Source organism: Lytechinus pictus, chromosome 13, assembly GCF_037042905.1.
Source record: "Lytechinus pictus isolate F3 Inbred chromosome 13, Lp3.0, whole genome shotgun sequence".
In the NCBI taxonomy this organism is placed as follows: Eukaryota; Metazoa; Echinodermata; class Echinoidea; order Temnopleuroida; family Toxopneustidae; genus Lytechinus; species Lytechinus pictus.
In genome coordinates this window covers 13,005,405-13,077,493 of record NC_087257.1, presented here as the reverse complement: position 1 = coordinate 13,077,493, position 72,089 = coordinate 13,005,405, and the positions used below count along the sequence as shown (strand labels likewise).

At 37.6% G+C, this 72,089-nt stretch overlaps 3 protein-coding genes across 3 annotated transcripts in view; 1 reads left to right on the top strand and 2 right to left on the bottom strand.

Annotated features, from left to right (window-relative positions):
- The window catches only part of LOC129274018 (sodium- and chloride-dependent GABA transporter 1-like), a 35,044-nt gene extending 12,791 nt beyond the window's left edge, over positions 1-22,253 (bottom strand). Inside the window, exons 1-8 of the mRNA XM_054910884.2 lie at positions 22,088-22,253; positions 19,164-19,295; positions 13,914-14,077; positions 11,269-11,426; positions 6,468-6,615; positions 5,675-5,809; positions 3,876-3,979; positions 817-941 (exon numbers count right to left, since the gene is read on the bottom strand). Coding sequence (XP_054766859.2) covers positions 817-941; positions 3,876-3,979; positions 5,675-5,809; positions 6,468-6,615; positions 11,269-11,426; positions 13,914-14,077; positions 19,164-19,295; positions 22,088-22,220 — 1,099 coding nt within the window. The 5' untranslated portion in view covers positions 22,221-22,253. The remainder of the gene's footprint in view (positions 1-816; positions 942-3,875; positions 3,980-5,674; positions 5,810-6,467; positions 6,616-11,268; positions 11,427-13,913; positions 14,078-19,163; positions 19,296-22,087) is intronic.
- Positions 22,254-25,058: 2,805 nt separating this feature from the next.
- On the top strand, positions 25,059-51,683 carry LOC129275027 (elongator complex protein 2-like). The gene is made up of 18 exons (XM_064108225.1): positions 25,059-25,218; positions 32,670-32,858; positions 33,149-33,434; positions 34,341-34,472; positions 35,285-35,422; positions 36,556-36,651; positions 37,505-37,605; positions 37,998-38,144; positions 38,487-38,639; positions 39,795-39,893; positions 40,530-40,619; positions 41,046-41,205; positions 42,017-42,147; positions 42,524-42,704; positions 43,792-43,913; positions 45,372-45,511; positions 46,382-46,483; positions 47,581-51,683. Exons 1-18 carry the CDS (start codon positions 25,093-25,095, stop codon positions 47,726-47,728), a joined length of 2,541 nt encoding a protein of 846 aa, XP_063964295.1. The 5' UTR covers positions 25,059-25,092; the 3' UTR covers positions 47,729-51,683.
- Positions 51,684-55,085: 3,402 nt separating this feature from the next.
- LOC135156439 (uncharacterized) lies at positions 55,086-58,575 on the bottom strand. The gene is made up of 2 exons (XM_064108937.1): positions 56,334-58,575; positions 55,086-56,121 (listed from the first exon to the last, which is right to left on the bottom strand). The coding sequence occupies exon 2, from the start codon at positions 56,007-56,009 to the stop codon at positions 55,086-55,088; it is 924 nt and encodes a 307-aa protein (XP_063965007.1). The 5' UTR covers positions 56,010-56,121; positions 56,334-58,575.
- Positions 58,576-72,089: the final 13,514 nt, after the last annotated feature.

Below are 72,089 nucleotides of genomic sequence, written 5' to 3'. Positions count from 1 at the left end.
TGTTTTAGGTCATACACTGTAAAAACTGTGGTGTTAAAATCACACCCTAGAGATTAAACATAACACCAAAGAGTTTAAATGTAAGAACCAAAGGTGTTGTAATAAAACCTATAGGTGTTAAACTAACACTCTCAATTGTTATATATCACCAGTGTAAAATAACTGGTGTGGTCTATTTACACCGGTTAACACCACAGTTTTTGCTGTGTACATATTCATATAATCAAGTAATCAACTGGAACGATGATAAACACATAATAGGGAGTTTTCGCAATTGAAACGTTGACGGATTCTACTACATAGTAAATCTATTGAAAATGTCCATCAAATCACAATGAACAGCTTACTGATCTTAGTCAAAAACACATGAGCCGACGAAAAGTTGACTAATTATGTCGTTTGTCCAGTGTCACGTACGTACGACACTGCTGTTTTGATTCACTAATTTTCGACAAAGACTTCTTTGTCATGATTGGATTTTGGCAGTAGATTCTCTACCTTCCAGAAAGTGTCTGCGTAGCGGTTGCAAAAACCCCCTTATGACAGGCTTTAATTTCCCACACTGCAAAAACTCTGGTGTTGATTTAACACCAACCCGGAATCTACATATGTCTACACCAGAGAAGTGTTAAACAACACCGGTTTCGTTTTGGTCTAACACCAGATAGGTGTTTATGCAACACCAATTAGTATTAAAACAGCATCGATTTGATTCCAAACCGGTGTTGTTTCAATACTTCTCTGGTGTGGACATATATAGATTCCGGGCTGGTGTTAAATCAACACCGGAGTTTTTGCAGTGCACATTATACACACCTGGCACGGCTTCTGTATTAATTGGTAATTCGCTTGCGTACGATGCGAAGCCAATGAATGAAAAGACGATGACACCGCCATAAATACTCGTCATCACATTCAGAAACGATACGATCATGCTATCCCTAACAAAATAATCATAAAAATTTGTGATGACACTGGGATTCATACACTTCCGTACACTGTAAAAACGCTGTTTAAATTTTAAACCCTTTTTATAAGCCTGTCACTTTCACAATTATTCCTTTTGAAAAAAAAAAAAGCAAATTAACAAGGCAACAATAGTCAAAACTGACTAGTTTGCCTAATTAAAATAACAACAACAACTATTATTTAAACTTTTAAACAAGTTGTTTAAAAATCGTCCCAAGTTGTTTGAAAGAAATTAAACAATTCTTTAAAAGTTTAAACAACATTTGATAAAGTGACGGGCTTGTTTAAAAATATTCAACAAGGTATTTAAACGTGTGAACAAAAGTTGTTAAAGTGAGGGGATTAAGCAACGTGCTTAAAGTCAAAACATTGTTTTTACAGTGTATATCGTGACAAAAATTGTACACAAAGTTGGATGTAGTCTTACAAGCGTGAGATAATCACTTAAAGAAGAAGTTCACCCTGACAAAAAGTTTTTATTGTAAAAATAGCAGAAACAATATTGGTAAAGGTTTGAGGAAAATCCATCAAATAATAAAAAAAAAAGTTATGAAACTTTTAATTTGTTGATTTGAGACGTCATATGCGAGCAGTTTTCCCATATCATTGAACTGTCATTTTCTCAGAAAATTGAAAATGGTTTATATTGTACCTTCAGTAAGCAATAGACATATCAGTTCACACCCGCTCCTGAGAGAAAGAAATAAACGAAGTCATCAAGAACCATTAAAAATGTTAAATTTATGCTTTTTATATAATATAACATGGAGGCTGTTTGTATATGACGTCACAACAACAAACAATGATAAAAATCTAATAGGCCCGAATTCACAAAGGTCGACTAAAGTTATACCGGGGTTAAATTTAGTCGGGGGTTAACTAATACCGGGGTATAAAGTTAGTCCACCGCGCTATTCACAAACGGTGGACTAACTAATCCATGGACTAACTTTAGCACCCGGTGCTAAATTTAACCCACGGCTGAGTTATACCCCGGTGCTAACTTTAGTCCATGGATTAAAATGACGTCAAATGACGCGTTTTATATCCCGGGTATAACTTTAGTCCACCTTTGTGAATTCGGGCCATAGTGTTTAACCTTTGATGGATTTTCCTAAAACCATCACCAATTCTTTTCTGCATTTTTTGAAACAAACCTTTCGTTAGGATGAACTTCCCATGTAACAAACACTGGAGATGCCATAAAAACCAAACCCCTTTTGCACATCCCTGATTCTTTTTATGCCTCTAATTACTTGCATTTCTTGGAAAACCGATGGTATTCCAAATCATTTTCTCTCCAAAACATATTGTAGGTGAAGTCCGACCAACTGGTCACATAAAATGAGACGAAAATTTTCTTCCAGGATTCAGTTAAAAATTAGGCGTTATTAAAGGGCTCGTTACTAGAACGCCGTGTAAGATGTGAGTAGGTTTCGGGTGAATTTGTGTGGGCAGCCGCAAGGGCCGAAATTAAACGGCCAGGTATTAGTGTAGTGTAAGCTAGCTAATATGCTGGCCAATTTTTCGTATGGTGTCTTTCAAAGAACAAGGCTACCATAAGTGATAGAGGTCTATAAAAGCTATATACTTGCATTGTTAGAAAGACAAAATTCAACTGAATCATTTTATATTACATGCTATATGACTCCGTCTTTCGAAATTGATGAATAAATCTTCTTGGAACTTTGGAAGGTCCAGTTTTCGCAGAAACTTAATTTATCAGTTTTGCCGATTTAATTGTCATAAATAATTTCAGAACTCCCTCTCGAATTTCAAGTAGAGTAACTACTAGAGTAAATACAGGTTTCCCTTTCCGTTGGTGCTATATTAGATTTCCCTATCTTTACTAGTTTTAGATGTGCGGGAAGTTTGGATCTGCACGAAGATATCACCTTGCCATTATATTGAGCGGGCGCGCTCCGCATCGGGGGGGGGGGCACATTTTCTGCAATATATACCAAAATCTGCCGTAACAGACATGCAGCTTAAGCATGTTAAGCTCACCCCAACTGTCGCATTGCACATGGCTTTAGGATGGTAGCTTTATACACACAATCATTCACATATACCATGCAGCTAAGAACGTCGTTCCGGGAGGGGGCGAATGCCTCCCTGTGCTTGTTCAAGTCGTGAAAAGAAGAGAAAATATTAAAAATTAAGAGAGAAGGAAGAAATTAGGAACAAAGACTAGGCCCTATCAAGAACGCAGATATGACCCCTATGTACTATTTAAACAAAATGACATAGGTCATTTGCCCCCCCCCCCCCCCATCGAAAAATTCTTATGCCGCCTTTTTAATACAATAAAATAGCCAGCTGGCTAGCTAACACTTCACCTATCCGACAGTTAAATCTTGGCCCTTACGGCTGCCCATAAAAAGTTACTCGGAACTTACGCGCAACGGAACTTACGCGCAACGGAACTTACGCGCAACTTACACAGCCTTTAATAACAAGCGTCACTCCGGGGCGTCACTAAAGGGCTTTTATCATACACAGGTTGATCCCAGTGTTCCCAGATATCTCTAAATTTCAATGACTTAAAACAAATCGAGAATTACATTTTGCACATTAGATTCGGAATAAAACCTTTCGGATTTGAATTTAAGGTTAAAAGAATTGAATTTAATTTAAACTAAAATTTCAATCATCAGGATTTGAAAATAATCCAATGCTCAGCTGGCGACTATTCACGGCCAATCTGGATCAATTTGAATCCTAGAAATTTAGAGTGAGCAATGTGCAGACTACTGAGCTCTATTCTTTCTAAATTAAGCTTGATAATACATATTTAATTAATTTTTTTTTAAACACATTTACAAACGGCGCTCATAGAATCATAGAATATAGGTTAGTGGTGCAGTCTGCATGAGTCTGTGGAATGGCCATTGCTTGCGACTTACCTGTAAAAATTGTAGTCGAATTTATTGTAACTTCCAAGGGTTGTGAAAGCTCCAAGACCAATCGAGAAGGAGCAGAAAACCTCTCTTGCAGCAGCTAGCCACACCTTAAATTCAATTTAAAAAAAAAGATAATCAAGGCCTTTTCGGTCATCGAGAATCGTGATAGAAGAAGACAATGTAGTCGTAGTATAGTAGTAGTAGTAGTAATGGTAGTAGTAGTAGTAGCAGTATCAGTAGCAGCATCAGTAGCAGCAGTAGTTGTATGTGGTAGTAGTGGTGGTGGTAGTAGTAGTAGTAGTAGTAGCAGCAGCAGTAGTTTTATGTGGTAGTAGTAGCAGTAGTTGTATGTGGTTGTGTCGTATATATTTCAACGTAGTTTGTGATATCAGCTGGATTTGGTCTAAAGTAAATCGTATTAAACGGGTAATAAGGCTGACGCTACCCATTTATTTACCATTTACCATTCTTTTTTTTTTTTTTGCTCGATTTATTCCTTGTTACCTATCAGTATCAGAACCTAATCAACATAAACTAGTAGTAAATGTTGAACTTGTTTTTTTACCATTCTTTTTTTTTTTTTTGGGGGGGGGCTCGATTTATACCGGGTAACTTATCAGTATCAGTGCTTTTTTCCTGAATGTCATCTTGCACCACAATTATACAACGATCACGAAACATACAGAGTTTTGAAATCAAGGATATGCGGGGTTTTTTTAATATATTTTATATATAATTTATTTAACAACAATATAATGATGATCTACTCAAATTTGGGAAGATAATGTATTAAGGGGCACTTAATTAATTTTTTTAAATAAAGAAATGACTAAATTCTTGTCAAAAATAAATTAATTCACTATTAGAATATCACAACATTATTATCATTTTATACAACTCAAACCGTTTCTGTTTTATTAGAAATTGTGTTATGTGCACCTCAAACAAAGTATCACTTCAAATCCCATAAAATGTAAAACTAATAATTTTGATACCCCATCCCATGATTTGTGCCAATATGACACGTCAACAAATAAAAATAAACATCATCCTCGTCGTCTTTCTTTTTTTAATTTCCTTGACTCGTATTTCTAATAATGGGGATGTGTGTGTGTGTGTGTGTGTGTGTGTGAGGGTGGGTGAGTATGTGTGTGTGGGTGGGTGTGTGTGTAGAGGAGCCGTGGCTGAGTGGTCTAAGGCGCCTGGCTATACATTGAAAGTCCGAGGTTCGATCCCCGGCCGCGGCACCTATGCCAGAGAGCAAGGCTTTTAGTCTACATAGCTCTTTTATCCCGTTTTCAAATAAATGCATTATTGGTAACTAGGTTTGCACTTGTTCAAAAAAAAAAGTGTGTGTGTGTGTATCACTCAACCCACTGAGATAAGATTTCTATTCCAATTAAATTGTCACTAATAATAATAAATGAGCAGGCACGGATCTAGGATTCTCTAAGGGGAGCATTTTGTCCTAAATGTTTGACAAGCAAAAAAGAAAAGTCATCGCTACCGAAAGAAGACATGTTTGGGTTTACCCCCCCCCCCCTCTCTCTTTCTCTCTCTCTCTCTCTCTTGTTGTTGGAATTTTACAGGGTGCGCCCCGCACATTTCCGCCCCACCCTGGATCCACCCGATGAGGGCAATAAACGATGGCGTTAGCATTTCCATATTGGGCTCCTATCAGCAAAGGTGATATGTCGGGTAAACTTTCATTATATGTATATATATCAACGAAGAGGGCGTCGATACTTTGCAAAGTGTTGAAACCCTCTATGTATGTTCACATATCAACGATTTTGACTTACCCGTGGGTATGCGAGGATGGTTTTATCCTCACTGAGATAAAACAATACACCCTCAGCCGCACCTGGTAAAGTTACTCCGCGTATCATAAAGACAAAAAGCACTAGGTGAATTACGGGAACGGTGAGATAAAACACCTGCAAGGTTATCACACAAAGAGAACAACAACGGCTTTAGTCTACATCACGAAATTATTGCCTACTCCCCATAGACCTTCTGCATATGACGTCATAATCTCACAATGCCCTCCCTCAGAGGATGTAGGAATGCACGTAAACGGGGTTGTCAGAGATCCGCCAGCTGCAGATCACCAACGCATGCATGTACATCGTTATCAAACAGGCAATGGCGTCATTCAGCCTCCAAGATGGCGACCTGGTGACGTCAATGCCTAAAATTACTCAGACTCGAATCGAATTTAGTGTCGTTTTCTATAAACGCAAACTACAACATTTCTAAAGTCAGCTATCGCTTCGTAATACTCGTGTATATCGTTGCTGGAGAACGTGCTTCCATACCTAAACGTGATCAGATCAATTTATTCCTAATGAAGACGTAGGGCACGTCGAACATTTTCAGTAACTTGGAATAAACATTTGATTGGCAAAATGTATTAGCTTTCGGATTTATTTTGTTATTATCACTGTAGGAAGCCAATGCGTGAAACTATAAGATAAGGGGGCTTGGCTGATTTCTTTAAGTGAACCACTGACCCACCTGCCCACCATGCCCAGAAAATCCTGACAATAATAATCATCAAAGTTTGATTGAAAACATAATAAGGAGATGCGATACCTTAGCGGTCCATCCCACGCCTATCAATAGGCAAAAGTATATCAGCATCCACGCTAGGAAAAGCGTTATGGCAAGGTGCCCAGTGACCCCTCCAATGTTAAACGTCCCGTCATGATCATAATATCCCGGTTGCTCCAACACGTGGTTTCTGAATATTTGTGAAATAATTGAATTATATTGTTATCATTATTATTATTATTGATAATGTTATTATCATTATTATTATTTTTTTTTTTTTCTAAAATGAAAACATAAAATCGTACTATACCCCAAAACATAATAATGAGAAAAGAAGGCGGGAGTGAAAATGGTTTCAATGGGTCAGGGCTCGCAAAAATTAAATTTCAGTACTGTTTTTCCAGAAATATGCGAGCCCATAGAGTTAAAACTTCATGTTTACACATTATACAATTAATATCAGTTCAAATCACGTTTAAGTATCACATGATTAGATTTAGATTTAGATTTATTCATTTTCCGTTCACAAAGCACAACAAAATCAAACAATACATAGTCAAATTTGAAGTACAACATCAATCGGAGTAAGGTATAAACAATGAGAACTAATGCGAACTAAAGTAACTTTGACTATAATGACTATATAAAACAGAACGGAGGGGCTTGCCAAGAAAAGCAAAGCTTGTATGAGAGGCAAGCCCCCGTAACTTAGTTTCAGTACGTATATTACAAAATTATAATATAAAGGAGAGACGGGAGACAGTTTAAAAGGAGGGAAAAGGAGGCTATACAAAATATCAAAGGTAACAACGGAAGAGTAACACAAATTAGAATAAGTGATAATAGTAATAATAATAATAAAAAAATAATAACAGTATGGTTACAATAATTGTGATAATGAGGGAGGAACTGAGAAGCAAATGTAGGGAGAGAGGGGGGGGGTGCAGGCACAATTGGAGGTGCAAAGAGGAGCATGGCAGGTGCGGGAAAAGGTCGGCAGGCAAGTTGTATCCTGGGAGGTTTTAAAAAAAAAAGTTTTTTGTTATATATAGTTTTGGTTATATGGTAGATTGACTTGTTTGTGTAAAGTATTGGCTAATAAGCATCTTTTTAAGGTTATGTTTAAAAACTGTGATGCTTGGGGATTCCTTAAAGGCGTTGGGCAAGGAATTCCAATATACGGGACCAGAAAAGACAAAAGAATTTTTTGCAAGTAAAGTTCGGGTTGGAGGTAGGTGATAGGAGTTTCGTTGACTTGTAGGATAATCGTGTACAGAGGAGTTTTTGCAGAACATAATTGAAAAAATTGCGGGGAGATCATCTTTATTTAGTTTGTACATAAATTGGCCGAGTTGGAACAAATATATATCATTAACTTTAAGGATTTTATTTTCAAAAAATAATTTATCTGTGTGACATCTGAAATGTGTATGAAATATTATCCTAAGTGCTTTTTTCTGTAACAAAAGTATCCTATGTAATTGTGTTTGGATTGCACAACCCCATGCCAAAATACCGTAATTAATGTATGGTAATATTAAGGTGTGATATAGTGTAAGTAGTGTACGAGATGGAAGAAAAAATTTGAGCTTGTTGATAATTCCAATATTTCTTGAAATTGTTTTGCATATATTGTCGATGTGTGGTTTCCATGATAATTTATTATCAATAAGTACACCCAAGAATTTTGTTTCAGAAACATTTTCAAGGACAGTGTTATCAAAAATGAGATTGTCGGGCAAACTATTTATTCTATTACTAAATAGCATGTAATTGGTCTTTTGTAAGTTAAGTGAGAGTTTATTTGCCTTGATCCATTCAGTCACATGCATGAGTTCAGAGTTAACAATCCTAATAAGTTGGTTTATGTTATCATGAGAAAAGAAAATGTTGGAATCATCAGCAAAGAGTATGAATGAAAGTAAAGTTGAAGTTTTGTGGATGTCATTAATGTAAGTGATAAAAAGAAGAGGGCCGAGTAAGCTACCCTGTGGTACCCCGCATGTAATTGGAAGGTTGGATGAATTGTGATTGTTTATTGATACAAACTGAGTCCTATCTGTAAGGTAGCTCTTGAACCACTCCAAGGCCTTCCCCCTAATACCGTAATGAGATAGTTTATACAAAAGAATTTCGTGGTTAATGGTGTCGAAGGCCTTGGAGAAGTCCAGGAAAATACCGACAGTGTGACAACCTTTGTCAGTGGAAGTAGTGATTTTGTTAATGAAAGATAAAATTGCATGCGAGGTGCTGTGATTTTCGCGAAACCCAAATTGAAAGTCCGAAAAGATATTGTAATTTTTAAAGAACGTACTAGTTCGTGTATGGACAAGTTTTTCAAGAATTTTTGATAACGAGGTGAGCAATGATATGGGACGGTAGTTGGAGACGAGCTGATTATCTCCTTTTTTAAAAAGAGGGACTACTTTTGCGATTTTCATAAGACTGGGTACCCTTCCTGTGTTCAAAGAAATATTAAATATATGCACCAAAGGATCGACGATAGCCAAAATAATTTTCTTAAGTAGGAGGTTGGAAATACCGTCAAACCCCGGGCACTTTTTGGACTGCAGACTGTCAACAATATTTATGATTTCTCTTGAACTTGTGGGATTAAAAAAAATGGAGTTTGGGTTTGGGTTGTCGAGAAAATTGTTGTAAGATTTATTCGTTTGAGGGATTTTGCTTGCTAAATTGTTGCCAACTTGTGAAAAATATGAATTAAACTCTTTTGCTATTATGTTATTGTCATCAGTGATGGTATTGTTTGATTTTATTTTTGTAATTGTAGAAGTCTTCTTCTTATTGTTTAATGCACCATTGATGATTTTCCATGTGTTCTTCATATCATTTTTGTATAAATCGAGTTGAGAAGTGTAATATTCTTTTTTCGCAATACGAAGTAAAGATGTAAGAGTGTTTTTATATGAAGTGTACTTGTAGCGAGATGTATCACTTGGTTTAGTTATGTATTTATAATATAAGTTGTTCTTGCGGTTGATGGATCTTAAGAGTGATTTAGTAATCCAAGGGTGGATAGGGATCTTTTTATAATTTGATCTTCTGTTGGTTGTAAGGGGAACATGGGTATCTAGAGAAGAGGTAAGTATGGTAATAAAACAGTTGTATGCGTCGTCAGCGTCCGAGGAGTCATATACAGTAGACCAGTCTGTTATGTTTAAATTATTAATCAAATTGGTTATGTTGTCGTCAGTTATCTTTCGGAATGTAGGATTAAATGTTTCTTTATTGACACTTTTATTCGTAGATAATTTGGCAAAAATTGGAAAGTGATCAGAGATGTCACTAAGAATAATACCAGCTTTATGATTTTGTCGAATTGTATTACTGAAAATGTTGTCTATTATAGTGGCTGAGTTATTCGTCACTCTTGTCGGCTTCGTAATAAGGGGCAAAAAAGAATGTGATAGAAACATTTCAAGAAACTCTTGCGAGGTGCTATTAGAGTTGCAATTTACTAAGTTAATATTGAAGTCACCCATAAAAAAACAATCTTTATTTTTCAAAAGAGGATTTAGTAAAATTTCATTCAGGGTTTCTAAAAAAGCATTGGCATTTGAATGTGGAGGTCTATAAAATACACCTAGCATAAAGTTTTTACCTCTTGGATTTCTGATTTCAACAAAAAGTGTTTCTAAAACATCGTTAGATATGGTCATGTTAGCTATAAGAGTATAGTCGTATTGTTGCGGTATGTAAAGTGCGACACCACCCCCTGGTCTTTTTGTTCTATTATTAACAATCAAATTAAAATTAGGGAGTGAGAAGAGGGAACATGGGTTGTCCGAGAACCACGTTTCAGTTAAACCAATGAATGACGATTGCGGAAACTGGTTATTATCTAGAAATAACTTAAGTTTATCAAAATTTTTGCTTGCACTGCGAATGTTTATATGGAGAAGAAAGGGGTTTTCCTCGGCTTTGTCTGACGAAACGAATGATCTGAAATGTTGTTCTGTGAAATATTGTGACGTAACGAGCTGCCCGCATTGATCATTGGAATCGAAATTGTAATTAAGATCAGCGGTATTGTTATTCATAAAATTTCGTATGTGTGTATCGTAATTGGAATTTTCATGATTATCTAATGTTTGAGTAGTGCCACGTTGCGCCGAGAGAGACAACAAGTCATCATTGTTCAAGAAGCTAAATGGAAACTTAGTTAAGTCGGTCATTAAAAAAGGGGAGGAATTAAACAATATTACCTAACGAATAGAATACACTATGCCATATACTTAACTACCTTTAAATAATTTACAGAAAGAAAAAAAAAAAAAAAACACAAACAAACAAACAAACAAAACAAAAAAAAATATGAAAAAAAAAAAACCAAGAGAGAAAGGAAGCAAAACGTAAGTGAACAAAATAAGAAAAAAATATAGACAACAAATGTTCAACCTGTATCCGTCTCTCCAGTAAAATTATGACATAATTAAAACAAGTGAGGATACATAAGTACAAATGAGAAAACCGTATACTAGTAAGCAAATACAGGATTTAAGCCTAGATGATCGATAGAAAGCAAAAGAGATCGATCAACCAACAAGCGGACGGAAACTACAGATTATTTGGTCTCTATACTGTACATTTATATATTAAAAAAAAATACCGAAGATAATCGATTGGAAACAAGTTAAGAATGTTGTACAGTAAAGACACTGCGCATGGATGGAGTCACGTTACAATCAAAAGAGATATACAGTCAATTCAAGCGAAGAGAGAAAACGAGGACGAGGGACCAATAGTCGTATGCACCGCCATATTGACCAAAAACATGCATCGATCACTGCATGAAATATTGTATCAGATGATTAAAACTTACCGCCAGAATTCTCCTTCTGGAAATGACATTAAAGGGGGATCCCCGCATTCGCTTGAATATGATCGATAATCTATGTCACTGTCGGAGTAGTAGTAGTCCGGTGGAGTATCGTGTCTGTTGACAGGAATGTATGTTCCGTTGACGCATCCCCATTCATACTAGAGTACATTCGAGATTAGACAGAAGTGATGTTATAATAATAATCATTATGATATTTACAGTGATGGCAACATAATCAGCCCCCGCACTTTTTCTAAAATCGTGTACAAAAACCAAAAACGACCATCTGATTATGATTTTTTGCATGGTCAGCCCCCTCCCCCTCCCACTTTAAAAACCGTTCCACGGCCCCTGATAGTAACAATAATGATGATAATGATAATAATGATAATAATAATTACTTTACATCAACCCTTAGTGGTAATATTTTGTGCTCTGCCTATTTTCACTATCCCCCTTTAAGTAGAACTGGGTTCCCCATTAACGTCACATGCCCTATATAATTTTAGGTTACACTTCGTAATTCCGAAGGTTCATAATTCCGAAACACGTAAATTGCCTATACCTCGATGTTCGTTAATCCGAAAACGTAAAAGGGTTCGTTAATCCGAACATTTGTGGCGTTTTTCCGAAGATTCGTTATTCCGAAGGTTCGATAATCCGAAAACGAAATAAGGTTCGATGTTCCGAAGGTTCGTTAATCCGAAAACGAAATAAGGTTCGTTGTTCCGAAGGTTCGTTAGTCCGAAAACGAAATAAGATTCGTTAATCATTTCGTTTTCGGACTAACGAACCTTCGGAATTACGAACCTCATTTCGTTTTCGGATTAACGAACCTTCGGAAATACAAACCTTCGGAATATCCGAACCTTCGGAATAACGAAGCTTCGGAATTACGAATGTATGCGATAATTTTATACCTATATTGTATACCAAAGATTCTCCCTATATCCTTTGTGTTGATTCGACCTTCTGAAGGTTTTAAGCACAAATCATACATTATGATTAATTATATTATGATATTAATACTAATAATAATGTAATACTAATAATGATAATAACAATGATAATTATAATAACAATAACTAATGATAATGATAATAACAGGAAGAAGAAGGAGGAGGAGGATATCATAATAACAATAATAAAAAATTATATAACAATGGTATTAATATTACTAATAACAGAGTAATCAAATGGTACTAAGCTGATGATAATAAAATAATCATAAAGACTGTATGCCGGATTCAGTTTTTAAAAGGGGTGATTCTCCACCCCTACCCTTTCCCTCATAACAGGTCACACGGGCCTTTTAACCAACCGGAAGGCAAAAGATATTCATTCGAGCCAACCCATTCTCAATTGTCTTTATTTTTATATTAGCTGATTGATAACGTGTATGAATATGATTGTCCATCTAACACTGATTCTACGGAGGATACTGAACTTCCTTTCCAAAATTGGGAAGAAATATCACCAACTTTGTAACTATATTATTTAAGACTGGCGGTAGGATTAGGGCTATTTTACTGTTTTAGGTGATGAAACGGGCTTTTAACCAACCGGAAGGCAAAAGATTCGAGCCAACCCATTCTCAATTGTCTTTATTTTTATATTAGCTGATTGATAAAGTGTATGAATATGATTGTCCATCTAACACTGATTCTACGGAGGATACTGAACTTCCTTTCCAAAATTGGGAAGAAATATCACCAACTTTGTAACTATATTATTTAAGACTGGCGGTAGGATTAGGGCTATTTTACTGTTTTAGGTGATGAAACGGGCTTTTAACCAACCGGAAGGCAAAAGATTCGAGCCAACCCATTCTCAATTGTCTTTATTTTTATATTAGCTGATTGATAAAATGTATGAATATGATTGTCCATCTAACACTGATTCTACGGAGGGTACTGAGCTGGCGGTAGGATTAGGGCTATTTTACTGTTTCAGGTGATGAATTTGATCCCTCAGGAGATGTCTTCATAAATGCCGATTTATTTTTAATATGAGCCAGTTAAGGGACCTTCTTAAGAATTTCATTCTTATTTCTTTGATTTTTAAAGTGCCACTTTAACGTACGACTACGAGATCTATGGGAAACCACAGGAACCCAGAGTCCGAAATGTCCCTGATTGAGCTATAGAGGACGCGATTGAGATTCCAAAGGTGTCACGCGCGTAAAACATTCCCCATAGACTTAATGTGTTAAAATGGCTCCTTAAAAAAATCATTTAAAAATAAACGTGAAATTAGAGGGTCGAATGTTTACTACCAATGGATAGGATATATATCTGACATTCCATACCTAACCAGAGAAGGGTATTGTAGCCATCTCATTTAAAAATAAATCCCCATTTATGAAGATAACTATGATGGGATCAAATTCATCATCTGAAACAGTAAAATGGCCCAAATTCTTCCGCCAGTCAAAAAAATAGTTCCAAAGTCATTGGTATATCTTCCCAATGTGGGCAAAGGAAGTTCAGTAGTTACCATTTCTAGAATCAGTGCTAGATTTTCAATCATATTCATACACTTTTGTCGATCAGCAATTTCATTTTGAAAAAAAAATCGAATGGGTTGGGTCGAATGAATATCTTTTGCCTTCCTGTTGTAATTAGGCTCATGGCACCCAAACTTACACCAGGTTCAAGACAATTGGCTGTGTTCCATGCCTGATCGCATCTCGTCCAGAGAAGTTCACTCCCTATACAGGAGCTGTAGAGGTAATACAGAGTCCAAGCCAAGATGACGTTGCATATGGTGCTACGCCAAAACAGCACCACGGTAGAAGCTATGCCAATACCTAGAGAGAGATCAACATCGAATAGACGGGTTTAAAGGGGAAGTTCACACTGACAAAACTTTTATTGTAAAAAAAATAGCAGAAAAAATAAAGATATTGGTGAAGGTTTGAGGAAGGTCCATCAAGGATTAAAAACTTATTAGAAGTTATTTTTTTATCTGTGACGTCATGTGCGAGCAGCTTTCCCTGTAGCGTGAATTAAAAGAAAAATAGCTAAAATGTCATTTTCTCCCAAAACTGTAAAAATATTGTATTGTACTGACAATCATTTCACAACCGCTCCTGACAGAAAAAAAATGCATATATATTAGTCATCTTGAACCATCAAACCTTCACCAATGAATTATTTTCTGGTATTTTCACAGCAAACTTTTTGTCATGGTAAAATTCCCCTTTAAAAAATAAATGTATACGTGCAGTAAACACTGATTTCAAGTGTGGAAAATCGGGGTTAAGCGTCACTATTATCTGTGTAGATCTTTATCTGCATGGTACACTTAACTTAGGTCAACTTTGTGAAATCATGAAATCTAAGTTTAAAAAAACCATCACACTGAAGATAACTTTGTTGCAGTCACTGAAGTGGCAATCAGTAGATCAGCGTATAAAATATCAGTATTGTGTTCTTGTATATAAAATAATGAATGATTTAGTTCCAAATTATTTAAAACCTTTAGTATGTAAACGGCCCGTGAAATACAGGACTCGGTATTCTTTACGATGCCCCCTTCAGCTTCCCAAAGCTAGAATTGAACATAAAAGAAAATCTTTCGCATATGTCGGACCCAAATTATTTAATGCACTTCCTTCAAATTAACAAGTTTGTACCTCCTTGTTAGTTTTAAAAAAAAATATGCAAAGCCTTTCATACGAATTGATAAAGAGCGAAATGATATTCCATTGATTTACAATGCTATGTATGTTTAAATTGTCACTTCCCACTCTATATTTTGGTGTTAATTGTTTCTGATGTTAGATGTTTTGTATTTTGTATTTTTGATGTTGTTTGTTGTTGTTGTTCATAGTTATCTTGACATGTATTTTAAACTGCAGGGCGCCTTTGTAAAGCAGTTTTAAGAACTGAACAGGCCTACCCTGCAGTATAAAATAAATAAAACAAAATAAATATAAATAATAACCGACAAAGATAGGCACATGTATGATAGTGTTTCATCGTTTGTAAAAGCACCAGACATTTCGCTGAAATGCCATGCTCGTTTTTGCTATTTTTTCAGCAATCAAAGAATTACTTCCAGAATCCAGTGACGCACATTTGTATTATACAGACACAAGGGTTGCCAGTGTACGAACTCATTTTTAAGTCGTTATGACTGCAGTGGCGGGTCCACGTAGGGCATATCCGGACCGTGCCCCCCCCCCCCCCTTCCTTGAGAGCCATGAAAATATTGGTATATGGGAATGTCTCGTGCATACGAAAGTGAGGGCCCCTTTTTGGTCAATTTTTCCTGATATAAATCACCATTAATTGGGCCAGAGGATCTTTTTGGGGCTTGTTAATTCTTTCTAATGCCCCCCCCCCCCTGCACAACTGGCATTTATCTTTAAAATGTTAGAAACCATGGAGTTTACACTGTAATGTCGCGCCAGGAACTTACGTTTAATTCCATGTAAAAAAATGATAAAAATAAAGCGTAAGTTCATTGAATAAACGCAAAACTTGTAGTGGATGCCATTCGACTTCCATGCAACAGTGTTAGAATATTTTGACGGGGGGGGGGGGGCAACTGATACAATTATAACGTTATATACTTCAATTGCTCAGCTCTTATTTTTGCTTTACTCTTCTCCCTTCTTTCTTGCATTTCCTCCTCCCCCTTCTTTTTTCTCACTACTTGAAAATCAAAGTCTATCCAAATTCAGAAAGGATCGTCTCTGTCTTTCTCAATTAAAAAGAGAGGTAGATCGTAGATGAATAGACTTTAGTCAAACTTAATTAATATTTACATTTACCATCGCCAGTGTGTACATTGCACAAGTTTTCGCTTTGTATTCTTTTCCAAAGAATATTGCGAAACATTATTTGCTAAAATCATGAATGTGATTTTATAGTATCCCTTTCCCGTTTTGAGCAAATAGGCTGCACCGCTCACATATCATTTTTTTTACAACTTCCCTCTCCGCAATATTTATGGTGTCAATAATTGTTGGGGTCATAGTATACCAATCCTGCTAATATAATTAAAGGCCTTCATGATGGAGTTCCGTCTTGGAAATAATGTTTTCTATTCAAATTCACAAAGAAGGGAATGGGAATGAAGAAGCATTCTTTTGATAGTGCCGAGTACGATGCGTTCACATGCATTTCAATAAAACATTACTTTCAGAAGATGAAAATAGCTGCAGCTAATGTCTTGTTATTATTCAGCTTCGTCATGTGTAATGCTATTGAATATTAAAGGTCAAGTCCAACCACAGGAAAATGTTTATTTGAATAAATAGAGACAAATCAAACTAGCATAGTGCTGAAAATTTCATCAAAATCGGATGTAAAATAAGAAAGTTATGACATTTTGAAGTTTCGCTTATTTTTCAAAAAACAGTGACATGCACAACTCAGTGACATGCAAATGAGACAGTCGATGATGTCCCTCACTCACTATTTCTTTTGTTTTTTATTGTTTGAAATATACAATATTTCATCTTTTACCAATTTGACAATATGGACCAACATGACTGAACCATACAGTATTTAACAATGCTAATTCCATATGTTCAGGGAGGAATTATTGTTGTTTCACTTGACAATGAGGAGAAAATGTAGAATATTTTATATTTCATATAATAAAATATAAAAAAAAATAGTGAGTGGATGACATCATCAGTCTCTTTATTTGCATACCGACCAGGATGTGCATATAACTGTTTTGTGAAATCAAGCGAAATTTTAAAATGTCATAACTTTCTTATTTTGCATCCGATTTTGATGAAATTTTTAGTGTTATGTTTGTTGGATTTTTCTTTTTTTATTCAAATAAACTAGCGTAAATAACTGCCTTGTAATCGATGATAATAGGATGATTTGCTTTGTCAACGTAACCACGACCTCTGACATACAGATGCGGTTTGGGGTCATAACCCCCTCACCCCCTCCCCTAAAAAATGGGGAGTTCCATGACCAAGGGAAAAAAAATAAGAAAAAGGAAAGAAGAACAACAAAAAAGGAAAGGAAAGAAAACAGAGTATTATGTCAAAATCTCTCACAAAACAACAAGCCGCGTCGCATGAACATGACAAAGGGGGGGGGGGTTTTACCTCTCAGTCCACTGGCGTAAATCCCGGGGGGGATGGGGGGATATATCCCCCCCAATTTTCGAGGAGGGGGGGATGGCCTGTACAAACATCCCCCCCCCCCCACTTTTTACGAAAGAAATTTAAAAAAAATCACAAAAGATAATTGTTTTATTGGTGAAAATTCTTCCTAAAATATCGCTTAACAAATAAAACAATATTATTGAATCATAAAATGCAAATAAAGAGCCAGTTCACCATTTCCAAATGAAATACTTATGTCCTTTGAACATTGAAGAGAAACCCCCGTTTCTTCCAATTCATCAATGTTGGGGTCTTTGGGAAGGGATTAAGATGGAATGTCAATTTTTTTTTAATGTAATCTCTAATAAAACCATTAAACCATCATGGGGTAAAAAAAGATAATAATATTGGAGGGGTATTTGCCATATGGACATACAGTGGCGTAACTACGGGGGGCATGGGGGGCACATCCCCCCCCCCCCCCCCCCATCGGCTGACCAAAAAAACGGGGAAAGGGGAAAAGGAGAAAAGAGGGAGAAAGGAAGAGAAACGTAGTGGGAAAGAAGAAAATATTATTCACTATAATGTTATATTATATTATAATTATGTTATGTTACATTACATAAGAAACATATTTATCATAACTTTATGAAACATAATTTGCCCAGGGCCTACGTCTTCATTGTTCCTGGTGCTCGCACAGTCTGTTTAACGTGATATATAATCCTGTTGTACTAAAACATCCCGTTTTCAAGTCAATATAAACCAAATATATTTCCTAGCACTTGAGTTATCATTGTTTTAGTGTAGTGACATATGCTTCTTTTTCACGACTCAAAAAGTGATTGCCCCATGGTAAGGTCTACCTATATATGAAACATTTCCTGTCCGCGATTACGTTCGCATTAGTGGATTGGTGAGATATGTCTGCTTTTCATGAATTCCTAAAATCAGTCCTTAAAATGTCCCTTCTGATCTGAATATCAAAAGTTTTCAGCTCGCGCTTCGCGCTCGCATTATTTGGTTAATGAAAAAAGTATGGTCCTAGTTAATTCTTACAAAAAAAACCTTAGAATGCCCCACTTCAGGTCTGAATTATCTAAATTTTCAGCTCGCGCTTCGCGCTCGCATTGTTTAGCGAGACAGGTACCTATCGTGATTACACAAATTTGATTATAATGTCCCTTTTTAGGTGTGAATATATAAAAATGTCAGCTCGCGCTTCGCGCTCGCATTATTTGATCAGTGAGATACATATCAGTTTAATGACATTGTCCTTAAAATGTCTCTATTAGGTCAGTATAACTGGCAACTGAGCGCGCTCACTAGCGCACTCACTCAGTGATTCAAAAATTTTGCCCCCCCCCCCAATGCCGTGACCCACGGTACGCCACTGTGGACATATCAATGGCAATTCCTTGCATATCTAAAAACATGATTGCAAAAAAAAAAGCCAAAATATTTCAGTCATCCCCCCCACCCATCAACACGGATTTACGCCAGTGTCTCAGTCGCATACATATGAATACCTCCGCCGTTTAAAAAAATATTGGGTAAGATTTTAACCAGCACGAGAGTAATTATGTGTCCAACCAATTTGGGGAAGCTATTGTCCAGTAAGGTTAAAAAATAAGCAGCAATTACTTTAGAATGGGCAAAATTTTCATCACACTGCATGCCTTGGATATAAAATAAAAATGTAAACAAAATACCCAATGTTGGTCGGACACATAATTACCCTCACGAAACATTTTTACCTGATATTTTTCAAAGCGTATAGATAGCATTGAAAGTGAAAAAAACACGAAATTACCCCTAAAAAGTGGACTAATTCTCCAAGCTTTGAGGGATCCCGAAGCGGTGTACTGGCCAAGAGCCATCTCCAAGAACATAAGAGGCATCGCGATGAAGAACACACACAGAACATACGGGATGAGGAACATCACTGGATTAAAAAGGGATGTTTTACAAAAGCTCAATTTAATAGATATTACAGCAATTTTCCATTTTAAAAAAAGTGTAATCATTTAGGTTGAAAATTTAAAATATATAATTCATTTATAAAAAGCGCTAAATATACAGTGCGTCCCAGAAAAAACGAAACCGAGATTAAGCGATGATTTATCATAACTTAATCACAAATACAATAGACAAATGACCTACCAATGTAAAGCTTAGAATCTCCTCTTTCATCTGATATTACTTAGATTATTCCCCATTCACGCATGAGTGAGCAAAAACAATTTGAAGAAAGGATACCAAAAACTCATTTGGCGGGGGGTATCTGAATTTCAAAATGAAAATCACATGCCTAAAAAGTTCAATATCTGCTCTTTTATTTGATACCTTAATCACAAAAAATGGTCAAGAAGTAAAAAAGTTATGTTCCCTCGAAACAATGCTTGTATTTCCATAATTTCATTAAATAAACGTGTTTTCACCGGTTTCCCACAGATGCTATCGCATGGTTAACAAAAGATTTAATGCATGGCTGATCGTCAACAAAACGGAGTGTCAAGTGAGTTTGAAGGCAAGCCTGTAGAACCTCTTAATTTTATGAAACTATTGAAATTCAAGCCTTATTTCAAATAACCAGAACTTTGTTGTTTCTTGACCATTTTCTGTAATTGAGGTATCAAATTAAAGAGCAGATATTGAACCGTTTAAAAATTGGGTTTTCTTTTTGAAACCCAGATATAGCCCGCCAAATTACTTTTTGGTATCCCCTCTTCAAATTGTTTTTGCTCACTCATGCGTGAATGAGAAATAATCTAAGTAGTTTCAGACGAAAGAGGAGATTCTAAGCTTTACAATGGTAGGTCATTTGTCTTTGTATTTGTGATTAAGTTATGATAGATCATCGATAAATCTCGGTTTCGTTTTTTGTGGGACGCACTGTACATTGCTTCTACAGTGCGTATAAAAAAAAACGGGACAGATTTGAAAAGTCTATAAAATTTTAGTTTCAAATTATTATGTCTATATTTTGGTGTTAATAGGTGCTCTAAGGTCTTGTCTTTCAAATGCTATTAAAAAAAATTAGTTTCGTTCATGCTTGAGCGAACACGGGACGTTTTTGTTGGGGGTTCAAAAAGAGGCTTGCGCCAGAATTGCAGAATATGAGTAATATGATGATCGGACTTCTTTCTAATTAGCAGACTTCCTCTTAACCTTTTCATTATCTTTGCCATAATTTTCAAATCATGCGGTCAAAATTCATTTTCAGATCTATTTTATTTGCTTGAATTATTCTGTTATTTCTTTTTAATATGCTCTCTGTTAGCTTTGAATATTCCTTCTTCAAGCAAAAATTTTTCTTTACAACCGAATTATGGGAGAGCATGGATTTTTTTATTCAAATCCTTTCATTATGTGCTACAAAGGTTATGGTTCCTTTTGAACAAAGCCACACAGATGGGCGGGCGCTCGGGTTGCTCCCCCCCCCCCCCTTAATTAAAAAAATCATGACCAAGAAAAAAGTGGACAGGAAATAAAAGGAAAGATAGAAAGTAAAATATGATATTATTTTCTGATTATTATGTCAAAATCTATCACAAACTTTGATATTGTAATTAAAAAAAGTGGGAATATTTGCGTGCTCACTTCGCTCGCTCACAACTTTTTAATACATTTTACTCGATCTGCCATATCTAGCTCCTTCAAAATTCACTCAATACATCATGGTCATTGAAAGACATGAATCCCTTCCTGTGTTTCCTGTCAAGCAATTAAACTTGGTCAAGGAATTAATGACCCATTGAAAAATAGATTCATGTCTTTTAAAGGTACATAACATAATTTGTTTCACATAATAAAACGATTTGAATAATCACAAGTTTTCCCAATTAATAATTCAAATCTTCTTGCTTGGGTTGACAAAAAAAATCTTCTTTCCTCAGTTACTTATGAAGGAAAATTAAAAGGTAAGAGAAGTTTAAATGAAAAAAACAAAATAATTCAATTAAATAAATAACTTTGTAAATGAAATTTGACAGCATAATTTGAAAATTGTGGCACAGATAATGAAAAGGTCAAGAGGAAGTCTCCTGATTAGCAAAAAGTCTGATCACTGTATTACACATATTCTGCAATTCTGGCGCAAGCCTCTTTTTGAACCCCCAACAAAAACGTCATGTGTTCGCTCAAGCATGAATAAAATTTATTTTTTTAAATTGCATTTCAAAGATAAGACCTTAGAGCATCTATTAACACTAAAATATAGACATCATTATTTGAAACAAAAATTTGATAGACTTTTCAAATCTGTCCCGTTTTTTTTGATACGCACTGTATATAAGCGGTATACATAAACACATCATAGGTTGAAGAGTTGAACAATAACATGAATAACAAATACAGTAAACGTAAGCCACACACAATAAAAAAAACCGAGATTAATATTTGAAATATATATATATATCTTTTAGTCAAACAGATATTAAAAACCGAATTAATCAAATCAATACATTGATTTAGATAAAGAAATCTACATTATTTTTTATATATTTTTTAATGATATATATGTAATTTACATTTTTTCATTAAAAAAATGCATTAAATGGAATTATCATTCTGTTATACATGCAAATCACTTGTGATAGATGGGGCAGAGGCACAAGACCCCCCCAAAAAAAAAAATTAAAAAAAATAAATAAAATAAAGTTTCATAACCAAAACGGTATTCGTAGGCCTTTGTGGTTGGACTGAGTTTGTATACAAAGATAATTATGAACTTACCGCCTCCGTTAGAGTAGCAGAGATAAGGGAAGCGCCATATATTCTCAAAACATGCTACAAAACCGATGTTTGTAGCTAGAAAATCCAATTTCCAGCTCCATTTTTCTCGATCCATCGCTACCGGAGTCGACATCTTCGTAAAATGGGTTGTAAACTAATCCAATATGAATTTTCCACGGACTAGATTGAAAATATTTATCACACACGTCACAAATGAATAGATGGAGCATGCGCAGATTTGAAATCATAAGCAGACTAATATCACATCTAAACGAAGAAGTTCTTTCATTTGAGGGGGGTAAAGTGGCATGATCCTTTGACTACCCCATCTTATTGAATAATAAAATATTTAGAGATATTTTTGAAAATTTATCTGATACAGCAATAACTATTTTACATAGCCATAGGCGGATCCAAGGGGGGCCCGAGGGGCCCGGCCCCCCCCCCCTATTGGCGGAGCAAAAAAAGAAAAAAGGGGGAAAGGAAAAAAAAGAAGAGAAAAGAGAGGAGAAGAAATAAGGGGAAACATAAAAGGAGGAAGACGAGTGAATAAGATGAGGGGAAGACTTGGAAAACAACTTTAATAATCTTTCATGTCACTATACAGGATAAAATTTTTGCTCGCGCTTCGCGCTCGCATTGCCTTTTAGGTGATTTATATATGTTGCTCAATATCGAGCTTAAGAATTGAAGTCAATATACATGACATGTTTCAGCTCGGAAATCGAACTTTCATTATTTTGTTTGATTTGTCAAAAAGTGCTCTGTTTATCTTCTGAATATTAATTTTTTTTCGGCGCGCGCTGCGCACTCGCAAACTTTGATTTGTCAGGTACCTATTATTTTCCTTTATTCCATAAAGTTCTCAAATATCCCTATTCAGGTCAAATTGTCAAAACGTAACAGGTAGCGCTGCACGCTCGCATTTTGATTAGTGATTTGATATGTATATCTCAATATTAATTCTATCCCCATTTCATGAGAGTTTATCAAAAATTTCGGCTCGAGATTTGCGCTCGCATTGATCGTTGAAAATATATTAACTCATGCATATAATTCACAATTACAAAAGTGCTTTAAATGTCCAGTTTTCAGGCCATAATAAATTAACAGATTTCGCGCTCTCATTAGGCTTATTAGATCAATAAATATTTAATAAGATATTTATTTACTAATCAAATGGTCCCTTTTTTCAGAATGGAATATCGACAAGTTTCATCTCCTGCTTAGGAAGAGAAATAGGAAGATAGTCATCATTTTCATATGATGACATAATGTTCTTAGAATGTCCCTGTCCTATGTCAAAACTCAAAGTAATTATAATGAATCATATCAGATCTTTTTTTTTAATTGTGATTCATATCCACCTCACAATTTTGTTACAAAGTAGGAAATACAGAACTTAAATACAGAGCTTAAATTGACCCTTTTTTCAGATCGGAATATCAAATATTTTAAGCTCGCGCTTCGCGCTCGCTTTATTGATTTTCATGATGAAAAAAGGTGTTTAGGATAGAATTTGAGGTGGGGGACGACCCCCCCTAAATTTGTGGTTGATAACCTTTTTTTTTTTTTTTTCCTTGTCATTTTTTTTGCATACGTCCCCCCTAAATTTTTAACCTTTTTTTTTTTGGGGGGGGGGGGCTTGTCAATTTTTTTCTGCGTCCCCCCCTAAAATTTTTGGCTTCTGCCGCCAATGTATTTGATAAAAAAACCCGTTTGAGATACAACAACAAATAGAGTGGGAAAAGGGGAATTTTCCAGTATCATAATGATTATCCCCATTTCATATTATAGCAATACATTATTCGATGGTTATACGACACTTTTTTATGGGGTGGATAAATGGACTTTCGTACCCCATTAGATCTGCCTTTACGCATAATAAATTATGTCACACAAGGATCTTTTATTATCACGCGATATTTTGCAACTCACTGTTAAAACCTTTTTGGAATACGAATAACCTTTGCGATGATATTTTTAGTAATTATGTTCTTATTTCATTAACTCACTGATGGAATCATGGGATCGATGAAATACTCCAATTATCATATCTCACATATTATTGATAAAAACATTCCTAGATTATACATGTTATAGTTAATGATATTATTGTGATTTTCCTTTAAATATCAAAACCAACTCCGCCACCTCATAAGTTTACTGCTCTAACCGGAATATATTCAATTTAATTCAATTCATTTATTCTTTATCATTATGTACATTCATAATATAGGCCTATATAAACAGTTCAGGTATACATATGAAAAAATATATATAAGCAAAACGAAATAAGATTATGATTTGTAAGATTAAATCAAAGAAAATTTAATTCATATTCCGGCACGGTGATTTTTGTTTAATATCCGGGTTTCAGAGGGAGCAATGAATATAATGATACATGTTTGTGATATATATGATTCTATTAATTATTTACCTAAACTGTACAAGTTTGAACATGTAGTAGAAATGATCTCATATTCATTGAAAGTTTCGCTTAATTTCACAAAACAATTATGCACACCCTGGTTCTTTTGTATTTCATTATATAAAGTATGAAATATTTAAAAACAAAGTTTTATTCTACCCTGAACATGTAGAACTACCATTGTTGTAACATTTTTGGATCAGTTAAGTTAGTCATTATTTTCAAATCTGTAGAAAATGAAATATTGTATGATTCAAGCAATAAAAATAAAAGGAACAGTGAGTGTGAGGGGCATCATCGATTCTCTCATTTGCATATCACTGAGTTGTGCATATTATAATTGTGAAAAATGAGCGAAAATTTAAAATGTCATAATTTTCTTATTTTGTATCTGATTTCAATGAAATTTTCAGCATTATGCTTGTTTGATTTTTTTCTCAGTTGATTCAAATCAACATTTTTCTGGGGTGGACTTGACATTAATTATTCGTTCATCTCTAACTTAACTTAGCGTGCTATACATTTAATCTCGGCGCAGTTAGCGTACCATAAATTATTGGCAAGAAACGTGACGATGGAATCCTTTTCTACTGAATATCACGCGATTGCGTGTAATCGGGTTCCAAATTGTGTTCAGTGGGGAAATGATTGCCTGATTGCAATCGGTACTTCAAACTTCGTAGTAATAACTAAAGTTTCTGTAAGTTCAATGCGTATTTCCTCGTAAAATTTGCATGAATGTGAACGAAAACGTCGACTCCAGTTAACTACATTTTAGTTAGAGAGCCCTACATATTGATTTTGGTGTAACTGTTAGTCATGCCATGGTTGTCTCAGAGTCAGACCACTCATTCAATGAACAAGGTTACTATATGGTATAACCTAGACAGCTGGCAGCCGTCTGTTTCGAGGAGTTTTTTAACATTTTTTTTTTAATTTCTCCTCATACACAGACGGCTCGCTAGCGTGCAGCCACCATTAGGGGACTTGCAGTTGCAATGCAAAATCCCCCCGTCTGCACTCCTAGAGTCCTAGTCCACTCACACGTATTGCGAGGTTAGTATTAGTATCATTAGTATACTAACCTCGCACCACGAACCGCGTTTGGCAGTGGATTTCTAACTAGTGGGTCGCGCGTGCTGGGATCTCACTTCTTGGGTCCACAACACACGACTTCTATGGCTTGATTTTTCTGTGCGCGGCGGCATGTAATGAACCCTTGGGTGCTCCTAGTCCTACTCCTAGTACCAATGAGGTCCAAACATTAACATGTATGGACCTCATAGGCGACATTACCCAAATTATGGGTTGGACAATGCTGTTCTGATTTCCAACCCAAGACTTTGGTAAATGTACACCTTAATACAAGTTGGAGTTATCCGATATACCTTTCATTCGGACGGCAAACCTTTATTTAGTTGTAAAAATAGTTGAAATTAAAATCGATTATTGTTAAACTTACATTTCAGGCCCTTTTTGTTGATTTTCGGTGAGCGTTCCACACAGCTGCGACGAGTGATCAACTCCGAAGTGATACGCGTACTGGTCAGCTGATCGGTCAGGTGATTGGTTGGTTATCTTTTGTCAGACGTTCATAATTTATGTTAAGCGTATCAATCTTCAGTATCTTGATTTCAAAGCATCAGTATTGCAGAGAAAAGTCATTATTGATTGGAATCAGTGGCGGGGGGGGGGGGGGTTGGGGTGAGCATTTCTGCCCGTTCCCCCTTTTGAGATTTATAGTAAACATTTTGGAATTAAATATTTTGTTAATACTAGTTATGTGCCCCCCCCCCCTCCCTTATGAGAATCACAGCATTATTTGTAATGGGGATATTTCGTTCATATTCTTTTCTCTTTTTTGCCTTTTTTTTGCTTGTCAAATTTTACTGGGAACAAATTAACAATATGACTTTCTATACATCACTTTTAGGGACAAACTTTTTATGGGGGTGGGGGCTTGCCAAATATAATGGTGGAAAAAGTGACCTTCTTTTTTAGTGACAACTTTATAAAAAAATTGTCAAATTTTACGCGAGACAAAATGACCTTCGATCATTGCTATAGTTAAAACCTTTTTTTTTTTTTTGGGGGGGGGGGTTGCCAAATATCACGTGGACAAAATGACTTTCCCTTTTCTTATTTTTGTGGGGGGGGGGGTTTGCCGAATATTACGCGGACAAAATGACTTTCATTTTGAGTGACCATTTTTTTTTAACTTGTCAAACTTTACGCGAGACAATATAATGACCGGTTTTTTTTTTTTAGTAAGAACCTTTTTTGGGAGTTGTCAAATTTTACTTGAGAAAATTCACCCCGCCCCCCCCCCCCCCTACTTAATTTGGAAAATCTTGGATGCGCCTCTATATAGTTTGAATCATAATGAAGATTAAGATCATGCGTATATATAGCTTACATCCACGGCAGAGGCGTAAACCGCCGGGGGCATGCAGGCTGGCCCTTGATCCCCGGTCCAGTGGATTTCACCCAAAAAAAAACGGGATAAGAGAAAAGGAATGAAGGAAGGAAAAGAAAGAAAGAAAGAAAGACAGAAAGAGAAAGGGAAGAGAAATAAAAGGCCATAAAAAAGCAAAAGGAAAGAAAAATGCATGCGAGAATAATTCCGAATGTTATGTCAAAATCTATTGCAAAATTGATATTTGTAATAAAAGTGACAAAGGTTTTGCTCGCTCGCCTCTTCATCTGGTAGGCGCGTAGCTAGGGGCGGTGCCCCACGAAAAGGTCCCTCCCCCCAAAAAAAAATAAGGAGGGAATAGAGAAAATAAAAAGCGAAATGAGAAAAGGGGGATGTATATAACTTAGTTTATAATTGTTTTTCCTTTTTTTGGGGGGAAGGGGTCAAAACATTAACGTTATGTTTTTCTATAAATAGGTCTAATTGCTAAATATCCAGAGTTATCGAGACCCACCTGCTGATATTGCACTGGGGGTACACGATGGAAGGGTTAGGCCTAGGGGCCCCCGAAAGTTCTACAACCAAGATAAAAAAGAAATGAAGGGAATTAATGAAAAGAAAAGGAAAAGTGTAAGTTAAGATATCTATCTCAAATTTAGATTTGCACGAAAAGTTTTTTTCTCGCTTGCTTCACTCGCTTGGAACATATAAAGCAACTTTATTCCCACGCGCCATGTATGCCTACATTGGCCCTCTTTCTTTCTTTTTTTTTATTTTTTTTTTACTCATCACGCTACCGTACTGCCACACACGGGTTTGCCCTAATGATCGTGGACAATCATAAAAAATATAATTTTCATACCATGTGACTGGGAAATTTTTGGCTCCACCCCACCCCCCCCCCCTCTCGATCCCTGTATCGATTTTGACTTGATAGGGGCCTATACCTGATAGAATTAGCTTCATTCAATATAAAATCATAATGGATAGAACGCCTTGAATACAGGCCAAACAGCCTAACGACATTGCCGTGTCACGTGACAACCAGTATTAAACGAGAATGTGCACAACCCTATGGCGACAAAATTTGCCGCAAAAGTTGAGCAAGTTCTGGACAAAAAGGCTTCAATACCCCAAGAAAAGACCAGGCGAGTACTATTTATACATTTTTTCAATTTAGTAATATCTAGAGTCTAATTTAAGAACATATTTCGTCATGGAGCTCCATGGTAAGATCAAGTAATTTAAGTCCAACATTTAATTCGCGTGCACTCACTTTTTTAACACAGGAATTAATAGCCTTGGTGCTTAGAGTGCCCGTCTGGGCTCTTCAATTCTTGTCTTTAATGAATAAAATTTTTGAAAATTAACGCGACCAAAATGCAAATTAATATTCCCTCTTGGCATTGATTGCCAAAAAACTGAGAAAAATCAAGTTAAAAGGAACAAAAACAGTGACTTACCTCAACTGTCGCGTAAATTCACTTCCCCGTTTTATCCAATCTTAAGTACATAAACATATGGCCATTGAGTCCCCTGTACAGATCGCGCTAGAACTTCGGTCTCTGTATTTGGTGAGTGAAGCCAACGGAGTTCAGCTGAACAACCAACATAACAGAGACCGAAGCTTTTGGTCTAGGTATAACCTTGTTCTCTGTATACTAGTACTACTCCATGTGTGGCAAAATAAGGTTGGCTCTTTTTCTCCTTTTTTTTTGGGGGGGGGGACAAATGCTTGATTCTTTTACACTCAGTTTCCATTAGATTTTTTTACAGCTAGCCTAGAAATCTTGGCTCAAACACACAAGACAAGTGGCACTGGCAAATTCAATTGTTCAAAGACTGTACAACTGATAGACCAGCTCGGCATAGCGATTCGGAGACCGCTGATTGGTCAATCGCGCAGATCACTTCATTTTTAGCACATTTTTTGGTGACCCCGCTTCTTGTGACGTGTTAGGCCAAGAGAATGAAAGTTTTAGATTTGCGTCCACCGCCTGCATGAAAATTTCATTATTTCAAAAAAAAATTCATTATTTAAAAAAAAAATTACTCTCCATCACGAAATTACAAGTTCCAAATCATCGCAGGGTAGTAAAACATATATTTACGCACTTACAAAGTGCATACGGTATACTGCAACGCACCTTCGATCTTCGCACAGCAAGCTAGCTGTGGCAAATTGTCCATAAACTGTGTACAACGGATAGACCGTCTCGGCTCAGCGAATCGGAGATCGCTGATTGGCCAATCGCGCAGACACGTCATGACTACGTGTCGCCAAAATAATTCCTTCGGACTGCGTGCGAAAGTATCGATAGCGATAACGATATCCGGTCACATTGTCTACGCGAAAAATGATCTTGGTTCGTAATTGGATCGCTCCAGTATCGATCAAAAATTATCGAGACTCGGCAATTTCATGCATATTCACGCAACGCTCTGAAACCCGGAAATCAATTGACTTTGTACACGTTGCGATAGACTCTACAAAATCCGATGAACACGATGCCATATCGATGTTAATTCGTAAGATTTTGACCGAAATTCACTTACCTGTGCGGTATCGGTGAGCAAATAGATCCTCCGAGAATACCTTTCATAATTCATATAAAATATAGGAAAGTGAAATTCTAGGTCGATTTGGTACGAGATGATAGAGAATTGCACACTTGTTTTGGTGGAATACTGTGTGGGGGTATGGTTAGGCTTGCAATGCGCATGCTTACTATATTTTCATTCATAAATTGGCTCTCGGCAGTGGCTGGATGATGTCATGTACACGCCCACTAGATAAAGAATAATGAAAAAAAGCCTCATGTCATTTTTAAAATTTTTGGACGCAAATCTAATACCTTCCTTCTCATGGCCTTAGTAAATTTACCCATGGGTGCATTACTGCCGCCGTGTACAGGAAAATTTAAGGCATGGCTCATGCAAACTTGCAACATACTCCCGCAAATTTCACAAAAAAATTATAAAATCTAAGTACTTTTAAGAAACTTACCGAACGATGTGAAGTCAATTCCCCCTAATCTTCTGTTGAGTACAGTCCTCTTTACAGAGTATAGTCGTACTTAGACAGGAATAACCGTCGTTTCTGGGGATTTATTCAACAATTTCTGACATTTTACTATCATCCCCATTCACAGACGGTAGTGTGTTAGTGGGAGCCTGCATGTGTAATCATTTCTTCCAATTCGGCGGACCGGGTTGTCTAGATTTTTATTTCTTTTAATTCTAAATGACATTATTTTATCTTGAATGAATGCCCACTATTTTTGTTAGACTCTAATCTTTCTTTTGATACTATAGAAATGTAATAAAATATCGAAAATATACGTTACCGATGATTTATTCCTTATTTTTTAAATTCTTCTGCAGGAGATGAAAAAATGACAGCCATGTGTTGCTGCCCTCTACGTTCAATGAGTTGTGCTTTTATCAAGGCTTTCCAATTAATTTTTTTCTATATCCTGGCGAATCAATGCGAGCGACAAGTTCCGAACGCACGCACATCTACAAGCGCAAAGCAGCGGCACAAACCGAGATATATAGCGACTGGTAAATACGTCTGTAAGGATGATGACGTCATCCAAGATGGCAACTTACGTTGACCAACGAAAGGATCGAAGATGACGATGTTTCGATCATCATTTGAAAGGAATTAGCGGTAACTGCGGTCTAAGGTACGATATTTCTGAATTTTAGACTTTTTCGTAAATATGGATGCAATTTCTTTTTCATAATGTAACATTTTATGTACAAAAAAACGATAGGAATATCGGGTTTCCGCCGAATGTTAAATCTAACGTTACTGCTAATATGTTGTCTGTACGTACGGGCCTCCAAGCTCTTCAGTCTATGTATTGGTGAGTGAGCCAACGCAGTTCAGCGGAACAACCAAAATACAGAGACTGAAGCTTTTGGTCTAAGTCGTACTTGGCTGAGGCCGCAATCACAAAAACACATGACATTTGGTGCAGTTTCAAGAACAAAACTAAACTATAGTGCAAGTAATATGATGAATATCCCTCAAATAGCGTCATTTAAGCGTTGATTTTTCTTCTTGTTGACAAAATACGGACCCTGCTTCCATCTCCAAATTTTTCGTCTGAGCTAAAGCGGGCGCGCAATTTATCTTCATATCAAAGACACTACAAGGGAAAGACTAGGCACAAAAACTATTTTACACTTTAATCGATGCAAAGCGGTACGCAAAGTGTCCAATCTTTTTACTGTAAAGACTTTACTTTAATTTAGACTTTACGTTAATTGACAAACGAACGGTAGCACTTGCTCAAGGTACTTAGAATTTTTTATACTTTTTGTTTAATTTGTCATCGCTTTGAATATTTTCCAAAAAGTATTATCGTCAGCAAAAATAATATAAAAAGTATGTTTTTTAAGTTATTGCATTTATTGGTGTCTCTATTTTATCAAACAATCATTGGAATTGCGCATACAATGAATCGAAAATCTAGTTTAAAAATACCGACAAGCTGAATTAAGGTTGTGAATTGTATTAGCGCCACCAACGGCCTTCCTTTCATTTCTGTCGAATAGACATGCAAAGCAAATTTCCAGGCCGAGGTTTCGGAGACCGCTGATTAGTCAATCGCGCAGATCACGTCATGACTGCGTGGTCGCCAAAATAATTCCTTCGGACTGCATGCGAAAGTATCGATAGCGATGACGATATCTGGTCACATTATCTACGCGGGAAATGGTCTTGGTTCTTGATGGGATCGCTCCAGTATAGATAAAAAATTATTGAGAATCTGCAATTTCATGCATATTCACGCGACGCTCCAAAACCCAGAAATCAATTGACTTTGTGCACGTTGCGATAGACTACAAACTCCAACGAACACGATGCCATATCGACGCTAATTCGTAAGATTTTGACAGAAAAGCAAGAAGTAATCCCAATTCACTTACCTGTGCAGTATCGGTGAGAAAATAGATCCTCCGAGTATACCTTTCATAATTCATATAAAATATAGGAAAGTGAAATTCTAGGTCGAGTTTGGTACGAGGTGATTGTTTTGGTGGAATACTGTGTGGGACAATGGAAGGCTTGCACTGCGCATGCTTACTATATTTTCATTCATAAATTGGCTCTCGGCAGTGGTTGGATGACATCATGTAATAAGCAAAATGTACACGCCCACTAGCGTTGGCACATGTCGATTTCCGAACACAATACTCTATTTCATGTAGATGTACCTACTTTAATTCTATCAAAATCGACCTAAAGAGCTAAATAGTTTTAATAAATTTTTATAACACACTTTATACAGCACATCATAATAAATGGTAGACACAGGAGATGGTCTTTGCAAAGAACCTATCTCACAATCGGCCTCCGGTGATTTGTTTCACTGTGAATTTGTTTACTGTGCTTGAAGGAAGGTCTACTTCTAGGTCCCCTTTGAATAGCTAGCATGTGGCCAATGAAATTCCATCGTGTCTTCATTATCGTACTAGTGCTACTTTCAATTCTAGTTCTGGGGAGTGTTCTTGGCTGCGTGTTCCTGACACTGTAGCATCTTTATAGTGATTTTCACTTTCTAATTTAATATTTTATTATGAATAGACCTAATTTTTCTAATTTTTATGGTGATTTTTTTTCCAAAGCTTGTCAGATGTGAGGATTTTAGTAGCTTATAACATTATTTTATATTTTTATATTTATATATTTTTTTATATATTATATATTTTTTTCCTTTCAGGAAGATGGGATGAATCCAGTGCTCTCTGTGCTAACTGGTCACAAGAATCGCGTTAATTGTGTTAGGTGGATAGAGACAGACCAATGTGGATCAGGCCATGTGCAAGGCCAGGACCTAGACGGAGACCTAGAACTTGTTTCTGGATCCACCGATGGATCTCTTATACTATGGGGTGGACCAGTCGGCAAGGTATGAAGTAGACGTGTGATGGCGGAGTGCATTTGAATGAACATAGTTTTTTACTATTTGGGATCAAGTTAGTGTGATGGAACCTTAAATATTCACAAAAATTGGCTCCAAATTTGATGACATAATTTTCCTTGGTATTTTCAAAGTGATACACATCTATACTTCAGGATTGGAATTTTAACTATTTTTTTAAGAGAGTAGCTTTCCTGGCAATTTATTGTTAGTTTGGATTGACTGGTCAACTTATATTATTGATTAGAATTACATTCATTCATATCATCTCTGACCAGATTACTCTATCGAGCATCTTGCCTGGACACACCGGTTCCGTAACGGCCGTAGACGCACTCACTATTCTAAGCTCCTCTGAATCGGGTATCACGCAGAGAACGTTGGTCATCAGTACATCCACCGATTCCACTGTGAGGATATGGGAGAGGATAGGAAGGAAAGAACAAGGAGGAGAAGATGGAGGAGCAGGAAGAGGAGACCCTGTGTTTGTGGAGAAGCAGTGTATCTCGTTCGGATCTGGGTTTGCGGTGGATGTCGCATTGACAGTCATCGGTTCAAGCAATGGTGGGTTTGGATTACTGGTGGTTGACAGCTAAACGGAAGATGTGGAAAAGATGTAAATAATCAACGTGACCTATTAAATTACATGTATTTCCATCATGTTTAGAAAGAAATTCATTAAAAAATGGTCAGCTGCAAGGAACTGCTCTTAAAAAAGACTGTCACATTCAAAATATAAAACCTGAATTTGTAGGGTCAAAACGATAATCTCAAGATGTAAAAGATTTATGAAAAAGAGCCCCCTGATTGGTTTTTAAATTTGTAAAAGTTTGTAATTGTAAAGTTTGTAAAAGTAAAACTTTTGACCATGGTCTAAATGCAACTCTGTTTTGAATTATGGAAAGCCAAAAAATGTCCACATTTTGTTTACATTGTATGTTTCTTATGTTTGCTGTGGTCTCCCCTCATTCTTTAATGATAAAACAACCATCTTATTTATCATTCCCAGGTAGGTATTTAATGGTGAAGTGATCTGATAAAAAAATAATTTTTTAATGTTTGAGATTTGTGTCACAATTAGCTATCCATAGTCAAACTGCAACTTTAGACCAGTGGAACGTTTCATCAATACTTTCTCCGACAGTTTTTCAGATCTGACATCTTTCCTTGATTTTGATTGGTGTAGAAACACTGTTACTGTGGTAACTGCCATATAAAACAAGACTTATTGGATGAAATGTCCGACAAGTCCTTTCATGAAACGCTTCCCTGGGGAGTGCTTTATCAACATATCCTCCGACAAGGTTTTGGATCTTGCATCCTTGATTTTGACTGGCTTAGAACTTGATGAGCACTGTTACTATTGTAACTGTCGGATAAAATAGGACTTGTCGGATGAAGTATTCAAGCGTTATTTAAAACCGAGTTCAGGATGTGTGCCGATAGGTTTCGAATTTCATACTTTCACAGTCCCCTTGCTTGGTGTGGGTGGCGATGACTGCAAGGTTCACCTGTACACAGAGGTCAACAATATCTTTACCAGAGTACAGAGTCTTTCGGGCCATGAGGATTGGATCAGGGGTTTGGAGTTCACACATGATGGTAGGTAGTATTATACTAAGCCTGGAATAGATCCCTGTTACACATGGAACAGCTTTCAAAGCCCAAGCCTGCGTGAGATTTCTAAACCTGTTACACATGGCTCGGAGTCCACAATTATCTTTATATACATGTAGGCCGCTGCTGACATGGGCATTTCATGTCACTCCCACTTATAACCAGATGTCAAGTCCACTTTTGTGTTACACTTGATTGCAAGACTGAGGCCAGCCAATCTTGATATATGCATATTCAAATTTATGGTTAAATTCATCTTTTAAAGGAAAAAAATCATTCAATATAATGTTGTAATTTTTGTCTTATTTATTGCTTTGTTAATATCACCGATTACAGCTTTAGGTACAGAAAAGAAACATATCAACAGTGACGATTGAATAACAAAACAATTTATCACATGATTGACTTTTGACCAATCCTATAGCAAGATTCTTATGGGGTGTTGCAAGAAACTTGCGATCAATTGCAGGTCTATTTTCGTTCCCGAAATCAAGCATATGCCGTGCAATTAATTGCAAATTTGTGATTGATTGCTAATCTGCTCCTTGAAACAAGGAGTGTAATCTGATGTGCTATAGTGAAAAGTGATCAATCAATTTTAAAATAGCAACAGAATATTTGTGATTAATTGCAAATATTTTCTTGCAACACCCCCTTAGTATTATGATGTTGATTACACTATGGTTGACCAATCTCTCAGGATTATCATCTATGAGTGACGTTATAACGACGTTGCAATTTACACACTTGTATGATGAAATCAAGTTATCAAACCAATATTCTTCTATTGTTCCTAGATGATGGTGATATTCTGCTGGCATCCTGTGCCCAAGATTGTTTCATAAGGTTGTGGAGGATAGCAGCAAACCAAGAGCAAACTGCACAAGATGGAGAGATCCAACTCAAGAAGAACACCTTCACCATTTCCCATCAAGGTTAGTGATCTACATTGCTGTGTTAACCAGTTACTTGCATGTTAGAGAACAAGGTCAACACCTACCCCCTCCTTCGAAAAAAATCTATCTGGACTTTTTGCATTTACTACGGGGAAACTCTTTACAACACACAAATTCCTTTAAATGTAAGTCATATCACAATGGAGAGCTGAGAGGCATTTGTCAAAAGTTGGTGGATCGGGACAGCATCGGAATCTCTTGACTCTGGACAACAACATATTTTCAAATTTCAGTTGTTCGTCCTGTGCAAATCTTCGGATGATCTGCTGTCCCAGTCCACCAACTTTCGACAAAAGCTTCTCAGCTCTCCATTGTGATTTTGATTACATTTTCAAAGGAATCGATGCGTTGTAGAGAGCTTCCCAATAGTGAATATGAAAACTATCTAATGTTTAGTGTTAACCATTATATTAGAACCTTTTTATCATGTAAAACAATTGTTTTGATAGTCTTGAATTTAGCCAGTTTTGCAGAAACGAACATTCTGCAGACATAGTGTTGGCATTCTGCATTTTTTATTTGATAGGACATTGTCAAATTTGCTTACCTTGGTATTGTAATGTGTATGACTTAAACAATTCATTCATTCATTCAATTATTTCAAATTTATCATAATATACACATAAGAGGTAAAGAAAATAAGTAATGCCAAGAATATTGAGGGGCAAACAAAGGCCTTTAGCCTTTTGAAGGTTGGGCTCCAAAACAAACAGACTTTAAGAGATTAGGTGATAAAATATGCCTATTTCATAAGTAAAAATGGTGCAAGGGAGGGTCAAGTACAAATGGGTTTCCAGAAACAATTATTCCATTCAATTAAATCATGGTTTATTTCATATAAAAACAATCCATGTTACACAACCAAAAGGCTGAAATTAGCATGTTTACATTAAAATGTTCACAAAATGTGATAAATATTAGACAATTGAAATAGTAGATAGTAGATATTCAAAAAATGACAAAAATTTTGAGTTGATTATAAGGCTATGAAAATAAAAATTTTAGAATTTAGTAAATTTATGAAATATGGTATTGCACTTTTTCTAAACAAATCTGTTTTGCATGACGGCAGCAGTGACACTTTGCTATTTTGAAATTGGCCCATTTTGCAGGTTCAGAGCAAAGTTATGCTGTCAGCTTGGAATCAGTGTTAGCAGGTCATGAGCAGTGGATCTATGCAGTTCATTGGCAGAAGCCAACCAGGCTTGGTAAGTTGAGCTATTAAAGAAATTCAATTCAATCTTTATTGCATCCAGGGGCCCATAACACAAAGCTTAATAGCAATGATCGTAGAAACCCTTTTCTACGATTGATTCCATTGACTACAATACACAATCAATCATGAAAATCAAGTGTACGATTAATCGCTAACCTTTGTGTTACGGGACCCTGATTGCATATTTTGGTGGTTGGATTATATACCAATAAAATAGTTAACAATTGCATACATTTCAGAGATTGATATTACTCATAATTTAAAATGACAAAACAGTAAAAAGGATTAATGATATCATAAAGATTTTGTATTGGTTTAACTTTGGTTTGTTAGGATAGTCTTCAGAAATTGTTAGAAGAGAGAAGAGTGAAGAGAGAAGGCTAGGAGCTGAGGTAGTGGAACACTGTTTCATTCTATAGGTTTGCTATATGTTCTTCTTCAACTACTATACACTGCCTCCTTCAATCCTGAAGATTATAGCAAGATTGTAGTACCAGAGACTGGCAGGTGCAATACACCGGGTGAACACCCTTCTCTTTGACGAATAGTGTATTGCTTTTAACGCGCATAGGTTGTGACTCTCCCCTTACACACAACCAATATTAGCGTTCTTTCCGATGTACCGAGTGTTTTCCAACTGCATTCACACCTGCACTGAATATAGTGGTGATGCATGCTAACACACAACACTAGCATCGTTTTTTTGTGAGGCATGTTTTGGCATGAGCTAGATTCAAACCGTAATCCTCTATGAACTATTCTGTGTTTTGAAACATTAATGATTAAATTAAAATATTCTAGTCATGAATCAATTTCTCCCATTGTCTCCATTCATATCAATAAAGATGGCAAACATCACCAACCACTATGCCTGCTATCTGCCTCAATGGACAAAACCATGATCGTCTGGAGGTTTGATTCTCAAAGTGCAATGTGGATGGATGAGGTAAGAACTTCATAAACGGTCTGTAACTACCTCCTGCAACCCTCTCAACCATTCTGAATTCAATGAAAGAATTTAAATTTACAGCCAAGAGTATGTGATAGGTTAATCAATCTAAATTGAATCTACAGCCAAGAGTATGTGATAGGTTTATCAATCTAAATATTAGAAACATGTTTCTTTTAAAAAACCTAAGTGCATGTTCACTGCAAAGCAGTTGGATAATTTAACAAACAGCATCCTATTTTGTAATCTCTACAGAAGACCCATGGAATAGCCTACTAAATGCATCTTCATGACCAATAATATTGACATTGTGTGAGATTATTTCCTCGAAAACTCTTTTGGATGGTCATGGGCCTTATATCTCATTAAATTTCTGTGACCCCTAACAGGTACGTGTGGGAGAAGTAGGAGGCAATACCCTGGGGTTGTATGGCTGTCAGTTCAGCCCTGATGGTGAGTCTATCCTATCACATGGTTACCAAGGAGCTTTCCATCTCTGGACAAAGAGGGCGCCCAAGGAATCAGGGAATGAAAAGGTATTGAGCCATGTGATACTCTTTATAGTATGTACATTATCATTAATGATAAGTGGTAGCAAAGGGGAAGTTTAAATGGATTTAAAATATTATATTATTGCTGGTATTAGTAATAATAATCAGCATTTATATGGCACCATCTATCCAGAAATATTCTGTTCAAAGGTGCACAAGAAAGAGAAGGAATAAGAGAGTGTGGATGAGTGTCAACGTGCTAAGAATTAATACTGTTAGAAAAGAAAAGATTTCAGTTTAGATTTAAAAGTCTCTAGTGATGATATAATTCTAAAGAATTTAAGTCATCTTCATTGATTATTTTGAAATATCCCTTATGTTTCTCAGGGTCCAAGTTTGTGGAGTCCGTCGGTGGTGGTCAGCGGTCACTTCGCAGGGGTCCAGGACCTGGCCTGGAACCCCAATGGGGATTTCTTGTTGAGTGTAGGCCTGGACCAGACCACCAGATTGCATGCAGTGTGGAAAAGAAACGGCAAGGAGGTCAGTGATTTATGTCGTCTCGCTGGTGTTTCGTAAAAATATAACATATTCATAATGGTGTAAGATAATAGTGTTTCATAAAAAAATTATAACATTTTTATAATAGAAGTAATCGTCTAGTGGTTATGACTCTAGTCTTTCAATCAGTCGGACATAGGTTCGAATCCCAGCTGTTGCGTGTTTTCCTTCAGCAAGAAATATACCCACATTGTGCTGCAGTCAACCCAGATGAATGGGGAACCGGCAGGTTTAATTCCTTGAGTGCGCCAAGTGCCTTTAGCAGCTCTGGTGATATACAGTGGTGCTAAAAAGTTTGTGAACCCCACCAGAACATACACTCCTTCATGCTGAGTGTTGAATGGAAAAACAACAACACTACAATGTCCCACGAGCCCAGAGAAACAAACTTTATTGAATCTAATATTTCATTACCTGACTTCACAATTAAATATCTAAAACTTGGCAGAACTTGAACTCTTGAAATATGTTCATTTTCTGGTGGGGCTCACTGAGTTTTTAGCACCTCTGTATAGTGCGCCATTGAACAGGCATCTAGATAATCTGCACCTCATTAATGCTGTATATTGTTATTATTCATTTTTATAGATAAACCATGAATTTGAAAATCAATGTAATAAACAAAATTGTGAAATCGTGTAAGGAAACGTTCTGAACTTGGATAAGAGGGTTCCGGATATCAGCAGGATTGACAAAGAAATGTTTAATATTCAGGGAATAATTTTGGTTTAAAAATTTGAATAGCATTTTTGGTCATAAGAAAAAACTCTCAATTAAGTAATGTACAGTCCTATGTAAAAATATGCTATACAGAAGACTTTATGCATAGCAGTCTTTCAAAAATTATGGAGCAAATTGCGATGCGATACCAGGAAAATTATTCCCTGATATTGAGTTAGGAGTTGTTTGTAAAGTTCGTACATAACCTTACACATAGAATCAGCCTGCAGGTCTTTTGAGACAGAACAAGCTTTGGGAAGGATGTGGGATTGTTATTTTGTGAATAAAATATGAAATTCATCTCCAGCTAATACATGTATTACCATCTTTAATGTTCTGATTACAGGTATTCTTATTGTTTTGTTTGTATCATGTGTTTATTTCTTTTATGAATATCTCATTTGTCGCCCTCTCCAGTCATGGCATGAGATAGCTCGTCCACAGATTCATGGTTACGACATGCAGTGCTTAGCGATGATTGGACCTCACTCATTTGTGTCAGGAGCAGATGAAAAGGTAAAATGTCAAGGCCGAGTAAAAGTAGTAGTAGTAGTAGTAGTAGTAGTAGTAGTAGTAGTAGTAGTGGTAGTGGTAGTGGTAGTGGTAGTGGTAGTGGTGGTGGTGGTGGTGGTGGTGGTGGTGGTGGTGGTGGTGGTGGTGGTGGTGGTGGTGGTAGTAGTAGTAGTAGTAGTAGTAATAGAGGTAGTAGTAGCAGTAGTAGCAGTAGTAGTAGTGCTAAAAGTTGTAGTAGTAGTAGTAGTCGCAGTAGAAGTAGTAGTAGTAATAGTAGTACTACTACTACTAAAATTTGTTGTAGTAGTAGTAGTAGTGGTAGTAGTAGTAGTACTAGTACTAGTACTAGTAGTAGTAGTGGTAGTAGTGGTAGAAGTAGTAGTAGTAGTTCTTGTAGCCATGGTTTTATTAGTAGAAGTTGTAGTAGTAGTAGTCATAAAAGTAGTAATAGAAGAAGCATTACTCTTATTAATGATTGTAGTACGTGTAGTCGTAGCAGTAGTCATAGTAGTGGTATGGGTAGTAGTTCAAGTAATAGCAGTCTAAATTTTTGATGAAACACCCCCTCCCCACCCCCATTAACTAATAATGCATCTCATTTTTTTCTATAATTCAATTTCTACGGTTGAATACATACAGGTTCTGCGAGTGTTTGAGGCTCCGACAAACTTTCTTGACAACTTGGCAAAGATTTCTGGAGTTGACACCTCATCAGCCAAGGCATTGCAGGTACTTTCATCAACTTCTGTCTTAGTGTGAACTACCCTTTTAATACTGATACTTTTAATCACATTTCATAGTGATATAGTACTTGCCAAAATGTCAATGAGATTTATCATAATTATGCTGTTGTACATGTACTTTTCAACTTTTCAGCTTTATAGGGTTATACACGTATCACTTAGCCCAAGGGAGGGTCACCGATCTATTGTAAAACAGCTTCATGAATGGGGCTTATCAAGTATTCAGTTTGGCTTTGCCTTGGGCCACCATGAACTGATTCCCTCCAAATTTGATGTGTTGAGGTATTTCATCATGCTCTTCCAAAATAAATTATGGTTACAAAAGTGTTGAAATGCCCCCCGAAAAGAGAAATATCCGACGTCACACTTTGATACTCTTATTTGATCAAATAAATCGTGATTTTCTTTGCAGGAGGCGAAAAACCTGGCAGAAGGAGCGAGTGTACCAGCCCTTGGGCTATCCAACAAAGCCGTCTATCAGGGCGAAGGAGGAATGCCTAGCACTGACAGAGAGATTATTCACCCTAGTGAACAGTACACTGAGCTCTACTTTGCACCGGTTGCTTTAGAGAGTAAGTAAAAGGGGGATGTTCTACCAATTATGTTGGAAGCCTCTAGAAATTACAGAATTTTTTTCAGTAGTGTGCTAGAGGTGTCTTAGAATTGGTCTGAGCTTCCTATGCAAGATTTTCTATCGGCACAGGGCGAAGGAGGGATGCATAGCGCTGACAGAGAGATTATTAATCCCAGTGAACAGTACACTGAGCTCTACTTTGCACTGGTCGGTTTAGAGAGTAAGTCAAGGGGATGAGACAGAAAACTTTTATCGGTTGGGATGATCAAATGAAATAATATTTAAGCCTCTCCCAACCTGTACAATATTTTGGACAAGCTTTCATCCACTCCTGCCTGTGGACTTCTCAAGCCGAGTGATCAGTAACACAGTCAGCCAACGGGGTGTTTAACCAGTCAAGGGTGCTTATTAGTAGAATGAAACAGCAAAAAAAAAATATCAAAGGAAGAGATCAATCAATGTTTGAAAAATGAATGTTGATCATTAATTTTGTGGGGATCCATAGACTTGGCAATCAAATAAGGCCATGTATCAGGGTGCAGAGAGATTAACCAGCCTAGTGAACAGAGCTCTTCTTTGCATGGGTTGCTTTAGAGAGTAAGTCAAGGAAGTGTTTCAAGTGTTAAAAGGACTTAAAATTACACTTGCATGTTGAAATTAAGATGTTGTGGAGTCCTTCTCATTGCTGGTGTGACCATTGTGTGCAATTTGGTTTTTTTTAACAGTTGGTTGATTTGAATACCCAAAACAAAAATAGAGCTATCATGAAATATCGGCTAATACAATTTTTGCTGTGATATCTGTTACAGGGCCCCCAACAGAGGACCACCTCCTTCAGAACACACTATGGCCAGAGACACAGAAGCTCTATGGACATGGTAATGAAATCTTCAGCGTTGCTGCTCATCCGTCTGGGACCATCGTAGCTTCAGCATGCAAGGTAAGGACACCCTCTTGCAAAAATTTAATCATTCGTATGTCTGCAATTGATCTTCAGCCTGTTTCAGAGATGTTGTTTTTGACGCAAATCTTCAAAAATCCTTATCCATCCAACATTGAATTTGAGAAACGATACGCTTTCCCAAATTTTCATCAGTTGTAAGTCTGCAATCAATCTGGGATGCATTGTACACAGGTTGCATTTGGAAGCCACCTTCCCCCAATCTTGAGTTATATGAATAAGTACAGAAATATCAAACAAGCATTACACTTAAAATTTCTTCATTCCCTGTCTAATTTTGATATTTAAAAAAATGTACTGTCAACAGTCTCTTTCAATTGATTAAGATAGAAACATTCTTTAACAATTTTTGCAGGCAGCCAAGCCAGAGCATGCAGCTATCATCTTGTGGGATACATCGTCATGGCAACAGAAAGGTCAGTTGATGGCCCACTCCCTGACGGTCACTCAGCTGGCTTTCTCCCCCGATGGTCACTTTCTCCTTGGGGTGTCTAGGGACAGGACGTGGTCTCTCTTTGAGGAGGTTCAGAATGAAGGTTAGAAGAAATAAATATTTCTGAGAATATTATTCAAATATTCCAGGCTTTGTGAAAATATAGAGGGGAATTATTTATCTCAGGTTGGACTGGCAAATGATATTGCCATTACAAACTAGTCTGAATAATTCCCACTCTTTTGTATTCCTTCAAGTTCAAATGATAAATTTCTGTAATCTTGGCCTGTTGGTCCAAATTCCATCAGGTACTGCTCTCAGCGGAATCTGATTAGCGTCTGCTCCGCTCCATTGCAAGATTTAGCTGGTAGAGACAACTTCCTGTTCGGTGTGCCCAAGAATCTGCAACAGTTCTTGATAGTTTTCACGATAATTTTCCGTAAATGCAGTAAAAATTATCTTTAAAGGGGAATCCAACCCAAATAAAAACTTGTTTTTATAAGGAAAAGAAAAATCAGACAAGTTGATAAGTGAAAGTTTGAACAATATTGGACAAACAACAAGAATGTTATGAATTTTTAAAAGTTGTAAATATTGGTAATCACTATACCCATGGAGCCTTCAAATTGGCCGCATATGGGATGTCATAGTGATGTAAGGCAAGGACTACTCTTCCATGTACTCCAATACATATTATGGCTAAAATGTCATTTTTCCCAAAAGTTTTATTTCAAGTTATATTTTTCTTTCACGAGGACCTATAACAATATACTACCTGGGTTATATTTAGATTACTGCCCCAGAGGAATGGGTACTAGGAGAAAACCACAAATCCCTGATAATAAAGTACATGGCCTATGGGAAAGTTGTCCTTGCCCCTTGTCATAATTTACTTACCCAGTTGCCAATTTGAAATCTACATAGTATTAGTGATCTCAATTTTAAAGCAGCTATAACTTTCTTATCGCTTGTCCGATTTCTTTCAAACTTTCACCATTCTGTTAAATCTATTTTTCTCCTACCAATCACAACATTTTATGGCCAAGGCTGGATTTCCCTTTAATCACATACATGAAGCCACCTACTGGCCAATCATTTATTCAGAATACTCAAGAATACTCACGAATGTTCATACAAGGGAAATATGTACATAATAATTTAATCAATTCAATTCTCACGTTTGGCTGTAGATCTTCCTTACCGGCTGATAGCACACACTGATAAGAAGACATCAGTTCACTCTCGGATCATCTGGTCATGCTCCTGGTCACATGATAGTCAGTATTTTGCGACATCGTCAAGAGATAAAAAGGTAAATTGGATCTTTTTTGGCCTTCAAATTGTTTCATATTTGTGGAGCTCACACTATTCCTGATGTATGTCACGTTACAAAGACACTGATTTCACAGCCCCTTGCACCCTAAGGCCCGTATTCTGAAGTCGAGTTTAACTGGTTTAAGTATAGATAGACAATCGTTACATAAATCACTAACAGTAGAGATGTCATATTTCAGCTCATTTAGCTCTCAAATCATTCATTATTGTCTAGGAAGTATAAAAAGATGATTGTCTTCACCATCGATGAATCAGGAAAGGGCACAAGAAACAAAAGAAACATACAACTTAATAATAATTTTCAAACTTTCGGCTTCCCATAATTTTAGCACAGAATTAGACCATGGTCTGAGTTAAATCCGACTTCAGAATACGGGCCTATGTCCTATGCTCTGAACTCTGGGTGGATTAGTGTCGCAGTTGGCTATCCATAGTTTAACCACAACTTTAGACCAGAGTTAAACCTGATTACAGAATATGGGCCAGAGTCTCAATAATTTTTTTTTTTTTTAAGATTGTTCTTTGGGCCTGATGTTGCCATCATATAATGATGAAAAGTGACCCATGACTACCACGTAAAAACCATAATTAAATTAAAACTACAAGGTTTTAAGCTAATTAAACATGAATTAACACTATTCTTAAATCTGTCCATGTTGGGAGCTATAGGGAATGTGTTGGAGGGGAGTTAATTCTAGAGCCGAGCCATCCTTGGAATATATGAAGATTGATGAAGAGAATTTATGTTTCCATCAGCTCAGAATCAAATCAAATCTTTTGAAATCAAAATTCTACTATTATATATAATGTTTTATTGTCCAACTTAATGGAAATTCATTTTGTTTACATGCAAACATACAAATTACAAATATGAATAATCAAGGAGACAAAATTAATACAAAATACTGGCATGCACGTAGTACATTCGTTCTTATACATAAGACGATTAAGAGTGTAACGAGATAATTATTGAAAATAAGATCAACAGGTAGGCATACAGTATTCGGTGTAATTATTACCATCATTCTAAAACTGTTCAATGAGTAAAAGTATCAGGTCATTTTATTTGTCAAGGTTTGATGAGATTTCAATAAAATTTACCCCCATTATGTGTATTAGGAAAATTTTAAACATTTTAATGAAATGGCCCCTATTCCTAGGCACACATTATTACCCTGACTAAAGCTCGAGTTGCTGCTTCCAGCATTGTGTGCATTCAATGAATTACTCCTGCAAGATACCCATTTACCTCACCTTCGTTGTGTGCTGCATGACAGATAAATTTCCAATTTTCTTGCCGAAGGAAAACACACCATGGCTGGAATTCAGACCCACAATGCTCTGTTGAAAGAACTACCAGACCATGGCGCACCTGTGAGAGAACAATCTGAATCATAGACTATCATTTGAACTGTTGTGTATATTCTAACATTAGGTGATTGTGTGGGGTAAGAGGAAAGAGTCTGAAGGTAGCAATGGACCTCTAGGACAGTATGGAGCAATATCTAAGCCACTAGACATCGGTGACTCTGCGACAGCTGTAGACTTTGCCAGACAAACGACAACAAATGGAAGGTAGATGACTAAACAAACACAACTTATCATCGTCAGTGAGCTGTTCAAACTATTTTTTAATATTATACAAATATACCAGGCTTTGAGTAACTATAGCAGGAATTATTTGTCTAAGGTTGGACTGGCATTACTATTTTTGCCAGTATAACTGAGGATTAATAATTCCCTCTATACTTTTGACATAAAGGGCTGGTATATTTGTTTATATCCTTCATTTAATATGTTAGAACAACAGATTTTGATAATCTAGTTTTTGTACACTTAGTTCATCCCTTTTTAATCTGAAACAAAATGTAGATAACATGCTGCACTGGCTGATCTACTTTTTCTGAAGCCATGTGGATTTGTGCCAGCACCGTCCCTTCATGGGACTTGCCCGCAGAATCACCTCGATGACCGATGCTCCTGAGAGATTGCATGATCTGTGACGTCAATGATGGAATAGTGCACTATCCATCATTGACGTCACGGAATAGTAATTTTTCCTCAGTGGGCGTTTCATTTTCAACATCATCGCAAAATATGTGAGAATATGTTTGGTCACATGATGCTATTTAGACCAATCAGCATACAGGATTTAACTAATGTAGGATATAATAATCTTTAGAAAAATCTGAATTTTCAAATATCCATGAGAGATATAATGTACCAAATAATTCATTCAAGTTTATTGTATACTATTTATATTTATATTATCATTTTCATTTTTTTTTTACAAAAATCATTGTTGGAATTTTTTTTCCAGGATTAAAGTTATTTAAACTTGGTGAATGAGATTGTAGTTACGTATTTGGGATAACTGAACCTTTGCTATTAGAATATACCAGCCCAGTTTTTATGCTTCAAATGTTTTGTTCTTTTTTTTAATAGATACATTCTGGCTGTTGGAGCCGAGTCGGGAGATATATCAATACACTCCTGGCCCCCATCAGAGCCGACATCTTGGTCATGTCTCATTACACTACCTAAACAGTAAGTAGCAGGGGAAAAAATCAAAGGAGGGTGCAGGGCAAGGAAGCTAAAAAAAGCCTTGGAAATTCAGAAAGAGTCCTGGAAAATTCCCATTGTTGCAGTGTTAAAGCTTATCCAATGTTGCAGATTTAGGCAGTAGGTTGTGAAAAGTAGCCCCTCCAAAAAACAAAAAAAAATTATCTGGGGAGTAGAATATCAAATCTTTGTATATCTACAATACAGTCTAAATTGCTCTAGCAACCATCTCTTCAGGAGGATCACCTCTCTATAAAGACCACAAGATTGGTCTCTCTTGATGATTTTCTATCTTGATATGTATGTCTTACTGGAACTTATCCATAAATACAGTACCTCCTGTTCGTAAATACTGTTTTTCTTCTCTCCCTACAGTTTTGGCCCTATGTATATACATATTTCTGTATTATCAAACATTTGAGTTAAATATACAATATGTTGTGAGCCACGATTAGATTCTCATTTCTGGAAAAAAAATCACACTTTAAAAAAAAAAAAAAAACAGGGAAATCTTTGGGAATTTCATTCTGACACTTTGCAAAGCTCAATGTAAATTGACACATTCCAAGTATGGAGGATATCTAGCACCCGACCAAAAGTCTCTGCCATGTAACATATTTTAGAAGGAATCCTGCTTCATGTCATTTAGAGTGACTTTCCTGCATTCCTCATTGTTTTGTTTATAGATACAAGGGGCCCCTCTCACAAGCTCTGCTTCTTTGGGGTCCCAAACGTATCATATATTCTCATTTTTGTTAAACTGTGTAATACATGTATGTCTCTTGTTTTGATTGGTTTGAATAAACTCGAACTTGAACTTGAAAAAGATATTTTAGAATACAGATAGGATATTAAAGTGGAAAGATGCACCTCAGACTTTTATCGAAGTGCCTGATTTCATTGACCAGGGGGCCATTACAGAAAGTCGCAATCAACAAGCACAACGCCCAAAAATCTACCGCAACTTGACTTTCAACCAATCAAAAATGAGTATTTGCTTGATTATGTCAAGTTTTATTTAAACGCAAGTCTTTGTGCAACAGGCCCCTGGTATTGACTTCTTTTTGCTTATTTGATTTCAGGTCAAGTCACACCATGACTGTTAAACGATTGAGCTGGAGACCATCAAGCAGGCATCGGCAGGACGAGACCGGTCAGAACCGGTTACAGCTGGCTAGCTGCAGTTCAGATGGCAGTGTGCGGATACACACGCTTGACGGTCTGTCATGACGTTGTGCATCCCCCTCAGATATGTATAAGGCACAGAACTGCAAATTTACAAACACATGAGGCTTTACCTGTCGAGTACTGAAATTTGTAATTCCCATTGGCTTTATACCTGGTCCAAGCAATCCCAGTGGGCAATTGGTTAAAGTGATCATTTCACTTTGTACTGATTTTAAAAATTCTCAGTTTGGTTCTTGGAAATGGACTCAATTTATGGCTTATAGTGTATAGATACCAGTCCAGGGCTCCAGAACACAAAGATTAGCGATCAACCGCTAAATGAACTGACCAATCAAGATCAACATTACACGCGCATTTGGCTCAAAGTACTGACCAGGAACCAATCAGAAGTGTTTTCTCATATTTGCTATTCATCGCTAATCTTTGTTTTACAGAGCCTGGAAGTTTCAAAGTATCATATCTACAGGAACTATTTTTAAACTTTGGAGGTTTAAACCAAAGTTTGAAAATGAATGAGGCTAGTAAAGTGCTACTTTTGTATAAATTATAGTTTTGCATCCTGTATTGTGGTGCGTTTCAGGGTATTTGAGGTCAAGTACAAGCACTCATACACCTGTTTCATCTTAGTTTGAGAATTTTTTAAATCCAGCTGTCCACAAAGTGCAACGATCCCTTTAAGCGTTCTCTTGGCATCTTTAGGCCCTTTGAGATGAAAGTTAATTTTTCTTGTTAAATTGCCACTTGTCTACTTTCCGTACACGTCCCATGTGAACAAATATTAGTTCGTCACTGACCAGTTTAATAAATTAGATTGATACATGAATGGAAGTAGATTCACAATGTTTCTAAGATCAGCCCTCTTCCAGACTTTCCACCTTTCTATTAAAGTTCTTTGTATCAGAGGGTTGTGTGTTCAGATCCCACCTCGGAACTAGTATCACTTGGCAAGACATCTTTATACACTCTGCCACTCTCCTCGCGCGTGCGATGCAAACTTCAGTGTTCGTCGTGTCGGTACAGGATCGCCCTTAGCACCACTCTTTCACGCATTGCATGCATGCAGAAACGCTCTTTTTTACGTGCGTAAGGGTGTTTCTGCACCTTTGAGGTGTGCGGAAGTATGGTTCTATGGCGACACGACGTGTTGTTGGTTTAGCAATTAGAGTGTGCAGAATGCTCAATATTAAAATACTCCCCATGGAGTAGAGATCGTGCATGACACTATGTAGCAGGCCAGAAACTGATGAACTGAAGCCTTGTTCCAATGTGATCATCACTATATAAAGCTTAATAATAGAGGGTATTTATCATCGAACGTAGAGGGCAGCAACTCACGGCAGTGTTGCTATCAGGAAGGTCCACTCAATACGTGCATACAATTAAAGCGCACAAACGATTTGGAAGGCATGCCAACGAAACCATGAACCGACACAATATACTCCTAGAGTAACTGCAAAAGAGAGGTAAACTAACAAATTATGACAATACTAGATTCAAATAATAGAAATACAACTAGCACATCAATGATGTGGTGCTCATCCGGCATCTCGCAAAGAAATCTTAACACAATTTTTAATTTCTGCCCAGTTGACATTAGTGAATTACATTGGTGACATAAATTGAGGAAGTGTGTATTAAAAATCTGATTAAATGTAATGTTGAAATAAGACACTGACCTGTAAAAGACAGACAATTGAATTGAATCGCACGACTCAAGTTGAAATATTTTGTGCCATAAAATTATTACGATGTGAAGTGTGGCTTCAGCGGTATTACTTTCACTCTTTGAAGTGTACTTCCGCATACACTGCACAGAGCTTTATTTTTGTGTGTTTCTTTCATTTTTTCCAGTTCTTTATTATACTTTGCTTTAGCTTTATTCGATTTTGCCAATGAATGGTGGAGTTTTGTTATTGTCCCATTTACAGGTACTCTATTAACGCTAAAAGGACTGGGCTATTTGAGACGTATTGAGGACGGGGGGGGGGGGGGGGGGGGGGCATGATGGCCCCCCCTTCTGATCTCGGCCGCCGTTCGTGCGATCGTGCCGAAATTTGGCACGCACATTCTTTACCACATAAACTATCATAAACCATCATGGCCCCCCCCAGTCCTTTTAGGGTTAACACATGAATCAATTTTTTCATTTATTTGGCTGATGGTATCTTGAGCTGCTTGTTGAGATAGTCTTTGGCCTTTCATTCTTGCCACAATGGTGGTTTAGATACAGCAATGAATCAAAACAAGTGAGGAATGAGGAGAGCGAACCCGGCAGTAAAATAGGCAGACAAGATGAAGGAAAAATGTGCAGAAAAATCACATGTCACTTACATAGAAAGACATTAGTGGGCACGTAGTGTAAAACAGATGATATGAGATGAAAATATATCTTCAAAAATGGCAAGGAAAATCCACTTTCTGCTCAGCTCAAACTATGATAGTTGTTCCAACATGTCCCAGAGGCTCAAAAGTTTGGTTGATCAGATTAATATGGGCTATTCCACGGTTACTCACGTTACATTTGGAGACACCTTGACTCATACTTGGAGCTGTAACTCCATTATTATTGATAGGAACTAAACATCTCTTTATCACAACATAGTACGCAGTCTGACTATCCTTTGTATAAAAACAAAACTTGGGAAATTTCATTATGCTCCTGGCAAATCTTTGAAATGTGTCGGTTACTCACGTTACATGATTTGGACATGCATAAAATGAAAAGTGGACTTAAGTGAAAAGTGTCCTCATGCAAGGCTTTTATGAACGTTGATTATATCCATTTCAAAGAAGTATATTAGGGAGACAAATTTGTATATAATTAAAACATAAAGAACACATGGTTTTTACTAGGGGTGCAGATAAAGTGGTTACTCATGTTACGGTTTAGATGGGCTATATGTACAAAGACACATTGAGCTCATGTCCACCAACCTATGGAATTGCCCATATGATGAATTACTGAAAGCTACAGAAGGAAAGATACAGGAACCATCTCAGCACACAGCAGTCAAAAATAGCATTGCAAAGAAACCAAAGGATCTTGCCTTTTATTGCAAGGCCTCCCCCGCATGGAATGGAGTTTGGCCTCGTTCTCCCATCCCATGTCGTCTTCCTGGCCGACAAAGGAGGAAGAGGTGATGGGGAGCAAGGTCTCTAGCTTCCCTACTTCTCTTACAAGTCCTGTTACAAGGGAACTCAGTTTTTTCCATCTCCCTTGAAATTTTATCCACATCAAATATATTAAAGTGGAGATATGACATCATCAATATGCTCATTGAAAAATCTTGAAGACATATAACTATTTCATCAAAATAATACAAAGCTTTCATGTCATTACTTGATCATTGTAAAATTTTGATTCAGCCTGGAGTACCCCTGTAATTGTCAATTATCATATTCTCTTTGAACCTGTGCAGTTTCTTTTCACAGCCTTCATTTGTTGGACCATTTCCTCCGATTTTCGTGCGACGTTGTGCACAGTATGGAGGTGGTTGTCCAACCGCTGCACGGAAGAACCACAATGGGGGCACTTTTTCGTAATCGGAGGACTCTTTTTACGGGATATTGGATCACTGTAGGCAAAAATAACACCAATTTTTCTCATCTGGTCTGTGGATGCTCCCATAAGCCAGTTCCTAAAATTTAATATGTTTGAATAAAAAATTGACTTGGCTATTTTGTAATTGATCTTGTAATGGATATAAGCAAGAATGCGACCCACATTATGATCTCAAAAATTATTCAAATTTACCACTGATTTATTATGCTAATTTGTAAAATCTGAAATCGGCTGGTATTCTCTTAATTGAACAATTTTCTTATATTTATTTATTTCATTGTGACCTCAGCAGCGGTAGATAGAGATAGAGCTGCAGTTCATCTAGAGGATGTAAGCCACAAAGCAAACACGTAAACAATTGGAATTGTTGAGGAACATCCACATACTTGTACACACATACAAACCAGCCGCATCAGCACACACAACATGAGATACAAAAAAAATAAAAATAGTGTATATATATACAGAAAACATGATAATCATACGTGATCACACAATAATGTACTTACATGTATATGTAGAGAAAAAGAGAATAAGAGCAAAACAAATGTGAGCAATAGATTCAATTCAAACCTCTTGGATTGATAGAAAAGTTTATAATGTTGAAACTTCTTGAAGGGAAGTTACACCTCTCTTTATAGAAATCCCCTCCTCATTCATCTTCAAGGCGGCCATGATTCTTCCATCGACTGTCCAGGCAGCCTCAACCTTCGGATGGTTAGAGGGTTTCAAGAGGATCTGATGATTTGCTTACGTCAAGTCCTCCTGGAAGGATATGCCTGATCCTTTGAGTTGATGTCTATCCTTCATCAGGGCCGCCTTTTTCCTGTAGTGGGTTAACTTGACCAGGATGGGGCGGGGCTTCTTTGAATCAGCCCTTGGCCTCCCTGATCGATGGGAATGATCGATGTTAGCAGAAGAGATTGGGCAGGGAAGATGATCAGACACTGCCTTGATGAGGAGTTGGTCAGTATCTTCTCCTTTCTTCTCTGGGATTCCGAATACACGGACAGAATTCCTGCGGCTGTTCCTCTTCTTCGTGTACTTTGTCCGTTCTCCCTTCTCCAACACTGGCAGCATTCCTGCAAGGTACTCGAATGCATACACTGCATCGTCGTTCTGACGGGCAATGCCTGCATCATCATCGTACTCGTTGAGTATCTGCGCAAACTCATTTGGGATCATGTCCCGCAGAACGACGGAGAGGTCCGAGGGTTGCTGGGGTGGCTCTCCTCCCGTCATCCTCCTCTTTTTGGAGAAGTTGGTCCATTCAGCCTTCCCTGCGAGCTTTATCCTTTTCCATTGATCTCCTATTTCTTTCATGCTCCTCCTCTCTCCATACCGGGCCCGAAATTCACTGAAGATTTCCTCCCAGGCCCTGATTTTGACCGAGTTGGCCTGAAAATCGTTTTCCTTCTTTTCTATTATGTCTATTCTATTACCAACGAGGTGAACAAGGAGGGGTTTTATCTGAACTGTCCCAGTTTCTTTTCCTGTTCTTTTTTGGCTTTCCTCCATGGTTATTGAAACTTGTAATTATTTCGATTACAAAACTAATTTACAAGTAGAAATCAACATAACACAAAAATCTTTTTTTCTGCGCAGAAGGACGGAGAGGTCCGAGGGTTGCTGGGTTGGCTCTCCTCCTCCCGTCATCCTCCTCTTTTTGGAGAAGTCTGTGCAGTTTCTTTTCACAGCCTTCATTTGTTGGACCATTTCCTCTGATTTTCGTGGGACGTTGTGCACAGTATGGAGGTGGTTGTCCAACCGCTGCACGGAAGAGCCACAATGGGGGCACTTTTTTGTTATCGGAGGATTCTTTTTACGGGATATTGGATCACTGTAGGCAAAAATAACACAAATTTTTCTCATCTGGTCTGTGGATGCTCCCATAAGCTAGTTCCTAAAATTTAATATGTTTGAATCAAAAATTGACTTGGCTATTTTGTAATTGATCTTGTAATGGATATAAGCAAGAATGCGACCCACATTATGATCTCAAAAATTATTCAAATTTACCACTGATTTATTATGATAATTTGTAAAATCTGAAATCGGCTGGTATTCTCTTGATAAAGCAATTTTCTTATATTTATTTATTTCATTGTGACCTCAGCAGCGGTAGATAGAGATAGAGATGCAGTTCATCTAGAGGATGTAAGCCACAAAGCAAACACATGAACAATTGGAATTGTTGAGGAACCTCCACATACATGTACACACATACAAACCAGCCGCATCAGCACACACAACATGAGATACAACAAAAATAAAAATAGTGTATATATATACAGAAAACATGATAACCATACATGATCACACAATAATGTACTTACATGTATATGTAGAGAAAAAGAGAATAAGAGCAAAACAAATGTGAGCAATAGATTCAATTCAAACCTCTTGGATTGATAGAAAAGTTTATAATGTTGAAACTTCTTGAAGGGAAGTTACACCTCTCTTTATAGAAATCCCCTCCTCATTCATCTTCAAGGCGGCCATGATTCTTCCATCGACTGTCCAGGCAGCCTCAACCTTCGGATGGTTAGAGAGTTTCAAGAGGATCTGATGATTTGCTTTCGTCAAGTCCTCCTGGATGGATATGCCTGATCCTTTGAGTTGACGTCTATCCTTCATCAGGGCCGCCTTTTTCCTGTAGTGGGTTAACTTGACCAGGATGGGGCGGGGCTTCTTTGAATCAGCTCTTGGCCTCCCTGATCGATGGGAATGATCGATGTTAGCAGAAGAGATTGGGCAGGGAAGATGATCAGACACTGCCTTGATGAGGAGTTGGTCAGTATCTTCTCCTTTCTTCTCTGGGATTCCGAATACACGGACAGAATTCCTTCGGCTGTTCCTCTTCTTCGTGTACTTTGTCCGTTCTCACTTCTCCAACACTGGCAGCATTCCTGCAAGGTACTCGAATGCATACACTGCATCGTCGTTCTGACGGGCAATGCCTGCATCATCTTCGTACTCGTTGAGTATCTGCGCAAACTCATTTGGGACCATGTCCCGCAGAACGACGGAGAGGTCCGAGGGTTGCTGGGGTGGCTCTCCTCTTCCCGTCATCCTCCTCTTTTTGGAGAAGTCTGTGCAGTTTCTTTTCACAGCCTTCAGTTGTTGGACCATTTCTTCTGATTTTTGTGGGACGTTGTGCACAGTATGGAGGTGGTTGTCCAACCGCTGCACGGAAGAACCACAATGGGAGCACTTTTTCGTAATCGGAGGATTCTTTTTACGGGATATTGGATCACTGTAGGCAAAAATAACACAAATTTTTCTCATCTGGTCTGTGGATGCTCCCATAAGCTAGTTCCTAGAATTTGATATGTTTGAATAAAAAAATTGACTTGGCTGTTTTGTAATTGATCTTGTAATGGATATAAGCAAGAATGCGACCCACAATATGATGTCAAAAATTATTCAAATTTACCACTGATTTATTATGCTAATTTGTAAAATCTGAAATCGGCTGGTATTCTCTTAAAGCAATCATCTTATATTTATTTATTTCATTGTGATCTCAGCAGCGGTAGATAGAGATAGAGATGCAGTTCATCTCGAGGATGTAAGCCACAAAGCAAACACATAAACAATTGGAATTGTTGAGGAACATCCACATACATGTACACACATACAAACCAGCCGCATCAGCACACACAACATGAGATACAAAAAAAATAAAAATAGTGTATATATATATACAGAAAACATGATAATCCTACATGATCACACAATAATGTACTTACATGTGTATGTAGAGAAAAAGAGAATAAGAGCAAAACAAATGTGAGCAGTAGATTCAATTCAAACCTCTTGGATTGATAGAAAAGTTTATAATGTTGAAACTTCTTGAAGGGAAGTTACACCTCTCTTTATAGAAATCCCCTCCTCATTCATCTTCAAGGCGGCCATGATACTTCCATCGACTGTCCAGGCAGCCTCAACCTTCGGATGGTTAGAGAGTTTCAAGAGGATGTGATGATTTGCTTTCGTCAAGTCCTCCTGGATGGATATGCCTGATCCTTTGAGTTGACGTCTATCCTTCATCAGGGCCGCCTTTTTCCTGTAGTGGGTTAACTTGACCAGGATGGGGCGGGGCTTCTTTGAATCAGCTCTTGGCCTCCCTGATCGATGGGAATGATCGATGTTAGCAGAAGAGATTGGGCAGGGAAGATGATCAGACACTGCCTTGATGAGGAGTTGGTCAGTATCTTCTCCTTTCTTCTCTGGGATTCCGAATACACGGACAAAATTCCTTCGGCTGTTCCTCTTCTTCGTGTACTTTGTCCGTTCTCCCTTCTCCAACACTGGCAGCATTCCTGCAAGGTACTCGAATGCATACACTGCATCGTCGTTCTGACGGGCAATGCCTGCATCGTCATCGTACTCGTTGAGAATCTGGGCGAACTCATTTGGGACCATGTCCCGCAGATGGACGGAGAGGTCCGAGGGTTGCTGGGGTGGCTCTCCCGTCATCCTCCTCTTTTTGGAGAAGTCGGTCCATTCAGCCTTCCCCGCGAGCTTTATCCTTTTCCATTGATCTCGTATTTCTTTTATGCTCCTCCTCTCTCCATACCGGGCTCGAAATTCACCGAAGATTTCCTCCCAGGCCCTGATTTTGGCCAAGTTTGCCTGAAAATCGTTTTCCTTCTTCTCTATTATGTCTATTCTATTACCAACGAGGTGAACAAGGAGGGTTTTTTTCTGAACTGTCCCAGTTTCTTTTCCTGTCCTTTTTTTTTGGCTTTCCTCCATGGTTATTGAAACTTGTAATTATTTCGATTACAAAACTAATTTACAAGTAGAAATCAACATAACACAAAAATCTTTTTTTACTGCGCAGAAGGACGGAGAGGTCCAAGGGTTGCTGGGGTTGCTCTCCTCCTCCCGTCATCCTCCTCTTTTTGTAGAAGTCTGTGCAGTTTCTTTTCGCAGCCTTCAGTTGTTGGACCATTTCTTCTGATTTTCGTGGGACGTTGTGCACAGTATAGAGGTGGTTGTCCAACCGCTGCACTGAAGTACCACAATGGGGGCACTTTTTCGTAATCGGAGGATTCTTTTTACGGGATATTGGATCACTGTAGGCAAAAATAACACAAATTTTTCTCATCTGGTCTGTGGATGCTCCCATAAGCTAGTTCCTAAAATTTAATATGTTTGAATCAAAAATAAACTTGGCTGTTTTGTAATTGATCTTGTAATGGATATAAGCAAGAATGCGACCCACATTATGATCTCAAAAATTATTCAAATTTACCACTGATTTATTATGCTAATTTGTAAAATCTGAAATCGGCTGGTATTCTCTTAATTAAACAATTTATTTATTTCATTGTGACCTCAGCAGCGGTAGATCGATAGAGATGCAGTTCATCTAGAGGATGTAAGCCACAAAGCAAACACGTAAACAATTGGAATTGTTGAGGAACCTCCACGTACATGTACACACATACAAACCAGCCGCATCAGCACACACAACATGAGATACAAAAAAAATAAAAATAGTGTATATATATACAGAAAACATGATAACCATACATGATCACACAATAATGTACTTACATGAATATGTAGAGAAAAAGAGAATAAGAGCAAAACAAATGTGAGCAATAGATTCAATTCAAACCTCTTGGATTGATAGAAAAGTTTATAATGTTGAAACTTCTTGAAGGGAAGTTACACCTCTCTTTATAGAAATCCCCTCCTCATTCATCTTCAAGGCGGCCATGATTCTTCCATCGACTGTCCAGGCAGCCTCAACCTTCGGATGGTTAGAGAGTTTCAAGAGGATCTGATGATTTGCTTTCGTCAAGTCCTCCTGGATTGATATGCCTGATCCTTTGAGTTGACGTCTATCCTTCATCAGGGCCGCCTTTTTCCTGTAGTGGGTTAACTTGACCAGGATGGGGCGGGGCTTATTTGAATCAGCTCTTGGACTCCCTGATCGATGGGAATGATCGATGTTAGCAGAAGAGATTGGGCAGGGAAGATGATCAGACACTGCCTTGATGAGGAGTTGGTCAGTATCTTCTCCTTTCTTCTCTGGGATTCCGAATACACGGACAGAATTCCTCCGGCTGTTCCTCTTCTTCGTGTACTTTGTCCGTTCTCCCTTCTCCAACACTGGCAGCATTCCTGAAAGGTACTCGAATGCATACACTGCATCGTCGTTCTGACGGGCAATGCCTGCATCATCATCGTACTCGTTGAGTATCTGCGCAAACTCATTTGGGACCATGTCCCGCAGAACGACGGAGAGGTTCGAGGGTTGCTGGGGTGGCTCTCCTCCCGTCATCCTCCTCTTTTTGGAGAAGTCGGTCCATTCAGCCTTCCCCGCAAGCTTTATCTTTTTCCATTGATCTCGTATTTCTTTCATGCTCCTCCTCTCTCCATACCAGGCCCGAAATTCACCGAAGATTTCCTCCCAGTCCCTGATTTTGGCCGAGTTGGCCTGAAAATCGTTTTTCTTCTCCTCTATTATGTCTATTCTATTACCAACGAGGTGAACAAGGAGGGTTTTTTCTGAACTGTCCCAGTTTCTTTTCCTGTCCTTTTTTTTTTTTGGCTTTCCTCCATGGTTATTGAAACTTGTAATTATTTCGATTACAAAACTAATTTACAAGAAGAAATCAACATAACACAAAAATATTTTTTTACTGCGCAGAAGGACGGAGAGGTCTGAGGGTTGCTGGGGTGGCTCTCCTCCTCCCGTCATCCTCCTCTTTTTGGAGAAGTCTGTGCAGTTTCTTTTCACAGCCTTCAGTTGTTGGACCATTTCCTCTGATTTTCGTGGGACGTTGTGCACAGTATGGAGGTGGTTGTCCAACCGCTGCACTGAAGTACCACAATAGGGGCACTTTTTCGTAATCGGAGGATTCTTTTTACGGGATATTGGATCACTGTAGGCAAAAATAACACCAATTTTTCTCATCTGGTCTGTGGATGCTCCCATAAGCCAGTTCCTAAAATTTAATATGTTTGAATCAAAAATTGACTTGGCTATTTTGTAATTGATCTTGTAATGGATATAAGCAAGAATGCGACCCACATTATGATCTCCAAAATTATTCAAATTTACCACTGATTTATTATGCTAATTTGTAAAATCTGAAATCGGCTGGTATTCTCTTAATAAAGCAATTTTCTTATATTTATTTATTTCATTGTGACCTCAGCAGTGGTAGATAGAGATAGAGATGCAGTTCATCTACAGGATGTAAGCCACAAAGCAAACACGTAAACAATTGGAATTGTTGAGGAACCTCCACATACATGTACACACATACAAACCAGCCGCATCAGCACACACAACATGAGATACAAAAAAAATAAAAATAGTGTATATATACAGAAAACATGATAATCATACCTGATCACACAATAATGTACTTACATGTATATGTAGAGAAAAAGAGAATAAGAGCAAAACAAATGTGAGCAATAGATTCAATTCAAACCTCTTGGATTGATAGAAAAGTTTATAATGTTGAAACTTCTTGAAGGGAAGTTACACCTCTCTTTATAGAAATCCCCTCCTCATTCATCTTCAAGGCGGCCATGATTCTTCCATCGACTGTCCAGGCAGCCTCAACCTTCGGATGGTTAGAAAGTTTCAAGAGGATCCGATGATTTGCTTTCGTCAAGTCCTGGATGGATATGCCTGATCCTTTGAGTTGATGTCTATCCTTCATCAGGGCCGCCTTTTTCCTGTAGTGGGTTAACTTGACCAGGATGGGGCGGGGCTTCTTTGAATCAGCTCTTGGCCTCCCTGATCGATGGGAATGATCGATGTTAGCAGAAGAGATTGGGCAGGGAAGATCATCAGACACTGCCTTGATGAGGAGTTGGTCAGTATCTTCTCCTTTCTTCTCTGGGATTCCGAATACACGGACAGAATTCCTTCGGCTGTTCCTCTTCTTCGTGTACTTTGTCCATTCTTCCTTCTCCAACACTGGCAGCATTCCTGCAAGGTACTCGAATGCATACACTGCATCGTCGTTCTGACGGGCAATGCCTGCATCATCATCGTACTCGTTGAGTATCTGCGCAAACTCATTTGGGACCATGTCCCGCAGAACGACAGAGAGGTCCGAGGGTTGCTGGGGTGGCTCTCCTCCTCCCGTCATCCTCCTCTTTTTGGAGAAGTCGGTCCATTCAGCCTTCCCCGCGAGCTTTATCCTTTTCCATTGATCTCGTATTTCTTTCATGCTCCTCCTCTCTCCATACCGGGCCCGAAATTCACTGAAGATTTCCTCCCAGGCCCTGATTTTGGCAGAGTTGGCCGGGAAATCGTTTCTCTTCTTTTCGATAATATCTATTTTATCACCAACGAGGTGAACGAGGAGGGTTTTTTCCGTGCTGTCCCAGTTTCTTTTCCTGGCTTTCTTGTGACTTTCCTCCATGGTTATTTGGATATTGTAACTTATTTGTTGAAGGAATTTATCTCGAGTAGCAGAAGATTATCACAATTCAAAGAAGCCTGTATTTACTGCGCATGTGCAATAGAAGCAGACCAAATTTCTGCTTCAATTGCACATGCGAAGTAATCCACTAACACCACGACCACCAACTTGTACCTGTGGTCTACCTTTAGACCATGGGTTAAAGTTGGACTACGCCTAAACCCGGCGTTTAATTAAAATGAAGTTTCAGAAACACAAATCGCGCTAAACTGGAGTTAGACTGGACCTGCGGTCTAAGTGTGGATCCGTTAGACTCTAGTCTAACTTATATCATGGTCTAAATGAGACCTGACTTCAGAATGCAAACCAGTTTCCTTGGTCAATCGGTACTGATGCAGAAATTTGTGGTTCTTGTAAATATGATTTTTTTCTTTCTTTCTACCAACGGCCGCTCTATCTCTTCTTCTTGTCTCCGATTATTCAGCATGAGCATTTGCTCTCCCCGCCGCAAGGCAGCAAGTAGATCGGCCATCTTTGAAAGTTAAACTACGCCATGGCGCAGTCTAAATTTCACACAAGTTAGACTCCACTTTGACCAGGGTTTAAAGTTAGACCGTACTTCAGAAATGGAATTCCAAAACCCGCGGTCTAAAGTGAGATTTTGAAATGTATTAAATCAGACTTACATGTAGACCGAGATTTGATTTAAATCCAACTTCAGAATATGGGGGCGACTTCTGAACTTATTTTGACACATCATGAGCTGGTTTTCATTGAACTGTTCTAAGGTGAAATGTCCACAACATAAATAAACTTTGCTCTAATCGTTTTGGTTAAAGTTGCTCCTAGTGATGATTCTGAGGAGCAAGACAGACATTAACTTGGATAGCATGTCGACCTTCAAAGAAGAACGCCAGTCTGACTTCACTCTCTTCATGCAGCTGAAGCCCCTTTCACATGCAGCAGTCGAGATAAGAAGGACAAACAGGATCTCCACGATGTGTAGCAAGTTGGGTATCTTTGCCTTCAGTTCCTCATCCATCATGATGTCCTTCCATGCACTCTCCTGCCTTGGCCTTGGGAGACCTGATAGATTTTAGCCTCCTGCGACTCATACATGACGTTCTCCAGCTGAAACTTGTGATGCTGCAAGATTGTAGCGAAGTGCCTACATAAGAAGTCAAACGACGTGTTCCCCTATTACTCCAATTCCTCCCTTCATTTGTGGCCACTGACTGGTGTCCAAGATGGTTGTGGAGGCAGACACCATTACATACATAACTTTCTCCAGCTGAATATGATGCTGCAAGATTGTAGCGAAGTGCCTACATGCGACATCAACTGAGGTGTTCCCATATGGCTCCAGTTCCCCCCTTCGTTTGTGGCCACTGACTGGTGTCCAAGATGGTTGTGGTGGCAGACACCATTACATACATTACTTTCTCCAGCTGACACATGTGATGCTGCAAGATTGTAGCGAAGTGCCTACATGCGAAGTCAGCTGAGGTGTTCCCATATGGCTCCAATTCCTCCCTCTTTGTGGCCACTGACTGGTGTCCAAGATGGTTGTTGCTGCAGACATCTCATCTTGTCTCAAACCTTCAAAGCACCTGGTGAGAGGCCGTTGAAGTTTGTTCACCACATCTGACCTACAAATTTATTTTAAAAAAGTACAAAATTAATGAAAAATCATATGACCTACTTCTACTGCATTATCTGATATCTATCAACATGGTATACAATACTAAAGTAAAGCTAATAATGTTCAGATGTTTTTGTTTTTTTTAATGGTTGGGTCAACATGACTAAATAAAATTATAATGTGAAAGAATTTGATATGCCATGGTAATACAGAATTGGTTATTGTTTTATGATTTTCAGTTGAAAATCAAACCAAATGTATTATTTTTTTATGATTAAATAAAAATAATGACCTATTTATGTTGAATTCATCCTCTTCCATCACTGTCCTCTTCAGTTGATGCCCCCCTGAATACAGTCTGGCCCTCAGATTCCATCATCTCGGCTAAGAATGGCTTGAGATGCTTTCCTGCCTCCCTAGATCTCCAAGCTGGAAGGGGGTTGCGTCCACCCCACTAAAGTTGAGTAGTGATACATCTGCTCAACGGCACCAACCCCACACATTTCTTCTGCTTGGTCTTTGCAAGTAGTTTCTTTGTGATTGATTTCTTTATGTGCCACACATCATATTTATGGTCGATTTGCTGGTACCTCTCCTTCATCAATGTCTTTATGCCGCGATGGTGATCTTTAGCCACAGTTCCAATGTTCAATCCTGCCTCCAGCAGCCCATCTAATGCTCTTTGAAATCCCAGCTTCTCCATGGCATTATAACTTGTTGCCTCACTCACTTGTACAGGATTCATTGCAACTATCTCTGAAATTTTGGGCTCCATCATAGTATACATGTAGCTGCAATATTTGGCATTTTAACCTGGGCTATCGCATTGTCCATCTCCACATATGGGAATAGGAGTACCACTACTGCTCACTTGACTTCTGGCTTCAACCATGTTGGTCCTTTGGCGGTGCTGATTGCTGCATTAAAGTGCTGTGCTCTTCTTGATTATCAAAAAATTGTGTGCTTCCCACAAACTCCATATTAAGCTACGAAGAAAAGAAATCCAAGCTCTCGAACGATAAACCAGAGCACTTGTAGAACACAATAAATTTCCAACAGAAGCTGATGCGATCACCGGTTGGGATTCCACCATGTGACAACATTGCCACAGACACACATGACTGTTGCAGTGGCCCATTTGTTGTAGCTTTTTCCGTATTTCTGAGATATGTCCTTCACCACACTGAGTAATATATTGTAGCATCGCCTGCATACCAGGGTAATGAACCACATCAAAGATGGAAGCTGAGAGGCATGTTGTGAAACAACTCGAGTTCTCCTGTGTGGCATGCTTTCGTGATAAGGCAAGTGTCGTGTGTCAAATTCTTGTCGAATAAGATGTCTTGGAGAGCTATGTGAGCAGCAGAACATGCAGTCAACCTCTAAAATTTCCGTTTGGCATCAAGCCCCTTATGAACATATTTGTGGTAGATGCCTGCTAAGATCCAGGGCCCCGTTGCATAAAACTTTTGCCAGACTTATTTTTGCCATAGTTTTTCTATGGCGAAAACCTTAGTTTTTGCCAGAGTTTCAAATTCGGTCAAAATTTCATGGCAAAAAAACTCTGGCAAACTTTTTAATGATCGTCTGTGGCCATGGTAACAAAAAAAATAAAAGGGCACGAAGTTCAACTTCAATCAAGTAATTTGAAGACTTAAAACAGCTTCATGGCATCATTTATAACCCTTTTTTTTTTTAGAAATATGTTGGATCTAAGTCTTATATAGTATAGATCTACTACTAAGTTATATGTTAGGCCTAAGTTAGACATTTCAAGCTCGATACGATAATAATAATCTTTGAGAATTGCAGTGTTGAGAGTCACAGAAATTTCAATAACTTTCCTTCATCCATGATGACCTTAAAATAGGCCCTAATAATTATCAAATAGATGAAATTATCTGTAATTACCTCATTTCTTAGCTGATACAAGGCTAAGGTCACTCTCCGTATCGTCCTTGATGCTGTTGACAGATGTATTCCATGTATTACACTGGTGTTCGTAAGCATGGATCCGGTCGCAAAATATTGTAAGGTGATAAATACTTGCAAGCTTGCAGGTAGAGCAAAATTTCTTCTCGTTGGATGCTCGATATGGGGAGTGAGTCTGTTAATGACATGAACGCATCCCTGTCTGGAGAATCTATACAACTTCAGCATCTCGCTGTCGTCATAGATATCCAAGGGATGCGTTCGATCTCTAAAGACTCGCTCCCGTCTCAAGGCAGCTGCCTGCTGTATGGCATACAATAAAGCAGCCATCTTGAAACTACTTTGCCGGAGTTTTTAGGACTTTGCCGTTGGTACAGAAGCTACGGCAAAAACCCACTTGATTTGCCGGAGTTTTTTAAAAGTTTTGCCGTATAAAACTCCGGCAAAGTTTTATGCAATGGAAAACTCCGGCAATTTTTTTTTGCCGTAGTTTCCTGATTTTTTGCCGTAAAAAACTCCGGCAAAAGTTTTATGCAACGGGGCCCAGGAGTGTATATTGCAAATATGGTGTGTCATTGATTGCTACCTCTCTACAATCAGCTCTTGATCCTCTTGACAATTTGCTGCACACCTTCAAAGGTGAGATGCAACGCACTTGCTCCATTGCACCAACTGCACATCCTGCGTTTGAACACAAGAACGGAAAACACGCCTCTCCATCTGCAGATTACCTTGTTCTAACCAACAATGATATGATCCACAGGTCCTTTTCGTAGGTCCCTAAAATTGCATTTTTCACTTGCTTCGTAAGTTTGACTACAAAGTCATCGAATGAATCTTGGCCCTGTGGTATGGAGTATAAAATGCAAAGTGCTCCTATATAATGTTTGTTGTTCCCTTACAATGGTCATCCCAAAGCTCAACAAAAGTTTGAATTCTCTCTTAACTTTTCTTGTTCATACTGCATATCATTATGTGCATCTAATGCATCAGGCCCAATTGCAGTAAAAAAAAATGCTACTTTTACCTTTATTGTTTTCTTAATAATAGATGTATTTATACTATATCATGATTATCCCACATTTGTCATAATCTTGCCCAAATAGCCGCCGCAATATATTGCAGAAACGGATTCCCCAGTGGGGAATAAAACCTTTTTAAAAATTGTAATATATAAAAAAAATTAAGATATTTCATACTTCATAAGATACAAAAGAAATAGCCAGTGGATGACCTCATCGGTCCCCTCATTTGCATGCTGACCAGGGTGTGCATACAGTATAACTGTTTTTACGAAATTAAGCGATACTTTCAAATATCATAACTTTCCTTTTTTTACATTCGATTTGATGAAACTTTCAGAAAAATGCTTGATTGACTTTTTCTCTTTTCATTGAAATCAACTCGTTGTTGGGGTGGACTTGCCCTTTAACCCATAGAGGTACAGAGCTTTATAAGGTTATATTTGCTATGATTTCACCCATTAAATTTGCAACAGACATTAATTTTGTACTAATTTCCATACTTTGAACAATATAAATATGGATGTAAAATGAGTCAAAGTATTAAAAAAATAATGGCAGAATTTTAGCGAAAACTTGCCAATTTGGCCTTTTAAACAGTGATGTTGTTGTTCAATGCGTAATGATTAGCTGCAACTGCACAACTTATGGTATTGAGAGTGGTAACAGATTTTTCAGTTCATTTTTCTCTTTTTAATCATACATCATGTGTACTTGCTACATGTCAGAGTTAAGAGAAACTCAAAAGTGTCTCTAAAAAGAAACACTGTACCTCTATGGGTTAAAATAAGAAAATATTATATCTCCTTCGCATCATCATGATTATGATTTGGGCAAAAGAACGTGTAGTTTTTTAGGTCTCTTTGCGTTTTAATAGGTATACCTGAACAAGTTATATGTGCCCAGTAATCACAAAGCTTGTCATTAAGGCCTTCTTTATACTCGCAACCGATCCATTTCCCCCTTACGCCGTGCTTATGGCAAAAATCCAATTCCTCTTCCGAGTCATAGAGTAAATTACAAACTCGGCAGCGATTTGTCCTTGTCCTTGGAGGTGGGGTCTTTAGTGAGAGGCACGTTCTTTTTCCTGGGAGATTATGTGTAACTGTCGTTGTCGCTGCCTGGCGAAATCACGTGGTTGGTGTCCTGAATGTGATAAATTTGTCCTTTCTTGATTGAGGAGGGATGTTGAAGGGGTATTGTGGGTTGAAGGGGCACTGGGGTTGAAGGGGTGTGGGAGGACAAAGTTATACAGAAGGTTGAAAGAATGTGAGTAATAGGGGCTGGGGGCAAAGTGCGGGAGCGACTTCTGTAGTTTGGGTGCCAGTTCTAGTTTCAGCTGTCATATTAGTGTACACCCTTCCACTTGCAGAGATAATTCTGTACTCAATTTTACATCCCGTTTGTGTTTGAATGTCGTTCATCTGGAAATAAATGAAAAATATATATATATATATATATATATTTCGTTGTGAATATTCAAATTGGCGACGTCGTGAATTTCGTCGCCAATTTCGTCGTGAATATTCGCGATTTGGTCTATTTGCGATGTCCCTTCAGGGCCACCATAAAGAACAGATCACCTGAGGACAAGGCCAAGGATGGATTTCCTTAGGAAAAGGACACAGCCAAGGCATCAAATATTCCAATATAACGCCGGAGATCCAGGAAAAGGCTAGTCATGGCCGAACAAAGAAAGTTTCTCAAACAGGCATTATCCACAAGGGAAAGATGTTGTCAGAAGTTAGAAACAATGATACTTGGCTTGCACTTGATCAGTTAAATGTGAAATTGTTGCCCTATCCTGTAAGATGAGATTGCACAAGTTATCAGTTTCTTTGCGAGATGATCACCGGTACCTTTACTGGTAGGAAGATCAGCAAATATTTTGCCCATCAATTGTCCAAGCTCTGACAGTCAGCCCTGACAGTCTTGTCAGAGCTTTTGACACTCTTATGGAGTTTCATCTTCTTAGATATCAATCCTCTTTAATGTAGATGCCAGAACCTTCGAGCTTTACTCTGGCTTCAAAGAATAGTAACTCTTAATGTAATGTAGCAAATTTGACCTTGGTAGATCGAGGCTTGGTGTTGTTTTTTTATTGTTTACCAAGGCGGTGAGCCTGGTTGACAGCACTTTGATAAATATTGATGCCTATCGTCATCAAGGCCTTATGATCCCCTGTATGGACTCTAGCCAATTCCTCTAACCCACTGATTTGCTTTGATATGTATATATGTAGTGTTGCCAAATTATCGTAGCAACAATTGCCAAATAAAATAAAAGAAGGATAAAATATTTTGAAGACACTTTAAAAAAAAAATTTTGCTGAATGTGAATTTCAAAATGAGGATACCAAGAGATTGGTAAATTGTAACGTAATGGTGCAAGCACAAAACATTTTTTTACAATACTAGTATTGTGTGCACACATGCATTGCAAAGTCTCCGTCATGTCATTGTCAATGCAGCAGCATGAATTGGCTTTGACATCAAGAACAGAGTAGAAAGGCAGAAGAAAGAAAGAAGGTTGCACTCATACTGATGGATGGGCGTAACCCTCAACAGTTGACTCTCTTAAATCTTTCTCTCCCTCTCTGTAATAGTTTCAATAATAGCTTGTTTTTGAGAAACTGACAATTCGGCATTTGCATTTCCTAAAATTCTCCCGGCCTCTATGCGGCCTTGACCCGAGGATTTACCTCCATCCTCGAGGACGATTTTGCTTCCTTGAGGCTGGCCTCGATACCCACAACACTGACAAACACATATTAACTACCAAGAATATTCCACACACTTACACAGATCTAAGCTACAAGGTTACCAAGTTACTACAAGGTTACCAGGTTACAAGCATAAAAACAACACACAAGTTTTATTGTGCGACTGAGTCAGAATTATGCACACTGACTCACATGATTGGCACATATACATCAAAACCTCAAACTTACCTAACTTAGCTTAAAACTAAACTAAGTTGACACATTTTTTCCTGACACCATGTTTGTTTATTGTCTTATTTTAGCACCAACAGACAATTTCCTCTTCATTTTGCTTTTCCATTGACTCTTTCCAAAGGAGCAAGTCCTTGTCAGTCTTTTCTTGACAACAGAGTTTATTTCAAGTGCTCATGCCTGTTGCCTTTAGTGTCTAATAGAGCTACTGTAACTGCCGTTTGTTTGCCATCCTCACACATCATGGAAAGACTAAAAAGCATACTACTAATAATTATAGTTTTCTGCTTTTATATAGCACTTAAAACATCAGAACATCTCAAAGCACCTTTCAGATATAATATTACTCTGGTCATCAGATCCTGGCATACCCGTAAACAGTGTTTGTACTTTCTCCACTCCCTAGGGAGTATTCCAACAAGAGTTCCAAGACTATGCTAGGCATAATACATAAGCTTCGCATCCTATTGGGTACCCATTTAACACCTGCGACAATGAATTAAGACTCGGATGCAACTTTGTAGTTAAGATCAATACTTTAATTACCGTAACCAAATCGAGTGTCGGACAAACGTGTTGTCACATAACTGGCGCAGGTGGCGCTATAACATCAGATACAAATCAACTGGCGCTGGGTGGAGAGTGGCATAGTGGATTGATTGATTGCTAGGCCATAGTGGGATTCAAACACACAATCCTTTAATACCCCTGGGTCCCGTCTTACAAAGAGTTGCAATTGATCCAATCAACCACAACTACTGAAAGCAAGCAATGCCAACATCTAAAATGTATGTTCAAAATGTTCTCTAGATATTATGTATATGCTTACATTCAACTTTACCTGGACAATTCAGTGTTCTCTTTTTACAAAGGACATTGTTCACATTTCCTTTAGGAAAAATTATGAACTGATGGATATCCATATAGTTGAGGTTGAATGGATCAATCGTAACTCTTTGTAAGATGGGGCCCAGGTCCATGATAACTGCTTTCTGAACTGAATTCATGCTGTGTTGATCAATGTCAAAGAACCCGGTATATGTAGTTAGCTCAGGCTTTGAAACCTTTCTGGAGGCCGTTTCATAAAGCTGTTCGTCAGATAAGAGCGACTTTAAGAACGACTGCACTGTTAGAAAATTTATCCTTAAAATAAAAGAAGTTCCTGCAGCAGAGTCTCGAGAACTCGTGTAATCTTACAGGAAATTGGTATTTGGTGTATGGAATCCTACAAATTTCCTTCAATAAAACACCCTTTTCCCCTTTTTAAACAGACCTGGGGGGTGTTTCACAAAGATTTAAGTATGACTTAGAGTCGCACTTAAATACCAAGTTGCGTACGGTATGAAAGGCTTGACAGCATTGGTCAGATTGTGTCATGAGGACGCGCACTACTGCGTGTCTGTCAATAAGATCACGCATTCCATATCATGTACGCATAGGCATTTAAGTGCGACTTAAGTCATACTTAAATCTTTGTGAAACACCCCCCTGTTCTGTTAAATTGCAGAAAAATTCCTGTTTTATGCATTAACAGAATGATTCTGTTATTGCTTTCTGCAAAATCTTCTTTTTTTTCTGTAAAATCACGTTTTTTTTAAGTGTGGTGAACATTATGTGCTAAATAATAATCAATGAACATTTAATGGTGAATTATCATTTAAATGTACCACCAGTCATTCTGAAAGTCACTCTTAACCTAAGAACAGCTTTATGAAACAGGCCCCCAAAACTTGTAAGAAAAAAGTGTATATCCCTACACAAAATTATGACATTGATTGCTTTCCATATAGATGAGGTTGATCAAAGGCCCTTACAGGAAGAGTTATGTTGCTTTGACCACAATTCCAAAAATCTAGCTCAAGTCCTAAATACATGTACCTATTGTTGACTGGCTGAAAAACTGTGTGATTTGGGGCATTGCATGTTATTGCAACTCTTTCTGCAGGTAATTAGATCGCTGTTTCTGGTTAAAATGCTCAATTTCAACTTTTTTACCCCCCCCCCTCCCCCTAAGTTCTGATGAAATGTCCAGTCTTCTGTTTAGTATTCAAAACAACTCATATTTTGAGAAGAATTTGCCTTAAAGGTCAAGTCCACTCCAGAAAGTTTTTTATTTGAATAAACAGAGAAAAATCAAACTAGCATAACGCTGAAAATTTCATCAAAATCGGATGTAAAATAAGAAAGTTATGGCATTTTAAAGTTTCGCTTATTTTTCACAAAACAGTGATAAGCACAACTCAGTGACATGCAAATTAGTCAGACGATGATGTCCATCACTCACTATTTCTTTTGTTTTTTATTGTTTGAATTATACAATATTTCATTGTTTTACAAATTTGGCAATACGGACGAACTTGACTGAACCATATAATATTAAACAATGTTAATTCCACGTGTTCAGGGAGAAATTAATCGTTGTTTCACTTGACTATGAGGAAAACTTAGAATATTTCATATAATAAAATACAAAAGAAATAGTGAGTGGATGACGTCATCAGTCTCCTCATTTGCATACCGACCAGGATGTGCATATAACCCTTTTGTGAAATTAAGCAAAACTTCAAAATGTCATAACTTTCTTATTTTACATCCGATTTTGATGAAATTTTCAGGGTTATGCTTGTTGGATTTTTCTCTTTTTATTCAAATCAATTTTTTGTTAGGGTGGATTTGTCCTTTAAGAACTATCCCTATTTTTATATTATTTCACGTTTCATCATATCTTGTCACAAGGTTCCAGGTAGGTGTTTCATAAAGCTGTTTCTAAAAGTAACATTGGGATATATTATGGACCACAAGAAAGGGTCACCAGTCGTGTGTGAAAAAAAAAAAACTTATAGCTCTATGAAACACCTACCTGTTCTGTTTTGCTTGTGATTCAGTTTATTTTGTGTCTTAAAATCAATGAATATGAACTATCAACATTTCATGTATGTCTTGTTTTACATGATCATGATCAGCGGCATCTCATTTACTTTTTTGTTTCGTACATGTATATATTATGTAGATAAACAGTTGACAATAAATAACATATCCTGTACAAAACAATACCTGTGTCAATTTTCATTTATTAACAATAGTAAAAAAAAAAATTGAGCCTTTTTTTAAGTATATAACACTTTTGACAATGTCTATGGAATCCTTTCTTTTGATTGGCTGTTGAATATTGTTACCATGGTAGTTACTTCTGGGCCCTGTTGCATAAACATTACTATTATGGTAACTTTGCCATCAATTGGTAACGCTGATCACCAGCCAATCAAAATCAAGGATTCCATGCAAGTCCGTTGGCTGGTAAAGTTACCATAATGGTATTAAACTTTTATGCAACAGGGCACAGAAACATTTGTTAGCGCTAACAAAAAAATGCGCTAACAGAGGCCCTGTTACAATCGGTAATGTGGCAGCGATGCCTAATGTCACAACAATGCATTACTTACACATTGAAATAAATGTTTTGACTTCACAATCCGAAAGATGTGACTGTGCTTGCTGTTAGCGCTCTGTTAGGCTAACAACGTTTCTGTGCGGTCAGCACAGGATGGCAAAGATATTGTAATAGTAAATTTTGTTTCACTGGGCCCTGACCAGTTGTGATTATACATTGTGTTGTCATAGCTTCATGGTACAAATCATTTTCAGATTCTACCTACAATTTGTATTATTTAATCAGGTTTTTGGTTAGTCTATGAGCAACATCCCTTGGTACGGAAGAACAGGGCCCCCATTCAATAAAAGATTTATAATTAGTAAGAGGGCTCAACAGCCTATCACAATGGAGGTTTCCATGTAGCAGTTGCCATAATGGCAAAGTTACCACAATTGTAAGTATTTGTGGAATGGCATAAGGTAATATTTGAAGATATATGATAGAAAATTGTCTTATCCATTAATATTTATATTTCAAATGAAAATTATTTCTGTGAAGAAAAAGGTTGGATTTTTTGTCTTTATCTCCCACCTATTTACAGATACGGGGAAGAGGCTCAGTTGGTAGAGCGATAACCTCGCAATCCGACAGGGTCCTAAACTAAATAAGTGCCTGACTGCCGTTTGGTACTAAAACCATTTATCCTCATCGCCAGGTCCCTTGGAGAGGACCTCAAGCAGTTGGTTGTCTAGTTGTTGTTTTTTAACCTTTCATGCTTCTTACTATGAAAACACATCTCATCATGCATGAACTACACTTTAAAGGAGAATGAAACTTTTGGAGCAAGTTAGCTTTTGTGAGAGCAGAAAAATCAAAGAATAAGATCAACAAAAGTTTGAGTAAAATAGGACTACCAATAGAAGAGTTATGAGCATTTGAATGTCGAGATCACTAATGCTATGGAGATCCTCCCATTGGCAACGCAACCAAGACCTATGATATCACAGATGAACAACTCTCCCCTTTTGGACACTGAAAATATACCCCAAAACATCTCTTTTTGCTCTTTCTAATCATATGACAAACGATTCATCAATGATATAATGTTGTGAAACCTCTGTACTTGTCCTCTCATAAAGAGAACACCTCACCTTGTGATAGATTCTATAAAAGTGAGAATATAAGTGAAATAAGTACTAAAGCAATGAGGGAGTTGTACGTGTGTGACATCACAGATCTTGGTCGCATTGCCAATGGGAGGATCTACATGGCATTAGTGATCTCAATATTCAAATGCTCATAACTTTCTTATTATTCATTCAATCTTCCTCAAACTTTCAACAATATGTTTTTTTGATTTTTCTCTTTGATATGGATTCAGCTGGTTTCAAGGGTTTCATTCCCCTTTAATGATATAAATTTATCATACAAACTCTAATTCAGTCACACACAGACAAATGATCTCTTACATAATTAATATGTAACAAATTTGTGTATAAAGGGTCACCCCC

Coding starts and splice junctions, on each gene's coding strand:
- LOC129275027 (XM_064108225.1), top strand. CDS start 25,093: ATGGAATCCTTTTCTACTGAATATCACGCGATTGCGTGTAATCGGGTT. Junction 42,705..43,791: donor TGAGGAGGTTCAGAATGAAG/GTTAGAAGAAAT, acceptor GTTTGGCTGTAG/ATCTTCCTTACCGGCTGATA. Junction 43,914..45,371: donor CATCGTCAAGAGATAAAAAG/GTAAATTGGATC, acceptor TTCTAACATTAG/GTGATTGTGTGGGGTAAGAG.
- LOC135156439 (XM_064108937.1), bottom strand. CDS start 56,009: ATGGAGGAAAGCCAAAAAAAAAGGACAGGAAAAGAAACTGGGACAGTT.